The sequence below is a fragment of the Phoenix dactylifera genome, chromosome 4 (assembly GCF_009389715.1).
Source record: "Phoenix dactylifera cultivar Barhee BC4 chromosome 4, palm_55x_up_171113_PBpolish2nd_filt_p, whole genome shotgun sequence".
In the NCBI taxonomy this organism is placed as follows: Eukaryota; Viridiplantae; Streptophyta; class Magnoliopsida; order Arecales; family Arecaceae; genus Phoenix; species Phoenix dactylifera.
Window position 1 is genome coordinate 13,048,459 of NC_052395.1, and position 60,948 is coordinate 13,109,406.

A 60,948-nucleotide genomic window follows, 5' to 3' on the forward strand; every position below is an offset into this window, starting at 1 on the left:
GGAACATAATTTTTAGAAAACCCAATTCACCCCCCCTCTTTGGTTGTCTCCTTGGGCAACAAGTGGTATCAGAGCAGGTGCTCTTTTATTAATTATAGTCTTAACCGACAAGAGCCAAAGATCATGACAACTCAAATAGATAGTTTTCTAGGAGAGGGACAGTTAATTGATAGACCTCCACTATTTAATGGCATAAACTACACATATTGGAAAGCACGCATGCGCATTTTTATTCAATCACAAAACTATTATTTATGGAAAATCATAATAAATGACCTTCACACACTCTCTCAAACTATTAATGAAAAGGACTTAGCACAATTGAATGCTAATGCTATGAACATATTATATTGTGCTATTCATGAAACGAAGTTTAATGAAATTTCTGCATGCTTATCTGCTAAGGAGATCTGGGATACTTTAGAAAATATTTATGATAAATCTCAGATTAGCTCACATGTGCTTCAATTACATACTAACAATGAGATTGCAGAGAAAGGTGTTGAATCTCCCACCTCAGCCGAGTCGACTCCCAGGTTGTCCGAGTCGACTCCTAGAGAAAAATAGAGACTTAGTTTTGGAGATCCTGTGAACGAGTCGACTCCAAGTATTTTAGAGTCGACTCCCAAGTTAGCCGAGTCGACTCCAACAAGGCCCGAGTCGACTCCGAGGCAGAACAGTTCAAAAGACAGAGAATCATCTTTTAGGCCTCTGAGAACGAGACGTCTCCCGAAGATCTCGAGTCGACTCGCAAGTCAGTCGAGTCGACTCCAAGTAAACCCGAGTCGACTCGAGGAAGAAAGAACAACAAAAAAATTCAAAAGCTTCCTAAAGACAAAGAAGAAGAGGAAGCAAGAAGAAAGGAAGAAAGAGATAAAAAGCAAGAAAGCCTTGACCAAGGAAGAGTCAAGCAAAAAATTGAAAACTAGAAGCAACAATGAACTACAAGAGGTAACTAACTTATGTTTTATGGCATTAGAAGATAAAGTGGAATCTGAATCTAATTTTACACCAAATAAATTTCATGAAGAATATTCTTATGATGAACTATTAAATGCTTTTCATGATTTGTATGGTGAATGTAGAAAATTAGCTATCAAAAATAAAAATCTTAAAAAGCTAAATCTCGAAATCTCAAAAGAAAGAAATTCTATTGCTGAAATATATGACAAACTAAATTCTGAAAATGAAAGCTTAAGGATAAATTCAGAACAATTGATTCAGAAAAATCAGAATTTAATTAAAGAAAATCAAAACTTAAGTGAAGAAATTAACCAATCAAAATCTCTTATTAACAAATTCACTGTAAGTTCAGAACGATTAAAATTGATGTTTGAAAGCCAATATGTTGCTTATGATAAATCAAAACTTGGCTTGACTCCTTTACTTAACAATAAATCTCTAGAGAAAAAGGTTATCAATGCATCAAGCAAACCATTAAATAAGATAACTTATTTCAAACATGAAAAGAATGGGCATAACAACTTTACCCATCGTTCTAACACAATTAAATCAAATGGTAAAGTTATTACTATTAAACAGATTTGGGTTCCAAAAGGAACCATATGTCCTAACTCTCAAGGACCCAAGCAAGCTTGGGTACCCAAAATGAAAATATGAGGATGTAAACATAGGTGTGCCAAGATACCCATGGAACAAATGAAACTTAAAATATACTTATGAAAAGTAATTAACAAAAATAATAATGAAGTCAGTAACCCTTGCATCTCATCATTATTTTGCCTTAGTATTTGATTAAAATATGAATTGCAAGTATTGATCAATTTTGTGATATAGAAAATACTTTTATAATCAAATCACTTCATTTTATAGTATGCTCTACTCACTATTGGATAAGTTGCTAAATGATTAATCAATTTATTAAGAATAACTCTATATGCTTGATTGAGAATTTTTATCCATGGCATTATTGTTTATTGATCGTAGATATGATAATGTGTACTTGGTATGCTTTTGAATATATGCACTATGAATACCAAGATTAAAGAAACCATCTTTGGCATATAAAATCAACTCATGCTAGTATGTACTTAATCTCAAAAGACCTTGCCATTGGCTCACTTAGATTATCTTCTGAAAGGTCAAAATTTGCTATGCATGTTAACTAAGGAAACAAACAAAAATCAATTTCTAAATCTAAAGATGTTGTTTCCATCAATAAGTTTTCAAAAGCTTACATTAGTTTTGTTCTTGGCACTCAAATTGAAATATTTTCTACATTGGCACAAACTCACAAAAAGGGTTCAAATGAAAAAGGTTTGCAAACTATGAAAACAAAGAAGTATCATGGCATAGTTTTGAAACCCAATTTTGTATTAAGTTGTGCACAGAAAATAATATTGAATACAATTGTTTCTGCACCAAGAACACCATAGGTAAAATTGGATTAATAGAATCCTTGAAGAAATGAAAAAGGCAATGTTGAATGATAGTCATCTACTTAAATGATTTTTTGTTAAAAGCTATCATCATTGTTTGTCATATATATGGTTTCTATTAGATCTATTTTTGATGAAAACTCCATCTGATCTTTTGAAAAATAGAAAATGATCTATTGCATATCTTTCATATTTTTCAGTAGTATATGTTAAGCTTGATATGGTCTTTTGAAAATAATGCCAAATCTAATAAAGATATTTCTATTTTTTGGATATCATTCATCAAGCAATGCATATGGAACATTTAATCAAAAGATTATAGTTGTAGAAATATCAATTCATTTTATTCTTTATGAGACTAATGATTTATTATCAAGATACTAAAATCAAATTATATATGTATATGATTAATCTTTTACATATAACAATCTGAAAATATGTTAATAATTAGAACCAAGTTGAGTTTTTCAGAAATGCACTTAATGAAGAAAAATTGATGAATACTAAAAGACTAAATCAAGAAAAGATGAAATAGATCTTGATGAAATTCTTGCATGATTAGAAGTAAAGATCACCATTATCATTTGCTTGCTTTATGAGCTTTATATTCTATCAAATGAATGTGTAGAATGGACTCCTATGTGCTTATTTTATTAAAGAAGATATATGTTAAATAACCACCATATTTGAAAACACTCATTACAAATATGATAAAGCAATATATGATTTGGAACAAGCATCAAAAGCATGATATAAAAGATTAAGTAACCTTTTTGATAGAAAGTAATAGTGATAAATCTATGCTTCAAAAAGAAGAATTTGTGATATCTTATTTGCTCAAAGTATACATTGATGACATCATTTTTGGTTCTACTAATGAAGATTTATATGGAGATTTTACTAAGCTCATGCAAAGTGAGTTTGAAATATGTATAATGAATGAATTAACATTTTCTTTCGAACTCCAAATTAAGACAAACAAGAAAGGGGATCTTCATTGACCAAAGTTAGTCCACAAGAAAACTCTTATAGAGGATTGGCATGAAGAAGGTATGTCTATGACCCCATCTTGTAAGATTTGAAAAGGATGAGCAAAGTAGATCTATTGTTTTAAAGCTGTATTGAAGCATGATAGAATAATTATTTTATCATACAGCTAGTAGACCAGATTGTATGCTCATTATGTGCCCTTGTGCAAGACTTCAATCTAACTTTAATGAATCATATTTTATTGATAACAAATAAATTATAATCTGAATTTTGATAGAAACAACTGTTTAAGATAAGTTGATTAAAACTTAGCTAGCGTGTCTTATTGATAATTATCTTAAGCAAATAAAATCTAAACTAGATTGATTTTGAAAATAAGAAATTGATTTGACCTTGATAAATCTTCCTATTGCCTCACATGCTTATCCTTGAACCATCTTGGCTAATGAAACTATCTCTTTAGTTCAAGTGATATGTGCTTGCTTATATTTAGACAATCTCTTGAGTAAAGTGACTCAACATGCAACTATTGTCATATCTTATATTGAGTCATCTAGTTAAAAAATATGTTGGATGAATGTTTTGTATCTTGAAGAAACTAATGACTTTCTTTCAAGAAAGAAAAAGAGTTTGTTAATAATGCAGGATCCTTGAGCAAGAAAATGAGAGATTTCAACTTGAAGGATATCTCCATGTAAGATACAATAAACATTCACATGCAAACAAGAGAGAGGACCTCCTTCAGCCAAAAGTTCGTACATAAGAAATCTAGTAGGTATTTGGCTTGAAGAATATAGAATGAATAGGTAATTTTAGATACCTCTCTCATACATTAATTGAGCAAAGTCAATAACTTAAATCTTATTATGGCATGATTAAATTCTTTAATTATTAATTTTTGATATCATGTTTATATATATATTGACTGACTTATACTTTAGAAATTGTTTCATGGTTTGCCCAAACTAAATTATTTCTTTGCCTATATCATAACCATGAAATACACAAGTATATGCTTAAAATTTTGATGTAAAATAACTTGTGAGAAGTTATGAATCCTTGAGCACAATGAAAATGTTGTTTGCATGATATACATCTATATGATACATAAGATTATTTCTTTATTCTGCTCTTTCATGTAAATTACTTGAGAATAACGAAAAGAGAGAGAGATAAAGAAAAGAAAATAGATATTATTCAAGAGAAGTAAAATCTAAGTAAAGGCAAATACTTCAATCTTAAGGAAAAGCAAAACAAGCATAATATATTTGGGACATTTATGAGACTCGTGAAAGGGATAAAATCCGCAATTAATTACACTTAAACAGGGAGAGTTTGAAGTAAACATTTTAACATTTCTATATTGCTCATCATAGGGATGGTGCCAATGGGGAGGCTAGTGGTAGTACCCGGCACTATTTGACCCAACTATTCGGTGTAGGGTATATTAGGGACGGCACAAGAGGGAGGCTAGTGGTAGTACCTCGTGCCCCTTCCAACTCCACCGGATAGGGAGCAAATAGAGTATAGAACATAAGAAAGTAAAAACGAAAAACAATATCAAAATGTTCATTAATTGGTTAAGAAAAGAAATTCAAAAAAATATGAGGAAATGAATGACAAAGTAAATGAAAGTATATAAGAAGAATCAAGTCATGTTTTAATCACTTGGAAACACACCTTAAGGATGAAATTAGTGGAAGATTACATTTAAATAGGGAGAGTTTATTTAAAAAGAATTGATTTTGATCCTTGACATGCTTGTTCTTAATATTTTAATGCATGACTTAACACATAATATATTTTACATGTGGCATGATGTTTTAAATTATGGATTCTCAATATTTTGTAATGCTCCATGCTTGGATAAGTTGATTGAAATATGTCTTAACTTGAAATATGTCTTAACTTAGCTCACAAGTCCTTGCCTCACCCTTGCCTCAAACTAACTTATGTTCCAATGTTTGAATGTTTAAAATACTACATAAAGTTTTTTTTAAGTAATATTAAAAAGAAATTTCAGTTTTATCATTCACGATTATCTTTGAAAGTTAAATAGATTTACAAAAAGAAGAAGAGAAGGATATTTCTATTTAGGCAAAATGAATTGATCTTGATCTATCTTTCTACTTGCCTAACTTTGATACATAATGTCCTAATACTTGTTAAAATATCCTTTATTTTGTATCGAAACTCAATATTAAATACAAATATTCTGAATATGCTCTTATATGTTTGAAATATGTGTTTTCAATCGTAATAATTTAAGATGAGCTACAATGTGAAAGATACATATCTCAAATTATGACTTTGAAAGTCTCTATTGAAAATCTTTATGAAATTCAGAATCTGATTTTGTATAAAAGCTTAAACTCAATATGATTTCTAAATAAAATCTTAACTTAAGAAAAATAGAATAATTCTGATGCCTTGATTGCTTGCCCCGATACGCATCTGAAACATATCATTTCTTATCTTTAAAGTGTACTAATATTGGTCTAAATGATGTGTCTTTCAATGATCTTAATTGCAAACAAATATTTTTAAATATATGATTTTATTTTGATATTAAAAAAGATTTATTGTGCTTCATGTATACATTGCTGAAAAACTATGATTAAGAAATTGAGTTCTATAAATATATATACTTCAATGATCATCTATATATTTTTCTCTCCTACATTATTAAATACTTCCATCAATATATATATATATATATTATTAAGAGAGTGAATGATCTTAAGTCTAGAAACATTTCAGCTCACTCAAATGATTCTTAAAAGAAAGAAAATGTAAATGCTTTTGAAAGAATTTGAGCTTCAAATGAATCATTTTCTGATTAATATTTCAGTACATTTTCTCAAAAATTAAGAGGAAGCATAACTTGTTCTTGAAGGATTAAAAAGAGTGATTGCTATAAATTTTGAATAATTCTAGATCACTCTACATTCTTGATATCATAAAGTTTCAGTTTTATTCACGTTTATCATTAAAATCTGAAATTCAACAAAAGAAAAGAATGATTAAAGAAGAATGCATCTTTTGAGGGGGAGCTTTAGATATTCAGTATCTTATCCTAAAGTTACTTTAATTTGATGCATACCTTGAATTTTATGGATTGATTTTGATGAACCTCCTTATATTGCAAGACTTGCTTTAATTATATAATAAGTTTATACTTTGAGATGAGTTCTATAAAGATTGTCTTATCTCAAACCTTGAGTCTTATGAAAATAAGCTGAAACTTATAGAAAATATATTTTCGAGATTGACAATTTTATTGAACATTATCTTCAAATTCTAAACTCTTAAATGGAATGATCAATTGAGGGGGAGAAAGAAAATTTCAGAAGAAGAAATTTTATGGAACTTAATCGCATAAATCTATAACTAAAGGAGAGAGAAAGAATTTATGATACACCTTGAGGCTTGTTATTTGGTTAATATATCTTATGCATAAATCATGAACCAAATTGCAATTCAAACAGTTGATCTTAAGAGCCTTTAACTTAATGAAAAAGGGGGAGAATAATGTGTTGAATTTTCTTGAGTATCTCTCAGAAAATCTATTTTGGAATTTACTAATGAGTCCTAATTGGCTTGCTCTTTAGAACTTCAATTTAGTGCCAATTCATATTTTTATGTATCAAATTGTGCTTATTTTTTTAAGGAATAAAAGAAAGTCTTTAAAAGAACTCTAAAAGAACTTTCAAAGCTTTGCATTTTATGTATGCTCTAAGATATATCATAAATTTCATGAATTCATATTTTGATATGTATGCCACAATATTCCTTTTATCATGAAAGAACTTTGAAGCCATTAAAAATTAATGATCCAACATGATGTTATCTATATATTTTTTTAAAAAAAAAAACTTTGTTCTTATACTCTGAAAATTAGTTCAATTGCTCTCATGTTGCTAAAATACTTAATATATTAGGCAAAAGATCTTAAATGAACAAGCTTTCATACTTGTTATTAAAGAATGGTTAGATTTTCATTCGTGCTTTCTTTGAAAATCATTCTTGATACTTCTTGAATTAACTTGAGAAAGATTCCACCTACACTTGATTTGAAAACTATCTTTGGAACCACATTCGATGAGTTCTCATTATAATTGGCTCTGATCTATGCTCATTAATCTTTTTCTAACATTATTGCCTTGAGTTATATGATTCATATTCTTGCAATAATTTGACATGCAAATCAGAGTACAAAAAAAGAAAAAGAAATATTTGAGTATTCTTATCTTTGTGCTTAATGTTTCATTATCTTGCAACCTTTTTGATGTTGTCAAAAAGGGGGAGAAATATCTAAGTATATGCTCATAATGCTTTATGTTTTGAATTGAATACAAATCAGCTTAAATTGAAATATGTTGATTGTGTTAAGCTGATTAAATCTAAAGCATTATCATGAAGTATATTTTAAATATATATATGTTTTCTACTTCATGCAACTTAGCTATGCATTACTTCTAGAACACAATATATTGCATATACTCCAAGTTTTGTCATCATCAAAAAGGGGGAGACTGATGACCCAAAGATTGATTTAAAGATTGATTTTGATGATCACAAAACCTTGAAGTATAAATACTAATGTTTGTGTTGCAAGGAGAAAGAATTTATTTTGCAAGGAACATAGCAAGATTGGAAGAATACAAGAAGGCCTCCAAAGCTCTCAAGAAAAGTTGGAAGAAAGCTACAATTTATGGCCCAAGCTTCAAGTTTAAAGAATTCAAGTTGGAGGAGCAAATTTAAAGAAAAATTCAAAAGAATAGTCCTCGAGTCGACTCCGGGAAGTTTAGAGTCGACTCTGGCACTCTAGAGTTTCAAGAAACAGTGCTCGAGTCGACTCCGATACTCTACGAGTCGACTCCGACTGAGAACAAACAAAAAGACAGAGAGTTGATTTTCAGCGCTACAGTGATCTCGAGTCGACTCCAACTTCAGTGCTACAGTGCGGAGTCGACTCCCAGCTACAGTGCCGGCAGACTACTATTCACGAGTCGACTCCTATTTCAGCCGAGTCGACTCCTGCTTCAGCCGAGTCGACTCCTGCTTCAGCCGAGTCGACTCTAGCACGCTGGGAGGCATAACGGCTAGTTTTTTCTTGACTCCAACGGCTCTATTTTTGTCTCTAACGGCTAGATTTTTGTTTCCACGCCATCTAAAGCTATAAAATCAAGAGGAGAGCTAGGGGAGAAGGTATGGAAGTGGGAGAGAACATTTAGGGAAGAGATTTCAAAGAGATTACAAGAAAAATCTCCCATAAGCACAAAAGGGCCATTCAAAGTAAAATAGAGAGAAGAAGAGCATCCAAGTGAATCCCAAAGCTTCCTCTCCATCCGTGTGCTGCCTCGGTGATCCTCTACTTCGTGCCAAATCAGAAGAGGGTCAAGTAAAGAAGAAGCCGAGTTCCTTCATCTTCAAATCTCGTTTGAGGGCTTCTCTTTACTCTATTTGTTTATATTTGCTATATTTGCTTAGTTAAGAAGCTTGTATTTGCTTTAAATTCTTAGTCTAATATATTGTAACTTGATTCAATCAAGGGATTGAATCAAGGGGTTAAAGTTTGTTGGTGAGCCAAAGGAAAAACCAACGGTGTTAAGGTTTGTTGGTGAGCCAAAGGAAAAAACCAACGTTGTAAGGTTGTGGTTGGTGAGCCTTTGGGCAAAACCAACTGGGTTGATTGTGAACCCGGAAAACAATCGTTGTAAGGTTGTAGTTGATGAGCCTTTGGAAAAACCAACTGGGTTGGATTGTGAGCCCGTGAAAACAATCGGTTGGTTCTAGTCGGTGAGCCTGTGAAAACCGACCGAGTTCGTTGTGATCTCGCAAAACAACAAGTTGGGTTGTGAGCTTGTAAAACAACCGGCTGTAATCTGAGGGATTATAGTGAAATTCCCAAGAGGTCTTGGGAAGTGGATGTAGGTGCTGGGGTGCACCGAACCACTATACATCTTTGTGTTTGTGATGCTTTATCTCTTGTGTTTCATGCCTTACATTCATACTTGAGTGTGTAATATCTCTAGCTTTGTTTCCTATTGATTTATAAGTGATAGTTTAGAACTTGCTTAGCTTCCACTCCATTCTTACCATTCACATAGATTAAAATTGATCATACAACTATAAGTTAATTTTAGATCAATTGCACCCTAAAGCAATAATATAATTGCTCTAGCTTAATTTCCCTCTACTTTACTTGTAATTACCTAGAGCTTAAGTAAGTAACATCTTATCATCCCGCAGCATTCAACTCAAAGTAAAAATTAGGGAACATAATTTTTAGAAAACCCAATTCACCCCCCCTCTTGGGTTGTCTCCTTGGGCAACACATTGAAAATCTGGAGACATTACTTATGTTGGCATGATCCTGATACACATTTGGCAAATTTGCATGTCCAACCTACCCTGATAGAAAGGATTAAAATTGCACAAGTAAATGACCCTCAGTTGCAAAAGATTAGAATTGATATTGAGTCAAGTTCTTAGTCAAAGTTCAGAATTCATGAGGATGGATCATTGAGATTCAGGAACAGAATGTGTATTCCAAATAACTCTGAATTAAAAAGAGAAATTATGGGAGAAGCTCATAATATTGGATATACATTGTATCTTGGGAGTACTAAGATAGTAAGGCTGCATGGAGTGCCTATATCCATTGTTTTGGATAGAGACTCATGGTTTGTATCTCATTTTTGGGGTAGTTTGCATAAAGCTTTGAGAACCACTCTTAGTTTCAGCACATTTTTCTACCCTCAGACCGATGGCTAGTCAAAAAGGACCATCCAGATCTTGGAAGATATGTTGAGAGCTTGTGTGATTGATATGAGAGGTTCTTGGGACCGTCATTTGCCTTTGCTTGAGTTTGCATATAATAATAGCTACCAAGTAAGTATTCAAATGGCACCTTATAAGGCTTTGTATGGAAGGAAGTGCAAATCTCCTATATATTGGGATGATGTTGGTGAAAGAAAATTTATGGGTCCTGAGATTATTCAGCAAATAGTAGAAAATATTTAGCTAATCAGAGAATGCCTCCGGATAGCTCAGAGTAGATAGAAACGTTATGCAGATAATAGAAAGCGAGAATTAGAATTCCAAGTCGGAGATTATCTACTTTTGAAAGTATCTCCTACCAAAAGAGTAATGCGATTTGAAATTCGTGGAAAACTTGGTCCGCGTTATGTGGGACCCTTTGAAATTCTAAAAAGAGTTAGAGCTGTTGCATACAGATTGGCACTTCCAGCGTCACTATCAAGGGTTCATAATGTTTTCCATGTTACCATGTTAAGAAAGTATATTCCAGATTCGGGCCATGTGGTAGAAGTAGCTCCCTTGCAGCTTGGAGAGGACTTGACATATGATGAGCAGCCTGTACGTGTGGTTAATAGGAAAGAACAAGCATTAAGGAGGCGTACGATTCCTTATGTCAAGGTCCAGTGGAGTAATCACATAGAACAAGACACTACTTGGGAATTGGAGGACGAGATGAAGAAAAAATATCCAAACCTTTTTGCAAGGTAAGGTATGTTCAATTTCGAGGACAAATTTTTTTTAAGGAGGAGAGAATGTGAGGAGTAAATGGGCTGAAGCCGGTAGGGCAACCGACTTCAGCCCAGCCCAAAGAAATGGAGTAGGGAGTTCCTACTTCATCTTCTGCGGAGCCGAACTGCTGCGGAGCTGCGGCCACTCTGCAGTAGTTAAACTCCCCGACCACGCTGGGGAGTTAGAACAATTGTCGGCCGTGTCGTGGCGTCGTTGCCACAAACCTCGTGGGCGGTGCAACCGCCCGCGAGCTTATCTGCAGTGGAGATGCTCTATAAAAGCCTGCCTCCTCACCCTCCTGAAAGCACCGAGCTCTCTCCTCCCTCTCCTCCGATGACTGGTGTGCCACCCCGGCCGAGCGCCACCAAAACTTCGCTTCCGAGCCCTGTTCCGAGCCTCATTCCGAGATCTACTTCCTGTTCGGAGCTCCGTCGTCGCCGCCGCTAGCCACAGGACCTAACCGCTCATCGGCTGAGACCCGCCGCCTCCACCGACGCACTGGTAAGCTCTTCCTTTGTTACTCCAATCGAAGCTTATGGAAAGTTTTTTCCCTTTCTCATGTTTCGGGCCAAACCAAAAACGATCTCGATTTTTCCTCCGCGCCGGCCACCACTGCAGTCGGCTGGCCATCGACCGGATGACGGCCTCCGGCCACCCTGCCGACTTCCCTCTTCCTTCCCTCTTTTCCATTTTTTCTTCTTCCCCTGTTTCTAAGTTCAACGGGTTGAAGTGGCCCATCGTAGGCCAAACCAGCCAAGCTTGGGCTTGTTCAATGTGGGCCCAATTCAACCGCTTTGGGCCGTGCCCATTGCGGGCCAAACTTGGGCCCAATTCAGTCGCTTTGGGCCCTGTTGGGTCGTGCCCATCTCAGGCTAAACTTGGGCCCAGTTCAGCCGCTTTGGGCCCTATTGGGTCATGCCCATCTCGGGCCAAACTTGGGCCCAATTCAACTGCTTTGGGATTGGGTCGTGCCCATTGCGGGGCAAACTTGGGCCTGTTCAGCCACTTTGGGCCCTGTTGGGCCATTCCCTTCATGGGCCAAATTTGGGCCCTACTGGATCGTGCCAATTATGGGTCGAAATCGGGCCCTTATTAGGTCGTGTCCAATGTGGGCCAATGCGGGCCGCGTCCGATGTAGGCCAAGTTTGGGGCCCTATTGGGTCAGATCCATTACGAACCAAGTTTGAGCCCTACTGGGTCGTGTCCAATATGGGCCAATGCGGGCCTGCTGGGTCGTGCCCATTATGAGCCGAGCTTGGGCCCTATTGGGACGTGCTCGTTATGGGCCAACTTTGGGCCTTGTAGGGCTGTGTCCAATGTGGACCAAGTTCGGTCCCTATTGGGCCGTACTCATTATAGGTCAAGTTTGGGCCCTATTGGGTCATGTCCAATAGTATTTTTGGTTTTGCTTAGCTTTGAAATTAACAAAGAAGTTAATTATATTTAGTGATATTTAAATAGGTGAACATGATTTGCCTACCTGAAATAGGATTAAAGCGAGAAAAAGTAACTTAATACTTCAAAGTGTGTTTTCTAAATTATTTGATAAATTAATCATTAATTAATTAAATTTTGAGATATATTTTGTACTTAGTAAAATTGGTCAGACATGTTAAATATTATTTAAAAATTATGTTATATGGTATGAAAACTATAAAATATAACTGGGCAACTTATGAAATCTATTTTTATATATATGTATTTTCAGCATGGCTATGATCTGTTCTAGCCCTGCCAATGGAGATTATTTTTGGCTCTATCGAAATATATCTGTAAGAAACCGATTTCGACACCGTGTCGCCGGTGATTAGGATAATGGATTTGGACACCATTGCCACTGGTGGTCAATAATAGTGGATTTTGGACGCCTTTACCACTGGTGGTTAATAATAGTAAATTTGGCACTTTGTGCAACCAATGCCACCGAGTTACACGGCCATAGCAGATTTATGTTAGGATTCTGGTATCAGAGTTTTTTATAAAAATGCTTAGTAAATTTAAAAAATATATATGTTATTTGTGATTTATTTTTCAGTCATTGTTTTGTGTTTTGATTAATTATCTGGCATACTTTGTCCCCACTCTGAGGTATTATGTTGCTTACTTGGCTAGTGCAGCTCATTATCGTATTTTTTCTGTTTTGCAGATCCAGAGGCATGATCGCACGGGATTGAGGAGTGCGCTAGATTCTAAAGATTTTATTCTATTATTGGCATTTTAGTTAGATTAGCTATATTATTTGATTTATATCAGCACATGTTATTTTGAAATTATTGCAAAAACTATTTGATTAAATTAATATTTAAATAAATTTTAAGGATTTGTAATTGCTTCTATATAATCAGTTGTCTTGCATGCCTATATGGTCCGCCGTGCGGGCGTGCGGAGTCTGCCGCGCTTCGGGCACGGCGTGACAGATGATATACTTGAGAATTTGCTTACAGTTATAAATGTGAAGAAGTGGATTGTACTGCCATTATCTTCTGGTTGGTAGCCATTATCTTTCACTCTTAAAGCGTCATCTTTTCTCCACTGTTACAATGTCAAATTCACTCATAGCAAGAAGTCATTGGCTTGGTTGTTTCGTTATTTGCTGTATCTGTAACTACCGGGAGTTCCGTAACAATTAGACTTTATGCTACATGGATATATGCGGTGGAAACTGGTAACAAATTCAGTAATGATCCATTTTGATTTTGGCCCTCAACATTCTAGCTGTCATCATTATTCACCTCTTAGAGGAGACCAGCTTTTTTTCCTCCTCTCTGTAAGTAACTGTCTTCTGAGGCAGCCAATTTTACAGTTACATCTTGCATATGGTTCATGGTGTGTTAAGTCATTAAATTATTACCATCTCTGAGTTATTTCATGTTAGGTTTTTAAGCCTCGTTTGCCTATCATTCCTATGAGGAGCTTGCTCCTGCATAACCACAAACTTTTTTCAAATAAGTTACTCATTTGACACTCCAAAAATAAATTGCATATGTTTTAGTATAAACTATTGGTGATTCCATGTTTCAGATCTTATTACAATGAGATGAATTAAAGTAGGAATACAAGGGAGCTCAGTCTAATCGAGTCGCAAAACAAAGTTCATGACATCCAACGGTTGTCATGGCATTAGAAATGGTAGGATAAGGCAAAAAGTGCCTCGACATATGCTTGGAGAAACAATAGTGACCTTTCTCAATGTAAATGATATATTAGCGCCCCTTTATCTTCAACATACAGCAAACACACTATGAAAGTTGGGTTATAAAGCGTTATGCCCCAGATCCGGAGCATAACATGGTCATTCTATCGCGGGGTATTGCCCACAATAATAAATCTATATAAAAAATTTATTCAATAATGAAAGTGGTCCAAAGTTTTTTCATTCATTAATTAAGGAGAAGGGGGCACATAGCATCTAAATCCAACACATCTTCGAAGCTACATAACTAAAAAATTTTATAGTCATAAACTAAATTTATGAGTAACTTGCTACTATGCTTTGAGTGTATCCCCTTGTCCTTCATTTCATTTATTCCTCCCGACTCCTAGCGACCTTAATTATTTGAAAAAAATATAAAGAGACGAATGAGCTTCGGGGCTCAATAAGCAACCATCGGATCAAGTAAAAAATTTTATATGATTTAATGCACCATTTGGAAAGTAAATTTTTACCGTAAAACAAAGCATTTCATACACATAATAACAAACTATATCTTAGCAATCCAATCATGTATGCACAAATCATGCAAGTTCGTAAAGCTAAAAAATATAATTTAAAATATTTACAATCATCAAATGTTTGTCATTTATCCATACTATCAATTTAAAACAATGCTCACAGATTTTTCGCAATATGGTCACTATAACCTGTGACAAGCAATTTTCATAATCAATAAGATATCATAGTTCGTATTCGTTATAACTTTAACCCATTGGCAGAAGGCCGTTTTCATTGGATGCTAGCTTCAGAGTGTCGATTGGCCCCCATTTCTAGGGGCGTCCATAACTATTTGAGAGCTCATAAAATATTTCATATTTTTTATAAACCATACCCATATAATTAGGTTAAAAACATGCTTAATAGTATCATAAAAGTTTAAAATGCATAATCTTGCCATATAAATCATTTCATAGTAAAATGCAATTTTTTTCCATAATTTTAGAGAATATAATTCATGCATAAATCATCCACAGTAAAGCACAATACTAAGATATGAATTTATCATAATCATGGATCCTAAATTTTTAAGAAAATGCAGAGCCAATCGCATCACTATATTTTATATTTTTCTATTTTATATAAATTAAATTGATCAATAATTTAAGAATTAGTAAGGTTTGTGCAAAGGTCATTTACTTTTGTTCATCCAAAGATCATTAGGTTCAATTGGACAAATCGCTATACTTATCCAAAACATTTAAGAAGATAACTAAATTGACATTCAACTATTTGAAAATCTACATACAATTTAAGAAACTATAGAGAAACAAAAATGGACTTGAGTAGGCTTCAAGTCCAAACTGGGTAAAGAGGTAGAAAAGACTAGTCCAAGCGGTCGGTGCAACACCAAAATAAAATCTCAATAACTTTTTTTTACCTGTATATATTTTTTCCCAATTTTCTCTCTCCTATTTTCTCTTTTCTTTTCTTTTTTTCCTTTTTTTTTTTCTTTTCTTTTTCTTTCTTGCTTTCATCCATTCTTTTGCCTCTCTTCTTCATTGCCCTATCCTCCTTTTCTTTGGCGGAACAGGGGATGAGAACCCGCCCTACCAAGAAACAGGGGAGGAGAGGAGGAGACCTCCGACGACAGCTGTGGCCAGAGGACCGGCGGTTGCGGCCGGAACAGCAGCCGGAGGTCCGACTGCACGTAGACCCTCTGACCTTTGCTCTTTTGCTAATGTGCGATATCGTTGTCCGGGAACTCAAGAAATGGAGGAACAGGTCCTCTATATATGACAGAAAATGCTGCTGATCCTGATCGACCCTCTGAGCTCTTGCTCTGGAATTGATGAATCATGGCTTACCAGTTACCATCAGACACTCCAGCTGTTGCAGTGGAGCAAGGAACTACCCCACCGCAATAAATGGTCAGTAATGAATTCATATTTTTTAAAATTCTATGAAAAGATGTAATAAATCTAAATGTAGAATCATCAAGTAATCCTTGAGACTGAAGATTTGCAGACAATGGACCGACAAAATTTATCCTCGGGCAATGGCTGTTCTACTCAACCCTTGTTTTACAAAATTTGAGCTATAAGTTCCTTTGATATAGATATTTGCAGAGCTGAAGGATCCGTTCGACAAAGTTAAATTAGCAGACTAGGTGCCCCCGACTCTAATAATTATTGGCAAGGTAGTGGCCTTGTCACCTCTCTGACCTCAATCTTCTGAAGAAACTGTCGAGTTGAAGACAGGGAAGCAATGTTTCAGCCAGACAGAAGGATAATACTGCATTTCCTTTAGAATTTGTTACTGACTCCTAGGGTTTAATTGGGTTGATATTTACAAGGAATTAAATTCATTTTTATGCTTTTGTGAAATTGAATGGGTACCATTTGCTGTAGGGCCTGATTCATTCACTGGTTGGAGAGGTTGTATTTTGAAAGTGTGCTGACATGAGAGAAATTTGCTCCATATTTATGGGGATTTATTTGACTCTGACATACTATGAACTCTATTTTTTCTTCTTTGACTAAATTGTATGATGATTTCAGATGAAGTAATTTCAGCTATTTACTAAATGTATCTTGTTTGGTAAACGCATGAGTATAGATTAGGTAAATGGTGATTGCTGATAATCCTTTTTAAGCAACTACTTTCCTTATACATGGTGTGTGCCTTGGCACTGAATCTTTTCTTTTCTTTTATTTTTTTGTGCAGCATCATTAGAAGCAAGTGCAAGTGTCATCTTTGAATGCTAGACTTAGCAAGTGCAATCTCATGAAAGTTGAGATTGCAGGATGAGCCATCTATTAAGATTTATCAGATCTTATTGATCACACAGCCTTAAAAAATTTAAATCTGATTCCAAATGATAGTTCTCATGCTTCTCAAATGAAAGCTATAGTTAATTGTTGCCGGATTTCAAAAAATGCTATAATTATCTCCCCAAAACAAACCAATCCAGCAATAAGAGTCTCACAGAACAGTCAGATTGATTTCCTCTTGTTTGTGAAACTAACATGCTAATCATGTGATAGTAATAATGTCTTCAGACTGTGTGATACTCATTTAACATGCACTGGAATAAAATTGAATACAATCTCATATAAGCAGAGAAATGAATACATGTTATAAATAAAGTCCCATTCTAGTACTAAACAACATCAATAGTTGCACATGAACTTATGCATGGATTTCATAATATCTAATCCTCGAATACAATAAAAGCAGTAGCAACTTTCTGAGTTATACGCCAAATACTCCCGTATAATTTAATTGTATAAAAATAATTCCTTTAATTGCAATTATTCATGAGCTACTTATTATATTTAGTAATAGTACTTATCAGTGCTGCTTTATTTGCCGAACTTGTCATTACCATTCTTCTTGCATCACATAAATATCTGGGCTATGTAGCATCCTTCCCCACTTCAAGGTTCTGTTCAGTTATTATAATTTTCTATAAATTATTTCCTTTTTTGTGATTTCTATTGAATTCTTCTAATAGCAGAAGAAGATACGAATCACAAGAAAATTCATTCAATATGTGAACCTATACAGTGACAACATGTTGATCAAATAAATTCCGTGATTCATACATGGAGTGCACTACTATCATGTCTAATGTAAATTAGTGCCTTTACACAATGAGCTTTAAATGTTTCCAGTGCGGATCAACTGATGTTTACAAGACCTTTCGGTTTAGGAGCATGTCATTCTATAAATATGATTCCTTTGCATAAATAATTAACAAAAGAATGGCTATCTTTTACAATTCTCAAACAATTGGTGGGAAAAAAAAAGAGAGAATAGATATGACTTTTGCTAAAAAAAATAAAAAATCAGGAAAAACTTCAATCAAGTTCATCATGTTAAGATGTTGATTAAGCAAGCTGAGTTGTCAACTGTAACTCCTACATTCTCCTGCTGTGGCCTTCTACCAATAATCATTGCAGGAACAGCATCCAACTTTGACGTGAAAAAACTTCAACCAAGTTTCTCATGTTAAAATGATGAAGCAAGCTGAGTTGTCAACTGCAACTCCATTCTCCTACTGAGGCCTTCTACCAATAATCCTTGCAAGAACAGTATCCATCTTTGAAGTGGTGAAACCGAATCCTATCCCGAACTATAATCTCCCGGTCATAAACCTTGGAGATGAACTTTGTAGCATGGTGGCAGTCCCTACAGACCCGCAAATTTTTCACAATTCGGATTGGGGTTCCTGAACTAGTATTCATCAGCCCAAAAGCAATGGCTAGTTTCTCACTGTGTCTTGATAGAGCAGTCTCCCTGTCTTCTTCATCAATATCAAGCAGCACTTCTCCAACTTCTGGGGTATAGCCTGCGATCTTTAGTTTGATAGCCATCTCATCCAAGAATGAGTAGATCTGCTTTGTCTGTGGATGGGATCGATCTCCCACAAGAAATTGATAGAACATCCCGTTTAGTTCGATGGAACTGCAACCTGGTGTCTTTCTCCCATTGGCAATTTCAAGGTGCTTCCTCACATCCCTTGCATCATTCCATCTCCTAGATCCAGAATAAATATTTGCTAATAGAACATGACAGCCAACATGTTTCGGCTCCACTTCACTAATGAGTTTCCCTATCCTCTTTCCCATCTCTATGTCTCCATGTATGCAACAAGCACCCAGTAATGCACCCCATATGACAGTATCTGGAGCCATAGGCATAGTTGATATCATCTCTTCTGCCTCTTTCAAGAGCCCAGCACGGCCAAGAAGATCCACCATACATCCATAATGCTCAATTTCTGGATCTATGCCATGGACACTCTTCATTGAACTGAGATATAATCTCCCCTGGTGCACTAATCTTCCATGGCTACAAGCATTAAGCAAGGATACAAAAGTTACTTTATCAGGAAGAACATTTATTTTCTTCATCCTTTCAAAGAGTTTGACTGCTTCATCAGATCTGCCATGAATAGCAAAGCCACTAAGCATAGCATTCCAAGGCCGAACAGTTCGTTTTGTATTAGTTTGATCATTGAATAATTTCCATGCAGATTCTACCTCTCCACACTTGGCATACATATCAATGAGACCAGCAAGCAATCTATCATTCATCTTGATCCTAGCTTTGTTAATATAGATGTGAATCCATCTTCCTTGATCCAAAGCCACCAGATTAGCACAGGCTGCAAGAACAGTTGTGAGCGTGAACTCATTAGGTGTAGCTCCTGCAAGCTGCATCTCACGGAAGAGTTCCATTGCCTCAACAAAGCATCCCACCTAAAAAAGGCTAGTGAAATTTAATGCAAGTCAACATCCAAAGGGTCATATAACAGAGTGCACGTTCAGAAGATTAGGAGAGCCTGCCTTCATTCGGCAGAGGAAGCCTTGATTTACGAACAGTAGGTGTAAAATGGATATAAAGGACAATCACTGCGACCGAAATCAGTTAATAGTAATCATAAGGAACCAGTTAATTTGAAAAATTCAATCCATATCAGAAAGAATCACCCACAAAAAAAAAAGCTGTAGTATGAAGCAAATAAAACAAATATATTCAGTCAAAACAAATCATATAGCCTGCAATAATGATATTTGAAACCCGTTTTTACCTGCACGTAGCCTGCAATAACCGTACTCCAGGAAACAACATCCCTTTCTGGCATCTCATCAAACAATTCCTTGGCACGATCTACATCACCAGCCCCTGCATATCCACCGATCAACGAATTCCACGAGACCAGATCCCTCTCAGAACTTTCATCAAACACCTTCCTCGCATCATCCAACAGCCCCCAACTCCCATACATCCGAATCACCACGTTCGAAACAAACACATTGGCCTCGAACCCACGCCGGATCAATTGGCCCCTCACCTGCTCCCCCTCCACGAGCCCGAATCCTTCCGGCCCGCACGCAGCCAGGACAAACGCGAAGGTGTACTGGTTGGGAAGCGGAGCCGAAGGGTCACGAAGCAGGGAGCGGAAGAGGAGGAGGGAGGCGGGCGAGGAATGGGCCTTGATGAGGGTGTTGTAAGAGAAGAGAGGAGGGGAAGGGGAGTGGCGGAAGACGAGGTCGGCGTAGGGGAGGAGGGGAGGGGAAGGGGAGAGCAGGAGCTCGAGGAGCTTGCTGGGTGGGAAGGGGTGGAGGAAGAGGCCGGCGGCGATCATCTTGGCGTGGGCTTGCTTGATTTGGTCCAGGGTTTTGCACGAGTTCAGGAGGGAGAGGAGAGGGTGGTGCGAGCTGAAACGAAGGGTTTTGGTTGGGGATGGGGCGGTGGAGAGCCGTTGCAGCATGGCGGGAAGGGTTGGCTTCGAGATGGCAACGGTCCGAGAAACTTTCGAAACTTTCGACTCGCAACCACGCAAACACCCGGTGTCAAGCTGCAAAGCCGCCTACGGTTGCGCACGTGAGATAAACGTGGCGGGAGCATCACACGTGCGATGTAGGTGATTGATCAGAGAGGAGAAAAGCATCCCATCTTCCCATCGATGGTTCCGATTTCCCCTGATCTATAGAGGGCTTAGGATGCGAAAAAGCCATACTTTGAGAGTCGTGCAAAGTTATGATACAAGACAAAATCACTTACGTATCAATCTTGAAGCCTGTTGAATATTACAGCCAAGCCTGCAGTGGGAACATGAATTTTTTTTTAAAAAAAAAAGATAAATAAGAGCTTATTTGGCCCTGCTGCCATCCTTATGTTTTGAGTTTTTTTTTCAATAAATTATTAAAATCTAGCATGGAGATTGACGTGGAAGGCAGCATTTGCACAGAACTTTTGCTGTTCCTTCTTAAGATTTTTACTGATCCGTGGAATCATTAAATTGTTGCTGCCAATGCTTCTAAAGATTTTACTAACAGTTTAAAAAATCAAAAGGGCTTCACCATGTGGTTGTTCGGTTTATTATACTTTTCCTCTTGGATGTTTTTTGGAAACAGAAATAATAGACCCTAAAATTTTAAATATAAAATTCTCAAACGTTACAAACCGGAAAAGGAAGCACTATCAACTTTTTTCTATATCAACTCAAGCTATTTACTAACAAGAATTCTATACTATGCTTCTTGATGCGGGATTTGCACCCCGTCACCAGCACAGCCCACACACCAGCCGAGCAGGGAAAGCGACCGCGTCCTCACCGAGGTATTGTCCGCTTTGGGGATCGAGGATCGTGACCGCTCCCGGGGGTCCGCGCTTTGACGGCGCCCCGGGTGGAACCACCCATTCCACCCCTCACGGGTTTGCCCTTCAAAAGGCGCCTCGGTGAGAAGAGGTTATTAAGCCCCCCATTTAAGGCACAGACCTTTCCGCTGATTAGCTGATGTGGGACTAAATTCGGGGAACCCCCCGTAACACAGCCCCCCCAGCGGGAAGGTCCTGTGCCCGGGTCGGCTCCTTGCTGGATAGGCGGAGGGCCAGGCCCTTCCTCTAGCGCCATCTGATGCGGGATTTGCACCCCGTCACCAGCACAGCCCACACACCAGCCGAGCAGGGAAAGCGACCGTGTCCTCACCGAGGTATTGTCCGCTTTGGGGATCGGGGATCGTGACCGCTCCCGGGGGTCCGCGCTTTGACGGCGCCCCGGTTGGAACCACCCATTCCACCCCTCACGGGTTTGCCCTTCAAAAGGCGCCTCGGTGAGAAGAGGTTATTGAGCCCCCCCATTTAAGGCACAAACCTTTCCGCTGATTAGCCGATGTGGGACTAAATTCGGAGAACCCCCCGTAACACTTCTGATTCTATGAGTCTCGGAAAACAGAATTTGAGAGGAGCAGCAAGGATTTGTATCCAACCTTAGAATCCACACATAAGCTTTTTTATTTGCACATGTTAATGGAGAAATGGCATATACTTGCAAACTAATTTGAACGTTTCATTAAACTTTTTAAAGATTGCCGTCCCGCAAATTGCCCGTGAAACCTAACCAAGGCAAGCTCTTGAAACTTTGATTGAAAGAACTGGTGGCTTTGCCATTGGTAGTCATAAAAAAACTAGTAATTCAGCTGGTTCGTACCTTCCTCTTCCGGTAAGATGTCTCGAGTTAGTGGTGATGAATAATTACTGCGTTATCAACTGGCTTTACTATTACCACCTGCAATTTCGACATCTTCCACCGGATAAAAACTATCTTTTTCTGGGTCCACTCCCACATCCCAACCTGACCCAGCTCATCTTAATCTGTCGGAATCTTAAATGCTCGTACCTTATGGTTTATGTTTCTCGGGTGTCTTTTCAACGAGTATACCACCAATAGCATATAATGTTATTGATCAATTGCGACGATCTAAATAATATCTTGGGATTAGATCTTAGATTTATGATAGATATTAGGAGAACAGATTCAGCTCATGATCTATATAGAATAGGAGATATCATAGCGTGGATTTGTCAAGTTTTAAATGGAATGACTATATGAGGATCCTCATGTGGACGTATACTTAGTCCTACATCGGTTATTTGTCGAGTAAATTTCAAATACTCATACATAATAAAAAAAATTCAGATAGTATGATTTAGCTAGCTTTTTTTTGTTTTTTTAAGATGAAATTGTAGATTAAGACAACAATGATAATATAGCAATTTGACTTGACCCAACCCATTAGAACTATACCTTTATCTGAGTCACAAAACCCTTTTCAGCTCCGATTTCTTCTGAATAACAAGAACACAACAATAAAAAAAACCATGATTTTTTTTTTTTATTTTCAACCCCGATTTCTTCTGGATTGCTTCAACTTCCGATACAAGTCTGTCTCAAACAAGACCAGGAATCAAGATTGCTCCATCTCTCCTATATTGCTCCATCTCTCCTATATGGGTTTATGACATTATGTCTTCTTGGCTTTAGGTACTGTCCGCAAGATCTTTCTTGCCGTCCCAAACAAGACCAAGAATCAAGATTGCTCCATCTCTCCTATATGGGTTTATGTCTTCTTGGCTTTAGGTCATGTCCGCAGGATCTTTCTTTTAGGAATAACGAGATCGATGAAGGAAATGGGAACGTGCCAAGCTTTGATTCGTGGAATTGAAATGAAAGAAGGCCAGAGGTGGGCGAAGAGAAAAAAGACGGCCTACCAAAGGAAAAATCATACCCTAAATAGCATGCACCAACGTGTCCATGCACCATACTTATAAGCACGCCTCCTTTTTATGGCTCACGATGGCCGTGCACCGTACCAATGAGCACGCCTCCTGTACCAATGAGCATGTCTCCTGTACCAATGAGCACGCCTCCTTCCTCTGGGTCGATTATCGTGATGGGCCCAGCTCGATTGAGATCCTTGAGAATAACTGGTGCAATACACGGCTATATAGTGCACGTAGTATAGGATATAATTTTTTATAAGCAAAAAATCAAAGCGAAGGGACCAAACATGGACGAAAGGAAGAAGGGGAAGATTTTTTTTTTTTAGGTTCCCAGCACGAATGGTTTTGAATTTGGCATTTGCAGAGCGTACAAGAATGAGGTAAGAATGGTTGTAGTTCTTCAGAGCAGAAGGGCGGAAAGGAATCCCAGCTGAAGACAGAATTTATATTGAAAATTGTCCTAACATCCACCGCCCATATGGCTGAACTGAAACCTTCTGCAGGTATACATCAGTATAGATGGTAAGTAGAGTAAAAAAAAAAAATCTCAAATCAAACAAAAAAACGTAATCCACGCAATTGTTCAAAACATCAGAGTACTGCTAAGATCTAAGAGCCCAAAGGACCAACTGCCAGCCGACACTTCACAGTACCTCAACGAGTACGGAACAGCGCTTGAACCCACCAAGAAACTGATAAGATTTATTTGATTATCTTTCTTGCTTCCCTTACAAATCTGTGATAGTTTTACACAATAACAACAATAATAAATAATATACTCATACCCATATTTTCCTTGTGCTGATGCCCTCTGTCCAGTTCTCAACAATTTCCAGTCATTTTCGATTTGTAGATCTGATGCATCTCATATATCACTTTGCAAGGCATGCGCAGCCTATAAATTTAATGACTAGTCATACATATCACGCACAGAAAATTTAAATTACATTCAGCAAGCTGAAACCAACAGTAAAAAGGTCGTGGTCATAAAGATACCAAAAATTCAGAAAACCAACCAACTTGTAAGATAGCCAATTGGGTCAAGAGTACGACATACAAAAGCAAAAAATTTGCCTGCCGCTATTTTTTTCTGTACTTACAACGCGAGAACATCCTCCCCTATCTAATGTTTGCACAGATTCTAGTTCTATAAGCATCAATTCAACAGTCAGAGAGCATCAAAATATATTAACAACTGAAACCCAAAAGCCATGTCTCCATCTCAAATTGACTTCCCCAGAAGACAAGTCAGAGCCACAGCTTTCACAGAACACGACTTTCACAGTGAAATAAGGTTTTGATGCCAGCTAGGGTTTAGCAATAACCTTGGAGATTCTCGATAGAAATCCATTGCTAATTTAAGGTAAGACTAAAAATCAAGGGGCGAACCTTTCGATGACCCAGAACAGCTGCCAGATGTTGCATAGGAAGTGCCGCTTGAAGCATCTACTGGAGCCTGATTCAAACGTTCCAAGATCAAAGACCGTCGTTTTTGCAGCTTTAGTGAGAATGTGGTTGCCTCTAGTATCACTGGAACCTGCAGGCCAGTTTAACAATGACAATGATGATGAGCCCAAGATGACTCAAGTCCAGCAAAAGTTTCAAGCTTTCAGTTCTACAGCCATAAGCACTACTAAGATGCAAGCAATGAAAGCACAGGCACATACAAGTTTAACACCATGTGCCCATTTATCTGTGCGACTTCCAAAAGCCACAACCACATGAGCATCGCTAGTAGCACTCTGACTTTTTTATCTCGGCCTTGATGATAGTTGGAAGAATAAATTATAATCCTATATTATAAAATACAATGCACTTACTTTATTCCTCTCTCACAAATCATCTAGAGAGTTAGAACGGATGTTTGTTTCTTGAAAAAAGGTCTGATTACAAACTCTCTCATGACAATTTTGTCATCTAATCATAACAGTCCAGCTCAAAAAATCAAAGCAGCACATGCAACGGGACATCCCAAGTGTTATATATAAAGGTTGTATAAACTAAAAGAAGCATAAATATAAAAAAATAAAGAAATTCCCCCCACCTGAGTATTAATCTGAGACACCTTATGCACATGCAAAAGGCCAACCATGTCTTGATAACCAGTAAGGAGTTTTGCCAATTCCTTATCTTCATCTGGAATGAAATGCATTTCACAAAGAATTAATTCCAATTTAAGTTAATAGGCTGCAAGGGTATAAAGAACTGAATATAAGCACTTTAACATGCCTGGCATCGCTCTGACAGAGAGCAATGTATCTGCCAAGTGTTGCCATCTCTTGGAGAAGGAAGGAGAAAGAACTGATGTTGGAAAAGTTATCACAGCAACTGCATTAGAACATCGTATCATTGCTCTCAAAGATCTGATAAAGGAAACCATATCCCAGTCCTACAGTAGTATAATTACAGAAGTAAATGAACCAAGTATGTTTTGTATTAAGATTGTAATTCTGTAACATGAAGTTGGATCAATCAATTTAAGTGAAATACCTTTTGAACAATCAAGCCACTCAATGTCAGTTTACTATTTATAGATGGATCGAACTCTTACCAGTTCTGAGTATCCACATTGTGGAGCACAGAGGGATTGTATTGCAATACGACCAGCATTAACATTGCAGCCCTCATTCCTGGATGCAAAACATAAGAAAACATCCATAACCAACAGACCCTCTTTTATCTATTTGTATGCCCAGGAATAACAATATGGTAATGTACAGAAACTCGTCATTATAAATAAAACATACAATGATACAAAACAGCTATAATACGAAAAAAAAAATTCCAATGTGAAACATATACATGACCAATAAGTAATTATGCTCGGAATAATTTTTGAAATCAGAAGACTCAAAACTATTTCATATTATACAGTTGTAATTAGGATAGGAAAAAAGAAAGTTACACAGCTAGATTAAAGGATACTTAATGTAGTAAAAATAGAACTTCAAATAATTAGTCAAGCTTCTGCTGGTAGCAGGCCAGATTTATGGGAAAAAAGAATGTTACGCAGCTAGATTAAAGGATACTTAATGTAGTAAAAATAGCACTCCAAATAATTAGTCAAGCTTCTGCTGGTAGCAGGCCAGATTTTTAGTAAACTTGAATTTTGGTCTATCCAATTGTTTGCTCTCAAAGCAAACTCTATTGGTACCCACTGGATTATAAACTTCATCATAGAATTAATCAGAGAAACCTAACCCAATATCTATAACCAATTTCTAATATTTCCCATCCACAAGACTACAACCAATTTCTAATATTCCCCATCTATTATTCAAGCCCTTAGAGCCTTCCTTTTGGGTCTTTTTCCTTTTTTTTTTGTTTTGGGTGCAGCAGTTTTCAATGCTGTCTGGTGACATTTGAAGAAGCAATATGCTAACAATATAGTCTGTTAAGTAGGGTTCCCATATCAGCTTTTTTTCTTCACTGCCTAATATTTTGACCCATCCACACAAATGTGAAAAGCAGGTGATGCCTATACTCACTTAATTTTAAGGAATACAACTTAAGTTATTTCATTTCAACAACTTTTAGTGTGTTTTATGACAAGTCAGGATGTGATATGTTAAATACAATGGTGATGTAAGTAATGTCAGATGGGAACTAGAATTAGTGGTGTTGCTTCAGTCTAGACCAATAACACTTGACACTGTCCCTAGGAAAGATTGGAGCCAAGGTAGCTTACCAACAACATAATAAAAGTCTTTCTTTTCCTTTTATATTGCAGAATGTCACTACCATTTGCCAAAGAAATTGTGGATTAACCCATGCAGTCTCTCTCCTGGGCAACCAGATGTGAACCCCTTTGGCTTGCTTCTCATCTTACCAAGAAATTATATACCTCTAAGCTTTTTATTTACTCCCATTTTCTTCCCTTGCAATTAAGTTCATCAAAAGCAAATAGTAACAATTATTTGGTCACCAAGATTCTTTTTTTTTGTCTATTACAACTGCCCCTTCCTAAGTCATTTCTCTTAATTTCCCTTTTTTCTCAAGACAAGGTCCTTCCTTTTTGTTTAACATCTTATATGCGCTTACCCTCACTTAGTGGAGTGCATGATATGTTAGTTTTTATGCCAAACTGCAAATCATTTCTAGCAGTCTGGTGTTGATAGTTTATTGCCATGCCTCTCCCATCCTTTTCTTTACACGAATATAACAATTATTCAGCTAGAGAGGATACCATGAGTAATCACAGATAATTTCGACTACAGAATTTCCAATTCACATCCTTTGAGCACTACACTAAAATGGCATTTTTCAACCTCCTGGCATCACTGATTCACTATCACCAGCAGAAAATAAATCACTTCAGAGTCATATGATTATTCTTCCGACATCTTTAATCAGGAATCAGGAATCACTTCCCAGTACTCTGATTTCTAGGCCCATGAAAAATCTTTAAGGTCCGTCCGAGTGGTTCATCTAACCCGTATAACTTCTTGAAATAAGACCAAGACTCACACCACAACATTTAGATCTGAGATTTTAATTGGTAAATTTACATATTAAGACTTTAAGGATTCCTAAATTCTGATGCTAGGCCTTATCTCATCAAATAAATATAATTAGTAACAGCTAATCTACGGGGCCATTGGCAGCATTCGAGAATGAGGTTTTCACTGCCAGCAAGTTATAACAGCAAGTAAAAGGGAAAAATTATTTCTCAATCTGTTGATCTTTTCCAGAGTTTGCATTGTATATCGCCGCATACCTTTTAAAAAAAATATTGTTAAACATTTCAGAAACCTTTTTAATTGAAACTAGTTAATTCCAATAAACAGACTTTTTAGCACAGTAAACCAGATCAACCACTTACCTTTGACATAGTCCAGTGACAAAGATGACCTTTATGGCATCATTTAGATTAATCTGGCCCACCAAAATTGATTTTCAAGGAAATCTAACTAAACTGTCTCGTACATGACAAGCCAAGAATAGGTTGGTGGATTTACCCAGATGTTAAAATTTGCTGATCTTTAAACATTTATTTGAGGAAATGTGATGAAATCCAAGAAGCTCACTTAATAAGGCATATAACAGGAACAACTGCAGGCAAATTAGTTCCAAGTCTAAAGGATAATTTAAATGAATCAGTGACAAAATTTGATAGCTATAGCAGGTCTTCAGGTGGATACCATCAAACAATTGAAAATTGTTGTTCAATATAACAGATATGAAGTTTAGAACATTTCTATGAATAGTAGTAAGTGCATATACTAAATAGTAAATTTGGTTTACTAAACTAAAAAAGATCGACTATGAGACAGAGCAAAGCTAGACAATTATTACTTATGAAATATGCATAAAAGGGCATAAACAGGTCAATGAAGACATGCAAAAAGTAGTAATTTCTTACAAATGTAAACAAGACTACTTATCCCTAAAGAAATAGAAAGCAAAAAGATTTGGTCATACCTAGTAAGGTCAGATAGAAAAGTGGAACAATGCTCGTGAAGAACTGCAAGATTTGCAGTATCTTGAATGCTTACACAATCAATTTGTTGTGTCCTAAACATTTGCCTTTCAAGGGGCTTCCGCAAGTCAAAATCATTGCTGAAATCCTGTTCTATACCTGCAACACCATTACTTAACTGTTCAAGTCTTCAGAAAACTACCAAGCAAGGCTATGTCTTTGGAATTATTATTGTACTTCTAGACTGATGAATCATTGCTAAAAAATTAAAAAAGCGAAGTTAGCTATATCTTACAGGATGCAAACACTTTTTATATGGCAATGCATGCATGCCCATGCACATAAAAACAGATTGTATATACTAGATCGTGGCCATGATGTGGTAACTAGTCAGCAAACAATATTTACGTTGCAACAACAAGAAAAGGCTTTCATATAACAATAAAGATAGATACGGACATATTGGCATGTGGAGAATATATAGGTGTATGGGTTACGATTAAGCTCATATATATGGAATCAGTTTCTCATAGTTGTATAAGCTTGGTCATTAGTCCCTGGCACTGGGTTATTCCCTTTATTCCTGTTTACTAAAAAACTTGCTCAAGTTTCACAACATGAAGCATGGATCTCCTGTCAGACCTTTCTCAAATCCTCAGAAGGCTTAGTGTGAAAGTTGCGGACCTACCATGAACCCCACAGGCTTAATATGAAAGTTTGCATAACTAGTCATGAACTCCACAATCGGATCAGACTACCATGCACCCATCTCCATTCAAAAATTAGCAAGATCCAGCTGCAAGAACATTGATTAATTATAATGACCATTGTCTGCTGCCAGCTATAAAATTCATCGGACTAAGAAAGAGTACTTCTCTTTGTCTTGGATATTTTCATTGAATTCCAACCTATCACCAGAGCATTACTAAATAATCAGATTTAAGCCTCGCCCTTTGACTTTTCCTATAGTCTTCCCCCTTTTTGTTGAGAATAATGTTGGGAGCACCACCAGATGGAATTATATAGATCAAATACTTGGGTAACACCTTCCAAGGTTCAAACCCGGAACGTCCTTTAAATAGGCGCGAGAGCAACCACTGCACTATAAAACAGCTTCAGGCAATTTTCCACAAAGTCACCAGGTGTCGTTACCTCTTTTTGCCAATCTATGCGTCAGGCATATGACAATCCATCACTAATCTTTAATTAATACAACTGAAGAAATCTCCCGCCTTCATTACGAGTATGCTGTTTCAGCATTCTAAGATTTTGGGACAAATTTCTCCATTAGATTCCCATAAATTCAACCTTAATGGACAAGCCTTATCCCAACTTCATGGGGTTGGAAGAGTGGAATAAATTATGATCCACTGCATATTTTCTTCCACTGATACTCCAATAACAAGTCAAACTATAGAAGTAAGATCTGGAGAAAAAAAAATTAAATATGTTAGATCCACTCTTTACTGCTAAGACTATCCAGTCTAGAGAGAATTTAAACACTTCTTTGTTGGTATGCAGTTAAGAATTGGAAGTTTTATCAACTTTCTTTCTATAATCAGTCAAAGAGTGTCGATAATGGTCCCATCAATTGTAATAGATTCAGAGTTCCCTTTCAAAATCTAAGCGATTAACGAGACATCACTTTGCCACTTGTAACCTTAAGAAAGTCTCTTACTTTATCATTTTGAGGACAGGTACAATCAGCACTCCTAGGAACTCATTTTCAACTTTAAATACAACTGTAGGAATAGAGATCCTACTATGTTATTCCTACAAAATTGTGACTACAAGGTCATTTCTAAATCATCCGACTCATCTCATTAGTTAGTTTCTTGAACCGATCAGTTAAGATATTTATTGTGATGGCAAGCCATAGTTGCCAGCAAGCAATGCCCCTCATTCCTTTATTGGTTGCAGCAATGAACTCCACTTTTAGTTTTAGACTTCTCCAAACTCCAGTTAGTGTTAGAAGTTAATCACATATTCTCGCATGTCATGTATTGCCCCTTAAATCGAGCATCTAGACTATCATTGTTGCCTCTACAAGTTCTTGTGTTTGACTCTGCTCTGTCCTCCACCCCAACACCCTTCCGCCAAAATAAGAAAATCATTCATTACTAAAATATAGCTTATGATTTATCAGTTGGCTGTCAATGATATCTTCCTGCAAGATTGAAGCATGAAGACACCCAAACAACCCAAACACCAACAGCAACAGCAATACGAAATACATACAAAAAGGACAACAAGGAAGAGTGCATTTTAACAGCCAGACTGAAAAAAACCAATGACTTTAAAAATGAAAAAGGAATCTTTTTACTTTCTTTTTTCACCTCTATTGTGAAGTTCAGGAACTTGCCGCTCCCCAAAATACTTCTTGTACTGCCAGGCAATTCTCAACCCCTTCTCCTGCACCACAAGAAAGCACACTACAAGGCCAATCAACTAGCCACTTTAAAATAAAAATAAAAAAAAGGAGAAAGATCGCAACTTTGTCCTTTGCATCAGGATCGAGACCCGGGGCTCGTTGCCTCTCCTCCTTAGACGACGAGACCGGGGACGGCAGCGTTCCGAGGAAAGCCCTCGGGTCTTCCGCAGGGCTGGCGAAGAGGAGCGGCTGGCGGTGAACGATGCCCTGGGACATGAAGTTCCTCAGGAGGAGGAGATGGTGAGGCGCGTCGGCGTCCTCCATCACCATCACCACCGACCCCAGAAGGAACCCTCCGCCAAGAATCTCTACGAGGAAAAACTCCACGCCGTTAAGAGATCGAAGAGGAGAATATGAGGGGAAGTGGGAGAGAAGAAAAGATTGTAAGCGGAGAGAATACTGTCGAGGTCCGGGATGCCGGAGGAGACGAAGGCGGCCCCGCTGGGGCCGGGCTTGACACCGGGAACGGGAGGCGAGGCCGGGGCGGCGGAGGGGGAGGAGGGATTGCGAGAGAAGCTACTGCTGGTTCGTACGGGCCGGGGATTGGGGTCTTTGGCCGTCGCCATGCCTTCTCGGTGGTTTCTTCTTCGTGCTTTTGCTTCTCCTTTTACAGAACGGAGTTCACCGTCAGGGCATTGCAGGCAGCGAAACAAATTCCGCTGCCTGCGAGAGGGAGTGGCATCAGGCTCGTTTTTAGGGTTGCTATCGGGTCGGGTTGAGCCCGGCTACCTCCTAATCCGCATCCGTATTTGTTGGGGGTTCGGGTCTTCACCTACATTTTAATCCAAACCCTTTGTCTATTGAAAATTCGTTTGGGTCTGGATCCAGGTAGAAATTGGATTCGGATTCGGTACTATTTAGAGGGATTTAAAAAAAAAAAAGAGAGAGAGAAAAGAAGAAGGGGTAATATTTGGAACCGCATTATGCTCCATCTGTTCTATATGCAAAAGCTTCAATTACAGTAACTTTATGTGTGATCATTGGAAAGACGAAAATACTCAATTCCATAATTTGATTCAATTTTTGTAACTACTTTGCTCTATATATCTTTGTCATGAGATATTATTGGAGTTGTGATTTGTGCCCATCCTGACCCTATTAGGGTTGTGGCTATTTTCAAAGGATTGAGCTAAAAATCATTTAGGAGTTATGAATTGGACAATCTATTTAAGTATGACTATGTATCAACTAAAACTCCATCCAACCCAAAATTTATGGAAACAAAAAAAAAGTTTATAGGTCTTTTTTTTCTTCCTATAGCCCAAAGGTTAGGATATGGGCTAAGTATGAACTCACAAAATGCAAGTTAAATGGGTTAATAGGCTCGATTTCTATAAAATATTCAGCTTAATCCTATAGAAATATCCAAACATGTTCTTCCTATTTTTTCATGTGTTTTACTCTTGAATCTTATGAAGTTTGGTTCATCTTTATTCCTTTTAATTTTTATTTTATTTCCTGCTTTCTACACATATATATTCATTGATAATTTAAAATAACGAGTGTTTTTTTATTATTGGGCCAATATTTATTTTTTTTCAAAAAAATGCTTGTTTTTCAATAAAATTATTAAAGTTCAATTTTTTTATTCAAAAAGCCAAGTACCTATAAATATAAGATGGATAAGTATTTGTGCTTTTTAACTTTTATAATGGCCAAGTTTAACTGACCAACTATAACAAATGGTCAAAAATACAAGGTCAATCGAGTTTGGTTAGTCATACTTGAAGGGACCATTTGATCATATTGGAGGCCATATTTGGATAGTTAATTGTTAAAATTAACTTTCTAAAAAAAGTTATCAGGAGAAAAAGAAGTTATTTATGCATATAACCATCAACAACCACCAAGAAAAAGTTATCGGGAAAAGAAACCTTCAACAATTATCATTCTCTACAATAAAAAAAAAGAAAAGAATGCTTCATTCACTCTCTTGCACTCTATATGTATGGACACATAGACATTTTTCTATCTCGATATTGGACAAGGATTCTACAACTCTTCTATATACCAAAATGAGCATCAAGAAAATTCTGCATCCGTAACTAGGTCTAAAGTTTTCTAACATTACTTACCATTCCACCTTTAAGGAGATCGATCAAGCATCAAGATGATTCCGCTTCCAAACTAATCGATTTATTCCATTCTCCAGCATGTCATTCTAATCTGAAGGAGACTTATCGTTGTACTCAATTATATTTCTTATTTGTAATCAACCTATTCGATGCAGTTTCTCTACATATGAGTTAGTATTTCCCGAGAGCATTTTTTTTCCTAATATTTATATTTCATTAGAAAGCTTAAGTTTATTTTACTAAGACATCGAACATGCTCCCTTGATTGATCAGATCGATCTTATCAACTAGATCAATTTGGCAATATATGCAACTCTCAATTCATAGATTTGCATTTTTCTGGAAATTAGCTAAATAGTAAATATGAATCTCGATATCTAATCAAACAATAAATATTTTTTAAATGTCTGTTAATTACTTTCTTATATAAAATCAAACAATAAATATGTGATTGTTTAAATGGCAGGTAACACGTCACATGGCTATATTCCACGTTGCCTTACGTCTCCTCCGGGACCAGGCCGCGGCAACAAACGCCAATCGATTCCTCGGGGACATCCAACTCGCATCCAGGTCTTCAGGCACAAAAACCACACGCTAGCTGACCTCCAAAATACCCAAGAAACAATCAGAAATCACATGGAGAGGAGACATTAAACTAGGAGGAAGGACAGCTTGGATATCCATGCACCCTCATCGGGCTGATGCCATTGCTATACGAGAGCTCACAAGATCTCCAGCTTTATAAGCGAAGTTGATGCTCTAGCCCAATCATTACACTAAAATAGCCAACATTCTCCTTTTGTCATATATCCTCCCACTTTCCCATCTTTAAGGGGTCAACGTCCATGGAAGAGCCTCTCCTCCATGATCCCTCCTCCTCCTCCTCCTCCTCCTCCTCCTCCTCTGTCTCCTCACCCTCCAGCACCACCATCATTATCCGTTTATCGACGATCATCGCCGTTGCTGCCATCTCTCTCTGGGCAAACTATGAAGCCTCAAAAGGCTTTGAAATCTCCATCGTCAACGCTGCCGCCGGATCTCTCGCCGGCCGCCGTTTCAACCTCATGTTCGTCTCCAATGGCAGAGCTGCCCGAATGGTCCACCACGCCAGTCAATTCGTCGAGCATGAGCTTTATCCGAGCAATCTCTATCCCCGGAAGCCCGTCAACCGCGTCACCCTCCGCATGGCCAGCCATAATCTCACCACCACCGTATCGCTTACCTCCGGCCGCGGCCCCGCCGACTTCGTCATCAACTTAAGCCCAAGCCTCATGTCGCCGTCTGATACGTACGCAGCTTTGGCCTCAGCAGTGCAGCGGGGCATAGCCCGTGTCTGGCTTTGGGACGGGGGCGGCACAGCGCCGGAGCCACTCCTGGACGCCATGGTGGACTACCTCGCCATGATTGCCGGCTTCGCTTCACCTACTCACGTAATCACCGACGCCGTTTCCCAAGAACCGAATGGGACGTGCTGGTCGGGGGAATTCCTGCGGCACTGCGATGGCCGGCGGCAAGAATTCATCGCGAGGTTGAACGGAGCGATGAGAGGACGGTCGTGGGAGCTGATGGTGGATGAGGCGCTGGGCTCGTCGGTCCGGCGGATGTGCGAGGGCTACCGGTCGTCGATAGGTCAGCTCAGGGAATCTTCCGATGCCACGCCGGAATTGGTAGAGCTGAGACAGGTCATATGAGCTGGAGAGGAGGGCATTGGACTGCTACGAAAAAGAATTGAGTCTGAGGAGGGGAGAGGTGGGACCGATCCATTAGGTAGGGCCCAGGGAACCCAATCGATGGCTCAGGTTGATTGGATCATTCTACTGTTTTCTTTTCCCTATCATCCATGAAGTTATGGTCAGAAGGAAGCACATTTCCCGCCTTTTTTGGTTCTACGGCCTGCTCGTACTATGGCCCTACTGAATCCAAATTGGTCCATGGCCCAACCCAAAAGTTCGATTCCTCAAATTTAGAAGAGGTGAGGACGAGCCCAATGGAAAAGGATGCATAAAAAGTTGGTGCAAGAAGCATTTTTAAATACATGAATTTGATAGGACTTCATTCGTGGATGCTGATGCATATCATATTAGTTTTTTTTTATGTGTAGAAGAAACAAAAGCGAAATTGTGCATCTCATTGGTACATATACCAAACTCCATTATCTTGCTGTAAAGAGAACAGTAGTTACAATAACTTGATTTAAGCCGTATGATGATGGTTTTTCATAATATCATACATATTACTTAAGTCTAGTAGTCCAACTAAAATTTGAAACATAATTTTTTATACATAGCACAGGAGAGGGAAAGGTATAAGCTGATATTAGAAAACTCTCGAAAACAATTTTACCTGGTTGCATATGAATGGTATAGAAAATTTGATCGTCTCACAAATCGCACGCGACTTTGGGTACAACAGCCAAAGTAAATAAAAAGAGTGCTGCCAACCTTGATAAGAGTAAGATAACCACTCTAATGTTTAGATTTCAAATAGGGATATGATAACCACTCTAACCTTGTGGCATTATTTGCTTGTTTGGTGGAACCATGCTAGGTCTGATGTGCCCATTGGAGCATTTAGTTATAAATGTTTGTGCTTGGCGGTCAACCTAGTTCTTTGTTCAAGTCATCACAAACTCCAACATTTAATGGTCTCTTTATTTTTATGTGCTGGTCTAATTTAGTTGAAGAGGAGCATAAATTCAAACCTAGTCTTAGTAGAATTCCATTTTATTTTGTAGTGAGATTTTTGTTTTTTTAACGAAAGTAATAAAAAAAAGGAGAGAGACATATGACTTGAGGTGTTTTCAGATATAGCATGAGAGAGAAAAAGAAATTATATTTGTAGATCTCAACTGATGCATAGTAGAGTATGCATCATGGCATGTCCATCCCTTCGTTAGCTTCGATCTATGAGATGTCCACGTCACAAGGAAAATTGGGTATGACCTGTCAAAGGTTCAAGGATGCCGTGGTTGAATGGGTGGACAAAGCTGATCTTTCGCAGTTTCAGCGATGAAAGATAAAATAAAATGGAATAGGGCCCAAGCCAGGATTAAAGGTCTTGGCCCACAAGGATACGAAAAAAATATGATGTGATCTTTCAAACTAAGCATGTCTTTTATAAAGCTAATGGTGCTACGGATTAGGTGGCCGCTTATGTAGACAGTCATACGGATAGTATCATGTGGGCTAGAGATGGAGAGTTGTCTCGGGCGCTCCAAAATATTATGTTTTTTAATTTTATTGGATGTATCTATACTCATTAGATATGAATCGCTCGTTTTAGCCAAAAAAAAAAAAGAAAGAAAGAAAAAGAAGAAAAAAAGAACCCATACACTGTAGGAGCCAGATGAAACTAGCGGTATCCCATGCTGCTGCATTCTGCCACGCAGCATATGTCGATTGACAAAATCAGCAATAGTGTTTAGTTAATACCGGTATCAGAGATCATGGTGCTACATAAGAGTGGTTAATTAGTAAGATAGATGAGCTTAAGATGCTGTTGGCAATGAGTTTGAATCTCCTTCATATAAATTGCTTATTTAATTAATCCAATGGTTATTATGTCCCATTTCAGATTGATATGCATCGTCGGTTTGTTCATTAACAACTTATGTTTTGAGTGCGAGCAATCGGAACTTCTAGGGGACTAGATGCCCTCTCTTTCTTAGACGATTGATCGATTAAGTGCAAATAGTCATATGAGAATTAGGTTACTATTGACTATGGTCTTGGGTAACAACAATGCACACGACGTGCTAGGAAAATGTATATCCATCATGTGATAGTTATGGTGTACCGTAGGATTTTAGTGCTCATGATTTGTGATAAGCATCATGTTTTGCTTATGAGAGGTGTAAATCTTATATACATGTGCATATTGGTTCCAATTTTTTTTGATATTCACACATCATGTGGTGTCTTTTGCTATTGTAATTGTTTATCTTAGACCGTATAGCTTATCAACATATGACATATTTCACACATACATTTATGTTTCTTATGCCCTAAATTTGTGCATTATTTGATAGTGCCCTAAGCAAACATATATTAGCTGCACTATCATGATTCTTCTAAATATGAGTCCAAAAATCTCCCCTATCGTGGTGTGAATGCTCAGGGTTAGGGCTTCATGTTCTCTTATATCTTTAACCTACTCTTCTCCACCTCCATGAATTTGAGGCCATGCATATTCTTCTTTAATATTTTAAGATGGTAGCATTAAACAAATCTTTCCAGTCACCTTCCATTAGCCCGTCTATTCTTTTATTTTTCTAAGAAAAAGGAGTAAATTATTGTATAGTTTTCTTCGCATTAATGGTAATAAACTAATAATCACCTCAACCAAATTATCCTACTCCAAGATCCATAGTCACTCCCTCATCTCGTGTTTGGCGTGGTACAAGTGACTACCTGAACTCACGGGTTGGTTCGAGTCCAACGCGTTTTGACAGACGGAGGCATGTCTACAAAGTGGGAACCAACTAAAGTAATCTGATGGAAAGACCAGGATTTGGTCCAAACTCCAGATGGGTCAATAACTGTGCAGCCCATACCAATTCACCAGGGTGATCGGATGCCGGAGGGTGATGTTTTGGTTACGAAAACAGTGCCTCCGTGGGATTACGGCAGCCAACTTATTCGACACCTTCCCTTGTTATCGTCGTGACACCGAGCTTACATTATTCATCTTAGTCATGTGACACTCTGACATTATGGCAGGCGAATCACATCTGATCTCTCTCTAGCCGGTCTTTTTCGTTAAAAAAATACATCTTCCATGCTAATAAATCTGACAGGGCAAAACCAGCCTATTCGAGCTTGTCATAGGCCAGCAATCCTTACACAGTTATTGTTGGATATTAAAAGAATTTGAAATTATATTATTTCAGCCACGGTAGTAGAAAAATAGGATGGGGTGGGGCTCACACAAGTGCATGCTCATAAACTAACTGCTTTGTTTGATAGCCATCCATTTTCTGATAAAGCTATTAAGGTTGTACAATACTTGCAGTGCAGCCCACACACTACAGAGTATCTGTGCTCATCTATTGAGCTCAAGCTTTTACTGGAATTGCATTAGACTATAGGTACAAAATTTCTCACATCCTTGAGAAGTTGTAGGAGGCGCTAGGGTAGGAACGAGAGCTACTAATCCAATATGAATCTGCACTGAAGGTTTAAATTTGGATTTCTGAAATAATGTCCCACTAAGACTGATATATTTTTAAACCATTATCTAGCAACTTAAATTTCTATGGTTCAATGGCCAATATGTACGTCACATTAGTTCTAAAACATACCATACCATATCGGTATGGATGGTATACCAACACTCAGTACATTGAAAAAATTTAATACCGTACCATGCAGGCACAGTGCTAGTATAGCACCAGTACGAAGTTCGATTACCGAGATGGTTCTGAAATTCAAAACAATAGAGTAAAATTCTTATCAAGTATTGTTTATATTATAATTTATTGCGTTGATATATATAATATTTAGTATAACATTCTATTCTCCCAAAGAAAAACAAAATTTATTATAATTGTAGAACAAATAAAAGATCACACCACGGTCAATTTGCAAACAAGTGTGGATTTAAATCCAAGTCTAGACCACACTACTCCTGCGTACACTTTGGCACCTTCTTGATCCAAATACAGCCCCTCGGCTACTTATAACAATGAAATCCGTTGTTGGAACTCGACCATTTTACATAAGAAATCAACCTAACTCAAGTAAATGGAGTTGACTGCAGCACAACATGGACATGCAGAGGTTCTGGCTTGAGGCCTATCAATTAGTGCATCAGAGTGATCTGACCAGAGTCATATGAATCATGCTCATGGATTTCATATATTTTTTATAACATTTTTAGTATTACTTATATTTAAATATACATTTATTCAACTAGCATTGAAATTGAAATCCCAAGATAGCTTCATGATGAGTTGACTCAACCAATTGGAAGAATAGTGGGGTCAAGCAATTAGACCTCTAAACCAACACCACTAGTAGCCTAATAGGCTCTCGTTTGATCCTAGGCCTGCAGTGGAGATCAAGGAAATCTTGGCAACAATATTACTATGCCGCCACCAAAGAATTTCAAAAAGAATAGAAGAACCAGAACACCAGAGGAAACGGCGCGGTCCCGATCACCACCTTTCCCATTTGATTTAGTTCCATAAAACCGTAAAAGAGAGGAGCTCAAAAGAGATGATCCCACCTCCACCACCACCCTCTCCATTGCCAAATCACAGTCATCATTATAACCATCATTGGAATCCGGCCCACAGGAGAAGTCCACTTCAAAACCATGAGCTTTCCCTGCTGCTCCCTCCACTTCTTTCCCCCATCCCCCACCTTTTCTTTTCTCTTCCTTTCACCGCTTCCTCTTGCGTGCTCCTCCAGGACTCCCATCCTCCCCTCCCAAGTTACCTCATATTCCACTTGCCCCCCCTCTCTCTATATATATATATCTCTTTATTCTACTTACGAAGGAAGCTCTGATTCTCCCCTGTTATATAAATCAACAGGCGAGAGAAAGTCTCTCCTTTTCAGTGCTCATACAGTCTTCCTTCTCTTTAGCATGATAAACGCCACAAGGGTCTCCCAAACAAAGGTGTAGGTGAGAGGAACAGAGAAGAGGAAGGGAAGAGCTTGGAGAGATGGGTGTGAGGGCTATCCAGATTCTCATCTTCCTTCTGGGCCTCCTCTTCTGTTCTGGTGAGTGATACCACCTTTTCTTCTGTAGTTTAATTAGCTATCTTCGTAAGCTAGGGAAGCTTCTAATCAGCAACAGAACTCAGTCTGGAAAACTCCTTTCATCAGACGTTTCATTTGGGTTACAGCCAATTCATTGGTCGGACTGAGGGTGGATCTGATGGATGGGTCTTATTTTAGAGTGAAGGGCAATGGAGGAGGTGAGCTCACAGAGTGTGGAAAGCGAGTTCTAATAAATCTCTGTCGGATAATAGTTGTTGGAGAACCCTATTATACGAAACATTCCATAACAGCACAGAGATGTTGACTACCCAGTGAGCATAGGAAAATTTTGACCATTTCAGGCAGTCGGCCACCCATAATAGACTTGGTTTTGTCTCTCATGAGGGAGAACTTGGGTTTAGTTAGGATTGTGGGACATGGTTATTCTCATAATTGTCCTCGATTCAATTTCAGTTTATGAAATAATTATTTGTTATGCCCTCTATCATGAAGATGAAAAAGAGTTTCTTATTGTTAGAAAAGAAAAAAGAAAAAAAAAAATTCTTTCATCTGCTATCTCAGTGCCTTTTCTTGTGTGTTTTCATGAAAAAACCACACCCTATGGCCTATGCAGTCCACATTGCACAACCCCTGAATGATGGCAGGCAGTTGTCACACTTTTCACTTGAACTGTCACACTCTGTTCTTACATTCTTTTCAGCAATAACTAAATGTTCGGAGGTGATATTCTTTATGTTCTTTTTACATGGGGGATGCATGAAGCAAGCAATTACTGATAATACCAGTATTTGCGGTGCTATCAGAGAAGATATTGATTAATTTTACTGTTTCTTTTGCATCACTTTACAAGGTCCAGAACTTAGCATCAAAGATTTGATTAATTATGGCATCAAGTCTATTTCCAGGCCTAGTTACCCTTTCTACAGTTGCTTCCCCTACCATTCTGGCATGAACGACATAAAACTCATCAATTCTAAACTTCTAGGCCCTCCTCATTCCAAATCATGAATTAGTTGCAAGCATTTACATTATTATTATTACAGGATAAAGCTTAATATTTCCATTTTACGTTAACAATTCAACAGGAACGCTTGTTAAAGAACCAGACGATGGCTCATCTTCATCTCCAACATCACTTCTTCAGATGGTTAAAATGGACAATGCATCTCCATCACAGAAAACTGTAGTTCCTAAGCTTGAAAAGAAATCCAAAAGAGTGCTGTTTGTCAACACCAAGTTGAAATCCTCAGACACAATGCCTCAAATGGATGTTGTAACTCCAATAACAGCAGTTCCAATTGTCAATCCAACGACCCCGACCACACCGACCCCGACGACTCCTACATATAATCCAGTCCCAACAACACCGGCTAGTCCGACAACTCCTACATATAATCCAGTCCCAACAACACCGGCTAGTCCGACGACTCCTACATATAATCCAGTCCCAACAACACCGGCTAGTCCGACTACTCCAACGGCGACACCTATTACGAACCCATACACATCTCCACCATCATCATCAGGAGGTCAAAGCTGGTGTATTGCGAGCCAAACTGCTTCAGAGACTGCATTGCAGGTTGCTCTGGACTATGCTTGTGGATACGGAGGGGCAGATTGTTCACAAATTCAATCAGGTGGAAGCTGTTATAATCCTAATACCGTTCGTGATCACGCATCCTATGCGTTCAATGACTACTACCAGAAGAACCCAGTTCCGACTAGCTGTGATTTTGGGGGGACTGCTACAATCACCAACACTGATCCAAGTAAGCTTGTTTCATATTGCCTTAATTCTTTTGCTGGACCTTGGAATTTTCCCTTGGTTTACAGTAAGTCTTCTAGGTTTGCTTGTTTGGCGTATTTTAGGCGTAATAATAAGAGTAATTGGAGTACCATATGAAAGGTATCAAAATGTTATAATTTCTCAGTTCGAACAGAAAACAGGACCGAAAATTATTTCTGAATCATAAACACATGGCTGTACAGTAATAAGGAGACAACACAAAAAGTAATAATAGAAGGATGCTGTCATCTAAAGCTCATGGGAATGGCTTTCCTTATTGTTATTGGTTACAAGTTTTTTGACTTCCAAAGACAACACAAAAGGCTAATATTAGCATCTTGATAAAACTCCTTTAGCCTTTTGGCAGTACATATGAAATCACTTTCTTGCCTAAGTATACTTGCATATCAAGAAAATCATATTCTCGCCTTAATGATGTACATAATCATAAAATGTTTTTTTATAAAATGAAGCCATATCATAAAATTGTATGTCTTTTTTTCTTTTTTTTTTCTTTTTTTTTTTTGTGTGTGTGTGTGTGTAGGGGGGGGAGAATGGGGGTGGTTTGCAGAATATGATTAAATTTATAAAAATGCATATTATAATCTTATGAGCATGTTACTTTGGAGCGTAATTCTTTCTAATCACTGGGCCATGTTCTTCCTGTTCTTATTGCAGGTACTTCTACATGTCACTATCCATCAACAAGGTAATTTTCCCACATAGGATCATGATTTCTCTTAGCACAATCCAGTAAATGTAATACATTAACACATGCGAATGACTAACGAATTAAAGACCTCATACCAGCATCAACAGCACGAGTTCATCTGTCCCCAACGCAACCAACCCAACTGGATCAGATGTGTTTGGATCTGTCCCTCCATCTCCCAGTGGCACTACCTCCATGTCGACAGGCACGGCGCTTTTCTTCACACTGACATGCCTCCTGATGTCACCAATCACTTTAAACCTGTACAAGTAGAGATTACAGCCGCTTCTCCAGGGAGAACACGTGAAGATTAGTTTCATGGCTATTGTTTACTACAGCATGGAGTTCCAACGAAAGAACAAAGGGATCCCTGTTAGCATCTACCTTTCACTGTTGAGCCATTGGTGCCGATCAAAACATGTTCCTAAACAGAGCCATCAGCTAAAGAGAACCATCTCCAGTAGGTTCCACCAGCAGAAAAGTTACAGAATCTCTACTTTCCTAAGTTATACTCTAGAAAGAATATAAGTTTTTCTTTTTCCCATAGATCTCCAGTTATGTATTTTATTGTTTCATTCACGATTAGTAATTTCTAGCAGTAAAACGATTCCATATAGCATGATCACCCAGTCTTCCTACAGACAACAGATACATGCATACCCAAGCATATGCAATAACAAAGGAAACGAGTGGTGGAACATGAATAAGCTTCTCCACCATGATGGACTAAGAAACAAGACCTGATGTTTGGGGAGGAGCGTGGGGTGGTGGGAATGGGGTTATCTGCTTCCTGTTTACCTCTATTTATTTGAATGCAGAAAAAATCATCCTATATACCATCACTGAAGAAAAAGGAAGAAAAAAAAAGGAATTTAAGCAAAAACAAGCTCATACAATCATGACAGCTATTCATAAGAGTTCGCTGAAGTTGTATGCAGGAAAGAGCATGATCTGAAGCATAAACTGCAACCAGAAAGGAAGATCAAATTAATAAAAAAATTATCGCACTTCCTTGAAATTTTTATGATGATAGCCTGCAATGGTATCCTTTGTCACAATATATATCATCATATGCGGAGATTCTAATACTTGTTGCTAAACTCTTGAAAATTTATGACAACTCTATAAGTGATGCTTCACTTATCTTTCAACATATATCATCACAGATCTTTACTTGGGAACATTTATTCAGAAAGATACAAGAGGGCTATAGCCTTCTTCAATAGCTTTTTTCATTTCCTTATCCACTCGAAGGCTTCTTGATGCAAATAAGATCATACCAAAAACAAGCATGGAACAATAGCAATGCAGATGACAGCCAAGGTTGCAACAATTGATCCTTGATCGAATGCTCTTCTCAAGCTTCCCATCCTTGAGAAATGTTGAAAAGCCAAATACCCAGCGATTGCCAAAGAAATAATTGTACCAGCTTGAGTTCCTCTGTTCAAGGGAAAAAACAGGAACATGATAAATGTAATATTAGACTATTTTATCAAGACATCTAACTTTAGAAGATCTCTCTAGAGCAGGTTACTAATCTGTATGCCCAACTAAAGAACTACATCAGACACATTTCAAGCATCAAAAATTTTACAGAAGCAACCCTCCCCAGCCTGACATGACTTAGTCAAGAACATGACTGCACAAATACCACTATAAAACAAATTGCAACATATAATTTTCTTGTTGCTAGGGTAGGTCCTCATGCGGTGATACCAACTTACCTAAGGTTCATAGTTTCATAGGGAGCGACTATCACAAGCAGCATTGCTAAGAAGGGCAGAACCAGTTCCCCTACAGAAGAAAAAGAGTCTTAGTATGTTTAGTATCCAATATTCTTTGTTGGAAAAAAGCTGACAATGATTAAGCAAGCTGGAAATTTCAGGGGTAAAAGTAAAAAACTGAATATGATCAGCACAGCAAATCTACATGAGCAGAATGTTTATTTGGAATTGACTGGCATCCCTATTCAAAAATAAGAACTCCTTTTCAGATGCTGACACTTCAAAAGAGATGGGCAATTAAACAAAAGAAAAGCAAGCTTACCTGGAATGAAGTAGAATAAGCGGACCAGAAGTGCCAAGAAAACAGTCCAAGTACCATATTTGCCCCTGCCAATCAGTGTTGATGTTAAGACACTAAACAAGGTTTGTATATAGCAGATTCAATTTCCTTCAAAAAAACATATACAATGCCCAGAAAACAATAATACAAGAAATGATAGATTCATTTTGACCTGATAACAGATAAATATCAAATATCTAGGGAAAAAAAAGAGGAAAAAATGATAGGATTATATTGGCTCAGTTACAACTTATTGATGATACCAATAGATACACAAATTTCAGATGGAATTATGGTGATCTGTTATAAAAGCTCACTTAATCCATGAGATGATGCTTGTAGGTGCTTGCAGAGCAAACAGAGGAACAAGAAATGATTTTTGGATAGTAGTGCCTTTAGCCAGCATTAATACCCTGGAAGAAAAAATAAATTACTGTTAGAGAAGACTCAAAAGATATATGGAAACATACAGTATATTCCATGTCTGATCATTCAAACAAAGGGATGTCCGTTAGAATCTGATCAGATAGAATATAAGAGCTTATCTTGACAAAGATCTAATATGTTGTAAGTTGCAACTCATAGGAGATGGGTTTAAATCCCTATAATATGGGTTCACAGACCATGAAAGTGGAATGTATCCTACATCTACATTGATCACTAAATGAAGGAAAATCATGACAGAGCTAGATGTTTAAGACAGTATCACAGCTCAACAAGCTGACCATATCCCGTGAGGTATTTTCACACATCCTCTGGATATTTCGTGAAAGTTTCAGTCATTCTTTCTTGTATGTTTCTTTTAACCAGACTCCACTGACTCACAGATCCCATAACTTTCTCATTGTCATTTCTCTTTCTCCACTACCTTTTCTTCGTCTCCATTTTTCACCCTACCATATTCCTCTCTCTAATACAATATACCCAGCGCTCTCTATGGCCTCTTCAAAATTTATATCTCATGATGAAAGCATTGACCTACATGCAAAGCATGCTTTTGCAGCCATTCAAATTCTTGTTGCAAATCATCAAACCCATCTTTCAATCCTCGGCTACAAATGATTGTAGCCTTTCTCCTACTCTAAATTTGATTTGTCAACACCATTTTATCTGCATCATACCCATAATCCTGGATTGGTGGTCATATTTCAAAACTTGACCACAAATAGCTATCAAACATATAGACACAACATGAAAATTATTCTTAATATTAAGATAAACTTTCTATAAGTGGCTCCTTTACTATCCCACCTATCAATTCTCCAAACATTCCATCACATAGCAGCAAATATGCATTAATGTATGTCTTTACTTTAGGACGAAAATGTAATCCATGTCTCCATGCTTGTCCACGACCTTCCCTATAGTTAAAGAAAGTCATAATGCTCATGTATTTTCTGCAAACAGTTTGAAGGCTTCTTAAGACTAGTAGATGGTTTAGAACATTGTATGCCTGTACCATTTAAGTTCAACACTCTTATGTCAGTGCAAAAGAGGAAGAATTACAAATCCATGTGTGAGACCATACCTTTTGTAACGCTAAATAGAAGCTCTGGTGTTAGTGGTCCACATCAACACTCAGCTCTCTCTATCATAGTAGAGATCTATAGACACCAGGTCATTTTCAATAACTAGCACCCTTTGTTCATTAAGGGTAAAGGGCACAGTTATCAACTAACCCTTGTATTATTACATACAACACTTGTAAAAGATTTAACACATAGTAAATATTTGTCTTATCATAAAATAATATACACATTTTATAAGGATGCATAAGGGACCTTTAGTCACTTAACTAAAGGTGTTTCTCATCAGACATTGTAGTTAAATGTGATTTTAGTGAATCCACGTCTCATAATGATATAAAGAATTATATATATGGCCTTGAAATTTTATTTCACAACAACATGGTGGTCTATACTACTTCCATGCTCCCGTACTGCTCTCTCCATCAACAAACTTAGTTTTGATCTTCCGAACTGCCACACTTCTTTGCTTGTTTACAACAATTATCAACTTTTATTTTAGAGATTAGGCATCTGCCATCTTGTCACCGAGAGATTTTCCCTACCGTGAAACAAAAATTCTTACCATTTTATTCTAGCACCATTCCTACTATATCATATATTTTTTATTTGGCACAATCCTAAAACTTTCAGATGCCCTAGCATGTTATGCACAGATAAAATGCCAGGCTAGTAAATAAATGGCAATGCCTTTGTAAGATTTGGTAGGAGCAAAATTAAAAATTGGAGAGAAAGTTGAATTTGGAGATTTCAGGAGTCCTTGGATAATTTAGGTCACTCGCAAATTACCTTCAATTTAACTGCGAATGCCTCAGCAATTTTGTGCTTGCATACCATGCTACAGCATCCAGATAACCCTTATAACCCAGAAAAGTTACCAGTCTTCTAGGCATTTATACGATTATATTTACATTTCTCAAGGTGAGATCTTATCTCTCCAAATGCTCACACACAAAATACAATTAAAAAAAAACAAAACAAAGAAAAATACAGAAATACCTACTACTAAGCAGAAACGAGATAACCACACGCCCTTCTTTTTCGGAGACACTTCCTGGGCATCTCCCTCTGTGTGAACTTACCGTATAGCATATTATAGAAAAATGGAAGTGTGTTCATAAGAAAAGGGGACTCACGCGGCGGAGACAGCGGAAACCCACTGCAGCGACTGGGGACTGACCGGCGCGGCGTAGCAGACGACCCCTCGGAATTGCCTCCTCGATGACCCCGCCGGTAAAACCACCCTGCAAGCTTAAAATCTCATGTGAGACAAGGCCCAACGCCGCATTCCAACTCCGCACCGATCTCATTAAATTTCTAAGAACAACAAAAGAAAAGAAAAGGACCAGAAAAGCACTGGAATATAAGCTTTTGGTCTCTGATTTCATGGCCTCTAGCTCTGCCATTACCTTATTGAAGGATCGGATCTCCGGGACGGGGTGGTGATGCCGTTGACGAGAGAAAGGGTTGGGCCAGCATTATTGGGTTTGAGATTGGGGCGAGGGATCGCAGTGGCGAAGGAGGGCGAGGGCAGGGAGAACTGGAGAAGGGACATTGCGGGATTCCTCGCTTTTGGGAACAATCAATCGAGTTTCGACTTAGAGAATCAAGAATCGAAGCGATACTGGCGAGTGAAGTGAAAGAAGGAGGGGAAGGAAGGGAAAATAATAGAAAAAAAAAAAGAGTAATGGAACCTATATCTGGAAACATCCAGATTTGCACCCACCTGGGTTCGTATCAGAGCATGTGGGACCCATCCGGCGTGAAAGGGTGTGACAGGACGTTCCGATAGCGGTCTTCCAAATGGACGGCTGTCATTCCTCTTAACCTGCTGTATCCGGCATGCGAGCCGTATTTGGCATGACAGTATGATGGGCGCCAGCCGTCCGGTTCCAAAATACGCACGGTCACGTACAGCTCTCTGCGGTATAAAATAGATCCACTCCAACTTTAGCAAGATTTTCTCTCAAGTGATTGCTACCGCAGAGTGGTTCAATTTGTGATGCGTTTACCATAAGATGGGTACAATAGAAAAAGATGGAAGAGAAAGTGATATATAGTCTAATCTATTTGTCGGTAGAATGTTGAGAGAGAGAGAGAGATGATGGAATATTTTTTTTACACAAAAATGGATAATTTATATAATTTTAATATGAATACATACAATAAAATTAAAATATAATATATTTCGAAGCGCACTAAACAACTCCTTCTTTCCAACCTAAAAAATGTTTTCTGAATAGTTAGCCGTATATGAAGCTACCCAGTCGGCAGTCCGATTAATCTTTTTATAGACATGCTTAGTCTGAAAGACCACCTTATTATTAATATATATTTTTTAATAATAAAAATGGTTTAATGCAATTGCGTATGTAAAAAAGAGATAGAAGAAGCGTCTACCAACACATGATACATGACAAGTGAAGGAAAACCTTTAGTCTAGAGATTGGATTCAGAAAGAGAACATGCCAAGTTTGCAAGCTTGCCAGCGACCTCATTGCTTTATCTGCAGAAGTGAGAGAAAGGGAAACATCTTGAGCGCAATGACCTTGTCCATTGATCCAGCTGATTACTATCGATGAATCTCCTTTGAAAACTAGGTTAGAGATGAGGAGGGAGGAGACGGCCGCATGAACACCTTACCAAGCAGCATGAAGTTCTGATTTTTTTAAATTTCTGCTCATGAATTTTATTATAGCATTTTTCTCCTTTCAGCTTAGCAAAAACGTACTTATCTGGGCCTTTGAGACCAAATATATGGCACTTAAAACTGTTTTTATTTCTGTGAAGAAGCATGAATACCTTTCATAGGAAGTTAAGGACCATCCTTGACCTAACATGATCTTCGTATCTCCCAAGCCAAATGTATCCCATCTTAGTTCTTCAGCTAATTTTTGTTTGGAATAGATTAGTGTTGGGTTGGGCTGGGCTAGGCCATTATAATTGTATCTAATTAGATTGAATAGGAATTTTAAGAAATAGAAGGTCTAGAACATTTTTGATAGATCAAACTATTAGGCTAAGCCCTTAACCATTTACTAGCTGATGCTGCACTTAAAACTATTTTACAGTCTAGCAGAGTTAAAATACATAATCACATGAAATATCTAAGTAAATATCAATTGTTTAATTATTTATTTTCAAATTAGGTTTCAGAATTGAATTAGAGCCAGCTAGGTTTAGGATCAATGCTAACCGAGTCTAGCTCAAGGTTGAGTGGGATTTTGGAATCTAAACCTAACTCTATATGATGAATAGGCTGGGTGGGTACAATCTATGATGAACCCTACCCAAGTTGCACCCCAAGGTAGAGGGGACCCCAAATGTTAATGTTTCGTCCAATAAAAATGGTTGGATATTTGAAGACTTCTAATTGGAGACAACACGAGCAATTGAAAAAATTGGAACTATTTTATTTTTTTCCAAAAAATCTATAAGAGTGATATCAACCATCCTTCAATTAAAAAAATATGCACACGCATTCTACTGTAGAGCAAAATTTTCATCTTCAGCGAGATGATAATTCATATTGAAATTGATATATAAATTATTATGCCTTTTTGTTTTGGCCAATTCAAATCAACACAACCCAACACAAAAACGAGGACAAAATGAAAATATAAATCTGATTTTATTAATACTTTTTTTAAGATCATAATTAGTTTATTAGATAGTTAAATATCAAGATAATTTTTAAAACAGTAGTGAATAATTTTTCATTGTTATTGATTGATGTCTGATAGTCTTGACGATGGCTGTTAGGTTGGTAACTTTTGCTGAGATACATATAAGAATATATATATAAAATGACTTGAACCAATTACAAAAAAAAAAAAAAAAACACACGCCTGAACCTAATGTGGCTCCAAGCCTGCCATTTCCCCAATATCACATGCCGGCTCTCACTTTAATGGCCGGGCCTTTTCAAATCTAATACTTCTCGTCTTCAACGCTAAGTCCCTCCCCTACCTCGCGTTTCCCGGACAAATTTCAATCCTTAAATATCAAGTAGCACACCACGTGGCGATTCCCCACCCTTTTAAATGTACTCCAGTTCTCGTCACCTTTGCTCCGCAATCAAACAGTTTTAGTTACAAAGAATTAATACTTTTAAAAGTTTTGATGATGTATATATATGTGTGACAGATTTAAGATTAGGAAATGCTTCTTCTCCCTTTTTATACAAGAATGCATCTCCTTGCCATTAAAAATATATTTTTTCATAAAAACTTAATTATTTCACTAACTTTTTACCTCACAATTAGTAACCACAGCTGCCTTTTTTTTTTTTTTTTTTGTCAACCTGATCCTTCCATAAAACTACCAAATAAATTGAATTCCATTTCTTTCTATGGTTCTATTTATAGATTAGACTATTTAATTCGACTACTAAATAGATTGAATTCTCTGCGACTTCCTTTTTCTCTTTTTCCTCCAACATACATTCCACTTCCTTGCTTAATTGGTTACTAATATTTTTCATATATACAAGATTTTTATTCCAATATCCTGTTTGTATTAGAATCTCTCGCCCCGTTAACACCATGCATGTAAAACCTCACCTCTTCTTGTTTTGGTAATATACATCAATAGATACTTAAGATATCACTTACATGGCATTGTATGTAGATGAGATTTTCAACATCTTATTTTAATATATAAAAAATAATTATTAAATATTAAATCTATTATCTCATAATTGTCACTATTTTTGAGTTAAATGAATCCTTTAACACTTTGAAATCCTGGTTTTAATAATGTACTAGCATCAATTGTGATCTCAAAATAACTAAATTCTTTCTATAAACTTCATATACATATGTATATATGTTCTTTGCTCATTAGCTTAGCCAATTGGGTTCCCTATTGATTTGCAATAGTTAAAAGTTGGTGTCATTGTATTTTCAGAAAAAAATACTATTTATCTTGTTATATCTAAACCGATAGTATTTAAAAATAAAATAATTATAATCTATCTTTCTTTTCTTTATTTTTCAAGAGGGAGAAAGGGAGGAAACTCATCAAAAGCAGGCAAGAACTAAGACAAATAAACTATTGATATCACAACAATATTTACTTCAATCACTAACGTGCTATGAAAGAATGAAAATCAAATAACATATTACTTTTGCATTTGAGGATGAGAATTGAACTTAAAAAACAAAAACAAAAAAACCTCACTCAAATAGATATAAGAAATAACAATAATAGCTAATATTTTTTATATATAATATCAGAGTAGACCACCAAAATTGTTATAATATAATAAGGTAACTATTTTGGAATTGTTATAATATAATATGGAGGATTTGTTCTTCATTACACTACCATCATGTATCATACCAAGCTCACATGAAATGCAATTTTTTCTTTTTTCTCGGCACCGTGGTTGGGCCCCACCGCCCCGGCATTGCCCTGGCAAATGGCTAATAAACCCAGAAAGGGGCAGGTCCATCTAAATTTAGGTAGAGGACCGCCAAACGGACACATATCGGCACTCACAGGGGATAATGACCGTCCATTTGATGTAATCAGCAGAAAGTGGATATATCCTAGGTGGGAAACTATTTGGTTATGTGATCCTGGTACAAAAAAGACGTGGACGGACGTGGAGAAAAAGCAAGCCATGATACGCGTAGCGCTCGGTTTGTCTGCTGCATGTTGTAAGTATCTATTAATTGCGAGCCCTTCCATGATCCCATGCAGCTGGACCTTGATTTTTTTTTTTTTTTTTTGCTTAAGCAAAAAAGAAAGAGGAAGCATCCGGTCTCCGCATTTAATCGACGCCCGCAAATTTCAAACCTAAGCCACTCCAGTAAAATCAAAACTCCGTTCCCACTGTGCTACGACCTCAGTGGTGATCTTGGTTTTCCCTATGCCTTCTTTCTAGGCATTTTGATTTGCATTTTTTTTTTTATAAATATGAGTGCATGCGATTAACATGAAAAATTAAAGCATGCATGCAAGCAATGGATGCACCGCATGCGATAAAACCATCCTCACATCATAACTCTAACTCAAACTAGGCAATCTAACCACTAAGAATCCAAATTTTAGATGGAAATCTAAGATTTAGACATTTTCGTTGAATTTATACATTGCATGTGATAAAACCATACCAAGAATTAGAATTAAACTTCTAGATGGAAATTTAAGATTTGCAATTTTTTGTTGAATTTATGCATTACACTCGATAAAAAAATCATTGCATCAAATCCAACCAACTTGTTTCAAATTGTGATAAAATTTCCCATGGCAAGCTGCAACATAATAGATTGGGAGGTAGATGGTTTTGTATCCAATATATCAACACAATATATATACACCTGATTTAATTGCATTATGTACGCATTTCTCTCTCCTTTTTTTCCTTAAAAAATACAGTTTAAATGCTTTGATTCATTTTTCAGCCAAGATCTCGTCAATCAAGTGAGCAAAGTCCAATTGGCTAGATCAAGCTAGACAAGTCACGCATGCCGATACCGAACCCAATAAACTTGGCGTTATTGATCAATGCAGCGTAGTAGCTTCATCGATTCATCTTGAATTGCAGCAAACATGCATCACTTGGCATTGAAGTGATGCCGTACTGATTCACATAGGATAGAAATATGATGCATGTTTGGCATCCCTGGCAAGTGATCCACTCCCCAAATGTATGTCGTACAACAACTATCCTGGTCCACACATCAAATGGTCCCTGAGAAGTCAGAAAGCATCAGAGATTGATGGTGAAGTCCCTTAGAGACAGCCTCATGATAGCTGTAGCCGACGAATCAAAGGCCATGAAGACAAACCAAAAGGAGATATCTCAAGTGCATGGCTTTCCCACCAGCAAACAACCCCGGGTCAGCCCACAAAGACTTCTCTTCTTGTAGCTGCCGTTGGCTTCGTACGACTTGAGGTTGGCCCCTGCGATAAGCCCGAGCTGTCACGAGAATTTCGGCTCGAGTGCTGTGGACGTGGGTGGCATGTGACCACGCTTTCTTCTCTCTCCTTCCACTAGGTTGTGGACCATTAAGAAGTAATTGCTTTCCCAGGGAGCTTCATTACAAAATTATGATATATAACCATCTATGACCTATCCTATAATATAATTCCATCGGGTGGGAAGAGAATTTGATTAAAGAAAATAGTAGAGGAGAGGGAAAAGCAAGGAGTTTTCCTCCCGTGCAAGGCATTGCTTCACCATTCATCCTTCGTGGTAGGGGAAAAGGGGAAGAAAGGAGATTGAAGCATCTGACCGAGGTGAAGCTTCTTCGTAAGAATATGGGAATATTAGAGGTGCAGATGGGCGCCATTTCTACTTTGGAACATTCGAATCATGATGAGAGGCGATATCGTGTTTTAGGCCGGGTATGTTTATAAAGAAGTTTGGGCTGCCTCGTATACGGCTTATCACTCCAGAAGTGTATTATGGGTTGAGAAAAAAAAACCATCTAAAGCATCCTATGTTGTTTTTTTTAGAAAACTATCTGCAGAATATGTTTTCTCATAGCATTCAATAACTATACGGGGAGGATAACATGGTAGGGCCCATTGATTTGGACTAACATTCAATACCAACTTCTTGCAATATTAAAGCTATGATCAACAGAAAAGGTTAAGTTTGACTTGGTAGATTAATTGAACTCGTACTCCTAATCCAAACCCACTACCTTATAGAGAGGAAATTTCTAATGAGATGACAATTTGATAATATTGAACACCCAGCGAATGATCTACACCAACGCACACTTTCAATTAACTAAGCTCTGTTCTAAATTTCTTTTGTTCAGACGGATGGCTTGTGTCTTAATGCAAATGGGAAAAAATGCATTGACTTTTTAATCCACATACAACTATAATTCAATTGGCTTGTATATTACAAAAGTATGAATTAAATTATAAAATAAAAGATGACATGTTTGAAGCAATCCAAGAGGCAGAACTAGAATCATGCGTCCAAATGAAACTATAAATCATGTATGATTTTAAGATGAAGCAAATCGGCATATGGCTTTGTAAATGAAAATGAATACATTTTAATATGCATTCATTTCCTGCAAGCCAGCTCTGTAGATCACGATTCATGTCATAATCACAAATTCTGCATCAAAAGCAAAGCACTGAAAATTCATCAAAAAATCAGAAATAGTACGGATTACAAAGAATTAGAGGAAAAATTATAAAACTAAAAAAATGCGAACTTGATAAAAAGATAAGTAATTTTACTTACAAATAAGTATGGGAGAAGTAAAAATAATCAATAATAGTAAAAAAAACATCATCGGTAGTAATAATACACGATATCATTAATTTCTAACACATATGTATTTTTTAAAATTAGTCATGAGTAATTCATAAATAAATCATAAAATTTATGTAACATTCTTTGATTCATTTATGGAGAGTTATTCGAAGATTCGTTCGGTCAAGAAAAGGAATCAAGAATAATTTTAAAAAAATCAATAATTTGGAGAACATTGTAAGTATGAAGTGTATGCCTTGATTTTGAGCACGAAACAACATATAGAATTGTTCATCGCTTGTCTCTTATAGAGGGCTTTTAGTTATAAGAATGTCTTTGGTGCATTTCGATCACAATGGTTTTCCAAGCATACCATATATTGTACATGGTCAACTAGATCGATGACATAGGTGAATTTCATTTTATGGTGTAATTATCATCAATACTACTCCACACCAACCAACCATACATGCTGCGGGTTAGCTACATGCATGTGATTATTACTATTCCAATCATACCCAGAATAGCTGCATATCTAAATGTAAGAAAGCCTCACTAAAAAATAGAACATATTTTATATGATTTATTTCCACTCAGCAATCTCATTAGAAAATTTGTTTGAAGTATTCAATTTAAGTATTTAGATTAAACAATGACATTGATTTGTAGATAATACAACGAATTCTGGCAATTGGTATAGCTACCTGTTTTGTTTCTTTTATCCCAAAGCCCACCGTAATTAGTATTATTATTATTTTTTGCAACTCTCTGATCGTGACCCATAGATTCGGATGTAATTTCTTGCATTGCCACCGCAGACCTGAAGAAATCAACGAGCGGAAACAGCTACTGCAAGGGTATATTGGTCTTTTCATGAAGATTAGAACAGTGACATAGACCGGGAACAGAAGGAGGCAACGGCAAATGGACATGTGACAGCCGGCAAGCTAGATTTGGAGTTTAGTCTTCTGGTCTGGGCTGACATCATCCCTACCACTCCGATCATCCCTCCTATTTATCTTTTCTCTCCTCCTCCCACTAATCCCGTAGTTAATGATTTCCTCTATTTTCTAACCCACCTTTAAATGCTAAAGCGGTATCTCTTCTCTTGCTTACCCTTTACTGCTCTCTCTCTCTCTCTCTCTCTCTCCCCCAGCTCTGGGAAGCCTCCCTCCCTCCCTCCTTCCTTCCTCTCTCTCTCTCTCTCTCTCTCATGGTTTTCATGGTTTTTCTCCCTCTCTCATCAACTCAGAGGGGAAAGGACTCGCCAACCATTTCACCAAACCATCCCTTTCTCTCCCTCCAAACTCTCATAGATTGAAAAAGATTTTTTTTTTTTTCTTATTCTGTCTGTCCTTCTTGGTGCTGAACTGGTGCTTTCTTCGCTATCTTTCCTTTGGGTTTTCTCTTCCTTTTTTTTTTGGTTTTTTATTGATTAGTTTTCTTAGAGACCCTCAGCTGGGCATTTCTCTGCTTTGAAACCACTCTAACTGCGTTTCCTTGGTTGGGGTCCTGTGTTTTGTTGGGGTTTGTTCTATTTGAGGTTCCATGCATTAAGGTTCTGTTTGTGGGAAGAAGCTACTTTGCTTGGTGGAGGGGAGATCATCAGGTTCAAATCACCAAAAGAGGTATTTTTTCCTTGCAAAATTTGTTCTTTTACCCTGTGGGTATACTTATGTTTCAAATGCTATGGTTTCTTCCATGGTGCATCTCAAATGTTGTTATGAAATACACCTTTTTCATTCTCCGGAAATGATGATAGATTCGAGAGAGACGGCGTGGGGAGATTTGCCTCTTTATTTCCCCTTTCGCTTCTTCTCGTCTGTGGGTGTCCAGTATGTTGTCATCAATTTGGGATTTTTAGAAATTATTGCCATACAATGCTAGTACTGTTATTAAATATTTCGGAATCATTGAAATATATGGTAGTAAGTGCCTTCCTTTTGCACATTAAAGATGTCACGCAAACTTTGTGCATTTCATGTTTCTGAACAATTGTCGCTATGAAGTTAAAAGATATGCAGAAATACGGTGTTTCGGTTATTCTTGAAGGGCAAATTGGCAAGTTCGGCATGCATCGAGATCCATGGCAACATATGTTTGGTTTTACAAAAGGAACTAAATTTTAGTTTTTTATTATCAGAGAAGCATTGTCTTAGCACTTTCACAGAATAAGATTTCTGGGTGGGGCATGAAGCCTTTCTAAATTAATTAACATTCATACTGTAATTTAGTTGTTTATTGATCCATTGATGTCAACATTTTGCAAAGCTGCTGCAAATCTGATATTTAGAATCCAATGCCTCATACCATTCCCCTTTTCAAGCCCAGAGGAGAAAATGTCAACCAGTGATTCTCTGAATGCTGATTTGTCGAAGAAGACCCCAGTTTTTGGCCTGAGAGTGTGGGTCCTGATAGGCGCGGGCGTGGGTTTGTTGATAGTGCTGATTCTCCTTGTCCTATCCATATGGGTGACATCTCGGAAGAAGGCAAGGAGGACCATTGCTAAGTTCCCAGTCTCACAAATTCCTAATATCTCCAAGGAAATAACAGTAGACAGAGTTGATGGTCGTAGTCTTGCTCAGAGCTTCCATGAACGCGAAGGGCCTATATATTCCTTAAATGACAAGTTCAGTGATAAAGATTCAGGAAAGACATTGGCACACTTAACTATGGGCAAATTAAGTGATGCTGATAACATGAGTCAGTGCAGCTCAGCTTACCATAATGACAGGGCTGGGAGTTCATATTCTGGAGAGGAAGGCAACTCAGGACCCACCAGAAAAAACTATTCTTCGTATGGACTTGTATCAGCATCTCCTTTAGTTGGTCTGCCTGAATTCTCACATCTGGGATGGGGTCACTGGTTTACTCTAAGGGATCTTGAGTATGCAACAAATCGGTTTTCAAAGGAGAATGTCCTTGGGGAGGGTGGATATGGAGTTGTTTACAAGGGGCGCCTGATAAATGGGACTGAGGTTGCCGTCAAGAAGCTTCTCAACAATCTGTAAGTATTGTTCTGGCCAATGTATATAAGTTTCTAACCCATTCAGCTTCAAAATTTAGGTAACATTTTTTTTTTCTTGGCGGTCACCATTTAATGGCAAAATTTCTGTTTGGGTCTTGTAGGGGGCAAGCAGAGAAGGAATTTAGAGTGGAAGTGGAAGCTATTGGCCATGTTCGACATAAGAACCTGGTGCGGCTGTTGGGATATTGCGTAGAAGGAATCCATAGGTGAATCTTTGTTTTGATCAATTCATTCATTTTATTTTGTTCAATGTCGCATTTTTAGTGGATGAAAGCGTGAAAGAATTCATTAGCATTTTAGATCCTTTACGAGGATTTCTTACGTGTAAGAATTCATTAGCATTTTAGATCCTTTTCTAGGATTTCTTACATAATATAAGATGCCAAAGGATGAAGCAGGAGGGCTACCATGACTCATATTCTAACGATATAAATCTGCAAAATTCTCTGACCAGTAATTCATTGTTATCAATAGAAATTCTGTCGATAAATGGTACCTGTGTGAGCCTAATGCTGTGATACCACAGGTCAGCAAATTTTTTTGGCAAAATCAGCTGAAACAATAACATAAACCTAATTTCCAATGCAGCAGCACAGAAGGAAACTAGTGAAGGTACTGGTTTTGATTCCAGGCAGCATTGAACTCTGAGCATTTGTATGCATAGAGACTGGGTTAGTTTTACTGATTAGGCTCATAATATGAATTTTACCAAAATAGTCTGCTGAGAGAACCCTTGTGAAGAAATCATCTGTACTTAGTTTCATTATGTTTCTTATTTCAGAATAAGATGCTTCACTGTCATCTAATAATAGACTCCTCTAAACCTCTAGACACAGTGAAAAGATTTTAATAAATTTGGCAAATGAGAACCCTAAAGGAATTAGCCAACCCCTTACTAATATTCTAATTTAAGACTTATATTGCTACTAAAGAAGTTTCCATGGCTCTAACATAGAGAAATAGTGCACAGTCATTAAATTTAGATTCCACACTTAGGAATTTTATGAGCGTAAAAAAGCATTATCAAAAAAGAATTGTTTTTTCGCTCCTGCAGCTCTGCACACAATAGTTGATATCAAAAGCGGATTTAGAAATGCGAAATCTAGCACAAGAAAATAAGTTTTTGATCAAATCTGCTACTTCCTAAGAAAATTGCCAGATGATCCTTATAACTCGATTGGTTGAATTTCTTGGAAACTCTAGTTTTCCAGATTAAATAATGTACTTCAAACATTATTTGCGGAAGATATACATAAGAGAGTAATAAGAAAACCTGATGATAATAGACTTTTCCATTCACTACCAATTGTTTAAGCAACCTCACAGGCTGGTGAAACCCAATTGTACTCGAACAATATGGTCATTCTCATACGGAATCAGTTATTCCAACCACATTTGTTCAAATGCTTTGGCACATTATTGTGCTTTTTTCCTCCAACAAAATTTAATTTTCTCATTCAATTTCTACTTATTGCATCTTCAGTTGCGTGATTAATGGTCCATCCCCAGTTGTTGACAATCAGGAAAAAGGTTGATCGCTAGTACTTTTATGAACTAATTTTTGGTACCATCCTCACAGAGCTCTCCGTGCAAATTGAATAATGTATTGTAGGATGCTTGTTTATGAGTATGTGAACAATGGAAACTTAGAGCAGTGGCTTCATGGAGCTTTGCGTCAATGTGGTGTTCTTAGTTGGGAGAATCGCATGAAGGTTATCCTAGGCACGGCAAAGGCGTAAGTTTTGACACCCTAATACAATTCATCCATTTTGTTTTTCCTGGTTTTCTGATTCATTATGACGAACTTAAAATTCAACTTTCTTTTTAGTGTTAGTAATTTGTGATTGATTGTTTACTAAATTGAATAACTAAATGGCCTTCAGACTTGCTTATCTGCATGAAGCAATAGAACCAAAAGTTGTGCACCGAGATATAAAATCGAGCAATATTTTAATTGATGATGAATTCAATGGCAAGCTTTCTGATTTTGGATTGGCTAAGCTCTTGGGTTCAGGCAAGAGCCACATCACAACTAGAGTAATGGGAACATTTGGGTATGCCTACATGTTTGTCTCTGCTATATTTCATGTTCTGTTAATAGAATCTGAGAGAATTTATTTGTGGATGTGCCTGTACTTCGCCTTTTGCCTTTCCAGGTATGTGGCACCTGAGTATGCAAATACTGGATTACTAAATGAGAAGAGTGACGTCTACAGTTTTGGAGTGCTCCTGTTGGAAGCTGTGACAGGAAGGGATCCTGTAGATTATGGTCGGCCTGCAAATGAGGTACGGTTTGCCAACTCAAGCTACAACTGACAACTAGCATTCCTAATGAGAACTTCATTTCACATCTATTTCTTTGTTGGCATTAACATTCTGAGCTTCAATTGTTCATAACATTCGGCAACCAGTTGTACATCTACCAGCAAAATTATGTCTAACTTCTAAGATCAAGTGATGACTCAGATTATGGATTTCTTGGTTTTGGTTTTGGCCTTAGCTAGGTTTGCTTAAGGTGCTTTAGCTGTTTTAAGAAGTGGTATCAATACACCTTTGTGACCAGGTCAATCTTGTGGAGTGGCTTAAAATGATGGTAGGAAATAGGAGAGCCGACGAAGTAGTGGATCCCACCCTGGAGGTGAAGCCATCTACACGGGCTCTTAAACGAACTCTTCTGGTAGCACTGAGATGTGTCGATCCTGATGCCGATAAAAGGCCAAAGATGGGCCAGGTCGTTCGAATGCTCGAAGCAGAGGAAGTCCCGCACCGCGAGGTTGTACTGTCTTTTAGGAATCCCTTTTCCTTCTACCATCTCCTGAATGATTTATACCTTCAAGGTAACTATACTGAGACTCGTTTTATTTTTCACAAAAGGATCGGAGACACCGGAGGAGCCACATGGGTAGCATGGAGATCGAGTCCCTTAAGGAGAGCGCAAATTCTTCCGATATGGAAAACAATGTAGGACCATCAGAGAGTGGGACATGGGGGAGGTCTCAAGCATAAAAGTTGGACGGACATACGGTGGAGATCAGGCACCAGCATTCGCTGTTTGCTGACAAGATTGAAAAGCTTTCATCGACTGCTATCCAGAGGCCACTGGCTGCAAGAAGAAGGTGATATTTGGAGGTAAAACGAGGACTTAACCGTTTGTAGGTTCTTGGGTTATGTTACTGTTTCTGCTACCAGCACCAGGGGAGACCCGAGGAGCAAACTCATCCTCTGGGAGTTTTCGTTGTACAGATTCCTGTGTTCGGCTAAGAACCCTCGGTTAGTTTATACAATTTATCTGTTCTTATTTATTCCCTCTTCCCTCTGCTCTGTCCTTGATGACTGCTGGAAGAATGATCATTTATTAATACCTTACTTTGCCTTTTTAAACTCATGAGGTTTTCTTTATTGGCATGGAAATGGTGCCTTGCTCCATGGTGTCTCTTTCTCTTTTCAGCCCTGTCTCTTCTTCCATGTTTTAGTTTCAAGGTTTCTTTTTTCAGTTTTGTTTAGATAAAAGTTTGTTCGAAAAGATCGGTGGCGTCTGTATCTGCTAACTAATTAATTATTAGGGCGAGAAAGGAGAGATGGTTAGGCATCAACTATTAACTAAGTTTTTAAAACAATTAACCTTTCTGGAATGTTGTACAAAAAGGCCTCAGCATAAAATAAAAATAAAGAAGGTAGAACAGTTTGTCGGCAAAGCTTTAGGTCTTTAAGATAGCTATCAAGATGCATGAGTATGAATTTCTGAGTGACCGCGTGATGTAACATATAAATGCTGAG

At 37.6% G+C, this 60,948-nt stretch overlaps 6 protein-coding genes across 8 annotated transcripts; 3 read left to right on the forward strand and 3 right to left on the reverse strand.

Moving 5' to 3' along the window:
* Positions 1–17,674: 17,674 nt before the first annotated feature.
* Positions 17,675–20,427, reverse strand: LOC103712721 (pentatricopeptide repeat-containing protein At3g62890-like). The gene is made up of 2 exons (XM_008799326.4): positions 19,694–20,427; positions 17,675–19,361 (listed from the first exon to the last, which is right to left on the reverse strand). The coding sequence occupies exons 1-2, from the start codon at positions 20,375–20,377 to the stop codon at positions 18,168–18,170; spliced, it is 1,878 nt and encodes a 625-aa protein (XP_008797548.2). The 5' UTR covers positions 20,378–20,427; the 3' UTR covers positions 17,675–18,167.
* A 3,738-nt stretch (positions 20,428–24,165) lies between these two features.
* Positions 24,166–31,698, reverse strand: LOC103712695 (elongator complex protein 4). Its single transcript, XM_026806771.2, has 8 exons — positions 31,423–31,698; positions 31,086–31,330; positions 30,928–31,003; positions 28,594–28,750; positions 25,724–25,802; positions 25,402–25,561; positions 25,217–25,308; positions 24,166–24,709 (listed from the first exon to the last, which is right to left on the reverse strand). The coding sequence occupies exons 1-8, from the start codon at positions 31,586–31,588 to the stop codon at positions 24,542–24,544; spliced, it is 1,143 nt and encodes a 380-aa protein (XP_026662572.1). The 5' UTR covers positions 31,589–31,698; the 3' UTR covers positions 24,166–24,541.
* A 2,167-nt stretch (positions 31,699–33,865) lies between these two features.
* On the forward strand, positions 33,866–34,967 carry LOC103699512. Its single transcript, XM_008781531.3, has one exon. The coding sequence runs from the start codon at positions 33,946–33,948 to the stop codon at positions 34,789–34,791; it is 846 nt and encodes a 281-aa protein (XP_008779753.3). The 5' UTR covers positions 33,866–33,945; the 3' UTR covers positions 34,792–34,967.
* A 4,621-nt stretch (positions 34,968–39,588) lies between these two features.
* On the forward strand, positions 39,589–42,869 carry LOC103712697 (integumentary mucin A.1-like). Its single transcript, XM_008799287.3, has 4 exons — positions 39,589–39,825; positions 40,911–41,594; positions 42,290–42,320; positions 42,422–42,869. Exons 1-4 carry the CDS (start codon positions 39,768–39,770, stop codon positions 42,594–42,596), a joined length of 948 nt encoding a protein of 315 aa, XP_008797509.1. The 5' UTR covers positions 39,589–39,767; the 3' UTR covers positions 42,597–42,869.
* Positions 42,870–43,287: 418 nt separating this feature from the next.
* Positions 43,288–47,596, reverse strand: LOC103712696 (cold-regulated 413 inner membrane protein 1, chloroplastic-like). Its single transcript, XM_008799286.4, has 6 exons — positions 47,323–47,596; positions 47,050–47,157; positions 44,705–44,800; positions 44,370–44,434; positions 44,048–44,117; positions 43,288–43,763 (listed from the first exon to the last, which is right to left on the reverse strand). The coding sequence occupies exons 1-6, from the start codon at positions 47,466–47,468 to the stop codon at positions 43,598–43,600; spliced, it is 651 nt and encodes a 216-aa protein (XP_008797508.1). The 5' UTR covers positions 47,469–47,596; the 3' UTR covers positions 43,288–43,597.
* A 7,617-nt stretch (positions 47,597–55,213) lies between these two features.
* Positions 55,214–60,582, forward strand: LOC103712698 (probable receptor-like protein kinase At2g42960). 3 transcript variants are annotated; one of them, XM_008799289.4, is made up of 8 exons: positions 55,228–55,771; positions 56,475–57,150; positions 57,273–57,377; positions 58,784–58,906; positions 59,055–59,225; positions 59,328–59,457; positions 59,735–59,944; positions 60,046–60,582. In XM_008799289.4, exons 2-8 carry the CDS (start codon positions 56,483–56,485, stop codon positions 60,175–60,177), a joined length of 1,539 nt encoding a protein of 512 aa, XP_008797511.1. In that variant the 5' UTR covers positions 55,228–55,771; positions 56,475–56,482; the 3' UTR covers positions 60,178–60,582. The 3 variants fall into 3 exon arrangements, with proteins under 3 accessions (XP_026662574.1, XP_026662573.1, XP_008797511.1); XM_026806773.2 differs by having other exon boundaries at positions 55,214–55,771; positions 56,470–57,150; positions 59,055–59,457; XM_026806772.2 differs by having other exon boundaries at positions 55,218–55,771; positions 59,055–59,457.
* Positions 60,583–60,948: the final 366 nt, after the last annotated feature.

Bases quoted from the DNA above. Each gene is read 5' to 3' on its own strand.
- LOC103712721 (XM_008799326.4), bottom strand. From the start codon at position 20,377: ATGCTGCAACGGCTCTCCACCGCCCCATCCCCAACCAAAACCCTTCGT. The intron at 19,362-19,693 runs GTAAAAACGGGT...AGCCTTTTTTAG, and splicing joins TTATTGCAGGCTACGTGCAG to GTGGGATGCTTTGTTGAGGC.
- LOC103712695 (XM_026806771.2), bottom strand. From the start codon at position 31,588: ATGGCGACGGCCAAAGACCCCAATCCCCGGCCCGTACGAACCAGCAGT. The intron at 31,331-31,422 runs GTATTCTCTCCG...TTTTCCTCGTAG, and splicing joins CGGCATCCCGGACCTCGACA to AGATTCTTGGCGGAGGGTTC. The intron at 28,751-30,927 runs GTGAAAAAAGAA...ATGGTGTTGCAG, and splicing joins TCCTGAACTTCACAATAGAG to GTATAGAACAGGATTTCAGC.
- LOC103699512 (XM_008781531.3), top strand. From the start codon at position 33,946: ATGGAAGAGCCTCTCCTCCATGATCCCTCCTCCTCCTCCTCCTCCTCC.
- LOC103712697 (XM_008799287.3), top strand. From the start codon at position 39,768: ATGGGTGTGAGGGCTATCCAGATTCTCATCTTCCTTCTGGGCCTCCTC. The intron at 39,826-40,910 runs GTGAGTGATACC...ACAATTCAACAG, and splicing joins GGGCCTCCTCTTCTGTTCTG to GAACGCTTGTTAAAGAACCA. The intron at 41,595-42,289 runs GTAAGCTTGTTT...TTCTTATTGCAG, and splicing joins AATCACCAACACTGATCCAA to GTACTTCTACATGTCACTAT.
- LOC103712696 (XM_008799286.4), bottom strand. From the start codon at position 47,468: ATGTCCCTTCTCCAGTTCTCCCTGCCCTCGCCCTCCTTCGCCACTGCG. The intron at 47,158-47,322 runs GTAATGGCAGAG...TTAAGCTTGCAG, and splicing joins AGATCCGATCCTTCAATAAG to GGTGGTTTTACCGGCGGGGT. The intron at 44,435-44,704 runs GTGAGCTTTTAT...ACTGATTGGCAG, and splicing joins AGCATCATCTCATGGATTAA to GGGCAAATATGGTACTTGGA.
- LOC103712698 (XM_026806773.2), top strand. From the start codon at position 56,483: ATGTCAACCAGTGATTCTCTGAATGCTGATTTGTCGAAGAAGACCCCA. The intron at 57,378-58,783 runs GTGAATCTTTGT...AATGTATTGTAG, and splicing joins TGCGTAGAAGGAATCCATAG to GATGCTTGTTTATGAGTATG. The intron at 58,907-59,054 runs GTAAGTTTTGAC...AATGGCCTTCAG, and splicing joins ATCCTAGGCACGGCAAAGGC to ACTTGCTTATCTGCATGAAG.